Genomic DNA, 72,089 nt, shown 5'->3' with positions numbered 1-72,089 from the left:
ACAAAAACATGCTATGAACAGCATTAGACTATGAATCCTTAAATAGCGCCTGTGTGGGAATCCATAAATACAGCGGCTCTGTTTCTCTTTCTGTTCAAACATAAACAATAGCAACATTTATGCTTCTGAGTTTCAACAGTGCACAGATATTTGTGCATTTTCCAAACTAGTGAGGTAACCTACTTACAGGCTGTTAAAAAGAAGTCATGCCCCCCCCCCCCAACATTCCTCTGCACCTTTATATTTCCTCTTGGCTATTTGTGGCATGAATTTAGCTGCAAGCAGAAAAACTTAGCACTGGCAGAGCAACCTGGTCATGACATTTACGGATGCGGTGACCAGCCTTCCCCTGCATGTTTACCCTGTCAACACCGCACACAACTGCAGACCGTCCACAGCAGAGAAAATAAGGAAATTGTTCTTTATGGTGATTAATGTGCAGTTATTTTGCTGAAAATGTCAAATGTGCATGGTAATTTTTTTTCTTTTTTCAGATGGATGGTTATGACTTCGCTGCCTTACATTTGCAGCATTTTTCTTTCAGGCTCGCGTGGCATTTTTACAAATGTGCTCCTTGCTGATAAAATGATCCTCGTAGTCTTGCTTAGTTTCTCGTCATCATTCAGAACTGCTGCCCACGATGACTGAAAAGATGTCCCTTACAGTAAGCATAGCTGTGAAAAAGAGGGAAAGAGTGCAAAAAGACACCTTTCTCCAAATCTCCAGGCAAACTGTTTAGCTGTTTAGGGTTTATAAGGAATGGAAAGGTGCTGACAGAGAGAGTAAAAGAAACACTAGAGTGTGGGAAGATGACAACAGAGAACACATTGGGAGGGGGAAAAAGCTAAATGATAATAAAAAAAATGGTGGAAATGATCTAAAAACAGAGGAGGGGGGTTTGAAAGAGGAAAAGGAGAGTGATACGCTCAGAGAAATGAAAACATGATGCATCTGCAGCCGCCACTCTCTCTGCTGTTGATCTGTTAATCTGAGCAAGCATAGAGCTAAGTTAGTCACTAGCTAACAGGCAATAGCTTTGGTGTTACCTCTCACCAAAGTGTCACGACCCGGCACATTCACAGGTCACACTGTCGACTATACAGCCCAAAAACAGAAACGCTGCCCTCATAAATTAGCAAGAGAGCTGTTACTACATTAGCAAATATGTTCGACCTCTGCAGCAGAGGGGAACATGCTCTGTAATCATTTGTAAGAAATAAGCTTGTAATGCTGCTTATTTTTCTCCTCTCCTGTTTTATTCTGCTCCTCTTCCACTTTATGTCATTTTAATTCAGGTCACTCCTCATATCCTCACAGCACTGCTTCACATGAAGAAGCAGATTGATTTTTGCCCAGAGGTGCTCCTTGTTAATGCTTTTACAAAATTCACTGGATATAAATTGATAAACTTAATCAGAGCCGATCTTGCGATGCTGCAAACAAATCATGTTTTGCATTTGATTTGAAAGAATTTCTCTAGAGTTTTTGTGCATGGATTTTATGCTCGCTGCGACCCGCGTACCCTTCATGAATTTTAACAGCTCCCTTTACGTATCAGAAATATCAACAGCCTGAGTCAATAAAGAATGAACAATTTATGGACAGTGACTGGGCAGAAGGGTTGAGATGTGGTGCCCTCGTATGAGGCGCAGAATGATAGGATTCAATTAGAGCCCGCATGTTTTTCGAGCTCTGAGGTAATCATTGAAGGGCACGTGTTGTCAGGTTTCTATGATCTTGAAGGACCTGAGGACCGCTGGGTACTTTAAATAAGACATATTATTCGCTGTGAATCACACCTTGTGTCAGTTTTTAACTAAACAGCGACCATTTCAATGCAAATTGGCAGGACAAAAATGTGGTACGACTAATCGTACTGACAAATACATAGAGAAAAAAATATAATACATCTGCTGTGGTGTGCATTGTGAATAAAACAAAGGAGCTGTGGTAATGTTAATATGATTTGTAGCTAAAAGAGGCAAAACAAATGTTCCCCTTTAGGAGAAATGCCTACTTGCAAATTCTGACAAATAAGCTGTGAAAGACAATGTGACCTCGCTGAGTGCAGAATACGCTTATTATTACCTGGCATATCCAAACCACTGCATATCTGTTACTAATATATGCACAAAAAATTACAGCAGAGCCCTGTTGTTGTTGCTGGTGTTGATACTAATCCAATCGATGTTAAAGCCGTGGGTCAGCGGGCTTTAGGCCGCTGTTGAGTCATTATATAAAGCTACACTATCTCACAAAAAGTGAATCTTTATCTCTCGCTCCTCCCTCCCTTTCCTGCACACATCTGCTTTGTACGTGCAATGAAGTACCTTGCAGCCTCCTTATTCCCCTTGTATATTCCCCTTGCATAAGCTTGAGCTAGCTTTGGCAGCCGAAAGCCTCGAGCTGACCTCAATCCCTTCCCTCTGTGGGTCACAGCCTTGCCCGGCAGAGCAGCTCTTTGGCTGTGACACCGAGCTGCAATCCACTATTTACTTAGCCCCACAGCTAGCTGGTTCCCATGGCCTACGGTGATTAGCCTTGCTATTCATACCCCAACAAAGCTACCCTCTAAAGCTCTCTGCCTCCTCAGCCGCTCTCCTCAAGGATGTGACTGGTCACACATGCTGTACTGCAAATCTACTTAACACACTTGTGTTAGATAGGTTTGTGTGGGAGTCGGTGTGTGTAGCAGTAACTAGCACTCTAGCTAGTGACTAGCAATACTAACTATATCATCAACTAATATTAGCCTTGTGGGTTTAGCTTGCATAGCTCTACTGTAGCATGTTTCTTCTTCTTCTTTAATCATTAGTTTATTTAATCGTTAATCATTTTATTAAATCGTTTTACTTAATCATTAGTTATTATTAATCTCTGGTTCTTTTTCACAGTGTCTTTTCTCTCTCCCATCACCCCCAAACAGTCTCAGCAGATGGCTGCCCTTGCCTGAGCCTGGTTGTGCTGGAGCTTTCTTCCTGTCAAAACTGATTTTTTCCTTCCCACTCTCACCAAGTGCTTGCTCATACAGGGTAGTTTGATTGGTGGGATGTTTGCTGTATTACTGTACAAAGTGGCTTTGGACACTATATAAATATAGTGTAATTTAATTCAAATTGAATTGTTGCTTTAGTTTAAGTGTGAGTTTCAGTGGCGGGCCACTGCAGGCCAGAAGTTTTGCTTGCTCTGAGAGCGTTGTTTAAAGTACAATACTGTGCTTGCTTATCATACACAAATAATTCACATATATGTAATGTTCCAGGACATGCTCCTGTGCAGTCTTCCAAAATACAAACTGCTCTTCACTAGAGGTTGATGACCTATCTGTCAGTCGATTGCTGATTGGTTGACAAATAGGTCGAAATAGGGAAGGGAGCCACTGTGGAGAAAAGTGGGGAAACAAAATAAGGCATGAAAAGACATGGATGCTGCGGACACTTTCATTGTTTTTACCCCCCCAGTTTCTTTACAACATCTGAGTCTGAACAGTTGAATACAATCTTCTACCTTGGGAATTAATTAAGGCGGCCTAAATCTAGAGTGTTTTTAAACAGCTCAGAATGAAAAATGCTGCAACAGAGGCAGGGAGGGATGACAACTGGAATGTGGGAGTATGCGAGCTTACAGACTGAGACGGGCTGAGATAGAGGGATAAAAGAGATTTAAATAGTTCTTCTTTAGTGACTAAGCAAACCTCTTGTATATTTTAAAGCATCATTTTATCTCTTTCTGTCAAATGTGCAAAGGATCAAAAGACAATGGAGATGAAAAAGAGGAAATTATGTAACACCAAGTAGTATTATAAATACTGGGGAAGATGCGGGCTGTTGGATAAGTCAACAACAAAAAATTGAAGGTAATACAAAGAGATATTGTTTTTGTGTTTTTTCCAGCTGATGACCTGCATTGTTTCTATCAAACATGATGATTCCATAACATTAACACAGTGTTTATTATTATAACCACAGCGATGAAGGCCATTTAACCTTTAAAGACCTAAACGCAAACATTTTAACACAGCTGGGTCAAACTAGGGACAAGTGACCTCTCTGGTAAGATTTGCTTATTTCAGGGTTTCTTCCACGATCAAATCAAACAATAGTGATTGTAGTTCAACTAAGTTCTTTGTAGCTTGGCCTATAAGAAATCTATGCTCCACGGCGAAAGTTTACACAACCAGATAGTGATAAAGCTCGCAGCTCTGTGAGGACAAGCACTGTGACTTAATGACCCTGTGGAAAACTATCTAGAAACAGACCCAATCGAAAACAAACACAGAAAGAGGCTGGCTTATGTAAAGGTCACGCCTCACCTCTCGATTGGTAATGATATTGGCTTTGAAAATTAGATGCAGGTAATTCAACAAGATGGTGAAAGCACTGTGCAAAGGAAAAACAAAAGATTCAAGAACAACTGAAGTGACTGGTTTGGTATTAGGAGGCTTATTTTGATTCCCAAAGGGAGGAAAATGCCTCTTGGAGTCGGGAGTGTTGCCCACATAACTTTCACAAACACTGGGATTTTCTCACCTAAGCTGCCAAATTGACACTGGAGAAAAGAGCAATCGCTCAAACCTCAGTGTCAGTGAACACGGGAGGTGCCATCCACGGTTACGTCGCCATGGTAACACCAAACATATGGTAAAGGGAACCAAACAAGTCCGCTATATTGATCGGAAATGTTGTGAGCATGTTGATATGGTGCAGTCGAACATCATTTAACTCTGCCTTAGTCTTCATTATAAAGTTTTCACACTGCTTAACATGAAGCTGAAACAGGCACATCCCCAACACTGCCTCCCAACCAGTCCTTGCATGAATCTGTTCCTCACAATCCTATTAAATGCACCCTTCACCTTCATAAACACCAACGTATTTTACAAAGATGGGGATTTTACACTCTGAAATGCTGGCCTCCCCTTTGGCTAAGATATACTACCGTCCACCTCACGCTGTCACGAAAGAGACTGATGTTCACGTCCGAGAGGTCAGACAGCCATGTTCCCCTCACTGCAGCTCAACCTTGGCAGACACATTACTAAATTTAATTCACCTCTCCTGTGCTGTATGTCTTGTGTGTATAACGTCTGGTAAAGGCCAATCCTCGCGGTCCATCCGGCTGTATTTCATATGTGTCTGAGCGAGACAGAGATAGACGCACGAGGAGAAGGAGGGAGCAGAAATCAATTTAGTTTGACATGTATGAAATACGGGTTCACATCCCTAGAGGGGCGGTTTGTAAATGGGAGTTTCGACCAGATTGTATCTGAAAATTGCAAGTTTGAAGATGTGTTCAGTCTTGCAGGGGTTGGTTATAAAAATTGGGGGGAGAAGGAGAAAAGCAGCCACGATACTTTTGAGTTGTTTTGGGGCAACAAACTGAATGTCAATGAACATTAAAACAACAGATATGGAAAATAGATTCTGCTCCTCTGTATAAGATAAGAAGAGGGACGGACAAGAGGAGTCTGAGTGGGGAAGGTAAAAGATAAGGTGGAGGGAAAAGTGGAGAAAAGGATTCAAATAACACCCAGCAATTGTAAGAAGGGAAATGTGAAGAAAAAGATACAGGTGGGAGGTGTGGGGTTTCACTGAGCAGCTACTTCAGGCTGTAAGCTGACAGGTGCCAGAAACATGTCACAACATGAACTTTTACGCAAGAAGAGGCATTATCATAAACCATGACCTACTTTGTGACTGTTTTCATAACTGCTGGAACCCAAGATTATTATCTTAGCGAGGCAAACTGTTATGCTAGTAGTTGGGTATATTTACTTTTCCTCAGAACTAGAATTTCAAGGAGTATCTTTTTGTGTGTGCCAGGCCCATAGGCTTTCACACTGTAATACATAAGGTATCATTTTAGTTAGGATCATTTTTCAGTGTGTGGGAAAGCCCAGTGGAATACAGAAACTCCCAGCCATTTTATTAGGCACACCCATGCAATTGCACATTAAAACAAATATCTAATCAGCAAATCATATGGCAGCAACTCAGTGCATTTAAGGAAGAAGATATGGTCAAGGCAATTTTCTGAAGCTCAAACCAAGCATCAGAATGGGGAAGAAGTAGGATTTAAGTGACTTTTAATCTGGCATTCATTGTTGATGCCAGACTGGCCTGAATATTTCAAAAAGTGATTGTCTGCGGGGATTTTCCCACACAACCATCTCTAGGGTTTGTAGAATAGCCTGAAAAAAAGCCAGAAAAAAACGAAAATATCCAGTGAGCACCAGTTCTTTGTGCGAAAATGTGTTGTTAATATCACAGGACAGAGGAGATTGTCCATACTGCTTTGATAAGAAGGCAAAAGTAACTCAAATAACCGCAAAGTTACCAGAAAGCAGGTGGCACTCCTGTTGGCTAAGAACAGCAAACGGAGGCTACAATTCACACGGGCTCACCAAAACTGCATATTATAAGATTGGAAAAATGTTGTCTGGTTTGATGAGTATCGGTTTCTGCTGTGGCATTCGGGTGGTAGGGTTAGAATTTCGTGTAAACAACACGAAAGCATGGATTCATCCTGGCTTCGATCAGCAGTTCAGGCTGCTGCTGGTCATGTAATAATGTGGGGGGCATTAGTTTGGCACACTCTGAGACGCCTTAGTGCCAGCTGAGCATTGTTGAAACACCACAGCCTACCTGAGTATTGTTGCTGACCATGTCTTTATAACTACTGTTTACCCATCCTCTGCGTCCATGATAACACATCATGTTCCAAACCTGGAATTATCTCAAACTGGTTTCTTGAACATGACATTTCACTGTGCTCAAATGGCCTCCACAGTCACCAGATCTCAACCCAATAGAGCACCTTTGGGTGTTTACGTCCACCATTGTGGGATCCTGTCACATCAATTGGACCAAAATCTCTGAACGTTTGTAGCACCTATACTACAAAGAATTAAGGCAGCTCTGAAAGCAAAAGAGGGTCCAAACTGCTATTTGCAAGGTGTACCTAAAAAAGTGGCCAGGTAGTGTATATCAGTGTTTGATCTCAAACAAACATCACGATACTGCAGGCACAATCACTCTGCCGTTATCTGTGGTCGAGCCTTTCACTACACCTTCTTAACAAAGATTATTTTATTATTTTAGGTTTTTGTTCATACTAATATGAAATGATACTGAAGAGATATTTGATACGTTATGCAAACCTCTTGGTTAATACATGAGGAGACGCACACTGTGAATACGTGACAAGCATGGAGTGCAAATGTGTTGTTTTGTAAGCATGCTTTCCTAAATGGAAAAGCAGCATTTTCCATTCACATGAGAAAATGAACTGAAGGTGCCCTCTTGGGGCTGTTCAAAAAAAGGTTGAGCTGTGCTTAGTTTGCGTCATGTTCAGGGGGGAAAGAGGTTGCTGTTACAAATGCGTGCTTTGTATTTATGTCTAGTGTTCTCTGTTCTCCTTTTGAGATTGCTTCACCCACGTCATGTGTCAGTTTCTGCTCTTTCACACACATTCGGATATTCCCAGACACTTCATGTTTCTAACGCTGGATGGAGGTTGTCATGGGAACACATTTTCAACTGCTTTCTCAGCGTGCTCATAAAAACAGAAACACAGGGAGTCATCAGTGACGTTTAGCTAAATGCACGGTGGGACTATTAAATAATTTTAGGGTCGTGGTGCGCAATTGCACACAGGTTTTTTAACGGTTTTGGAAGATTTTAACCCAGATTTCATTTGATTTTATGATCGGCTCTGATGACTCTGCAGTGTTGAGCAAACAAACAGAACTACAAAAGTAGACTTACTTAGGATTTTTTCCATGATGTCAATATTAACAATATTAACACACAAACTTCACACGGGGAGGCCCTGCTCAGGTTGGAGGCTGAGAGTTGATGTCTCCACTGTTGCCACAACAATAAATTATAGTCATTACCTGGTGAGTTTAGCTTTGTTTAGTTAAGTAAATTAATTATTTCTCACTAAGCATTGGACACCACGGCATGAGAAAAATTGTTGTGATGTACAATTAACTTGCAGTCTCATTGCCTTGGATATGGTTGCTTCAAAGATTTCAATTCAATTTTATTCAGAGAGCTCCAAATCACAACATTATTTTCTAAAGTAAAGGCCCTATACAATAATAAGACAGAGAGAACCTCAGCAGTCAAGACCCACTATGAGAAGTCAATTTGTGACAGCGGGATGGAAAAACTCCCTTTTAGCAGGAAGAAACCTCTATTAGAACATGGCTCAGGGAGGGGCGGGTGTCTGCCATGACCGGTTGGTGATGAAGGGATGAAATAAGACAAAAAGACATGCAGAGAGATGAAGTGAAGTCTGTGGCCAGTTGCAGTCATGATAGCCATAAAACAGCAATAAGACAGAGTCAGTCTGCTATCAGTTTTCAATTAAATGAAGTCAAGCCAGCAACTACATTCAAGGTGTTTGTGATATTACAGCGATTACCTGTGCTAACTCAGTGAAAATCCCCAAACTGTTTCCATCTTTATACATGCAATCTACATCTACATACATGGAACTTCACATTAAACAAGAATTCACTTTAAATGCTTAAAGTGCTACAAATAGTGGTGTAGTTGTTGCTGGACAGCAGGATGACACCCTGTAGGTGCTCGCAAACTTGCTTTTATACAGAGCCCACAATCCAGCCAGTTGGCAGTGAGTTGAGTCAAGTCCCCCATTGCAAAGAGAGCCCCTATTGTTAGGAATAGGTTATGCTCATCAGTGCAGACTGACTCAGATTGATTGCAATATGCTGGAAATCTGTCTGCATTTATACATTAGACTGCAGTTATGTGCAAACCTTCGCCCGTCTGTCTGAGAGTGAGCGTAATCAGTTCAAGTCAGACTGTGACTGTTGGAGACAACAGACAACAAAAAAACTGATGAGTAGTCAGCCTGGCAGCCTCCAATTATACATGCTCATGTTTCTGAAGTAGTGACTGTGGTGATGGCTTTACACTCTCTTTGTCGTGGTTTTCATCTTTGCTTGTGTGATTGACCATTCACGCCTAGGTTAAAGTCCAAAAAAGTTTTTTTTAATTTAACCCCAAAGCAAAGTTGATTAAATAATACAAAAAAAATCTAAATCCTGCGGCCATAAAAGAGGTCAAAGTAACACAATTCTACTCAAAGTTGACAACAAACAGTACTGGTAACTCAAACAAACGGACCTCCCTAAATGAGACAAAGGGGAAACTTAAAATGTGGCTGATCAGTCCACAAAAACACAAAAGGGGGTAAAACACACAAAACCTGACTGAAACTAACATAACAAATTCCAATCTCCTCCCATGCTCCAGAGTTATTAAATAAGCCAATTTGCAGTTCTCCATCTAGGCTTGCCCCGCCCCTTTCCCACCTCTTGGCCCCCTCAATCAATCAGAATCAGAATCAGAAAGACTTAATTTAACCCCAAGGGGCAATTAAGAGGTAACTCAGAAAACAAAGAGATTAAATCATACATAACAGTGTAAACTAAAATGTGCGCACTTATTTTAGAATATAGTGTTATGCGAGTATGTAAATGAATTCTAAACTAAAACTAGTTATTATCCTGCAAATTAAATACTATATTTAAAGAATGAAAATGTGAATGCAGTGTTATGTATAAGTCTCTAAACTAATATTTAGTGGATGTTACCACTGTGTGGCTGTAACTGCAACCATCACAGCTTGGTATATCGTGGTGATAACGAGATAATGCTTTTCAGGTCATTTAATAAGAATAAAGAGAAAGTACTGTAACAAACTCCTTTCTCCATTGAGTAATTATGTAATGTACTACTACTTTAAGAAAAGTAACAGGTAATGTGTAATATGTACTTTGTTTTAGTAACGGACCCAACATTGATCGTGTATAGATAGTGTACTGAATTGTGTTAAAGTACTCCTCTGTTACAATTACATATTAACAGTGGGATAAATAAAGAGTAGAGTGTAAACAATTTAAGTGCTCACTTCAGGCAGAAACTGATCCTACATGCTTCTCTTTCATCCTTCAAACTGAAGCAAATCCCAATGCTCGAATCAAACTCCCTGTAATTTATAGTCATAGTGTTTTGATGTAAAGCTTAAAGTAAAAGCAAAGGTATATTGAAGAGTGTGTGACCTAACGTAACACCATAATCTGTGTAAAAATAATAGGTCGTTCATTTGTTTGCTGTGTGACTGTGGTTACAGTATCTGAGCTTAGGTGACAGAATCAGCAGATACGGTCTTTAGTGTAGCCAGACACCATTCACAAGCCACAGCCCAATTATATTTTTTTCTGTTTCCCATATGAACCCAAGATCCAGCTTACTTTGGCTGAATTACTTCAGTAAGTCACTTTAAATCACACACCCCTTTAATCAGGGAACAGTTCAAACACTCTTGAACAATAAAAAAACATATTTTTGCAGTTGCTCAGGTGGCGTAGTTTGTCTTCTCACTCGCCTACTGAATAAACGGCCTACCTTCTGCCACACAAACGGCTAAGTGAAAATAACAAATTATCCCTGCACCAAAGACATGTGGTGTTCTTACAGTAAATGAATTGTAGACTCTCTCTGTGCTTCCATCTGTCTCTGTGTCCCTGTCAGAGATTTATGGCTCTGTCTCACCACAGGACTGCCACTGTACCCAAAGCTGCTCCGTAATCACATCATGGTGCACAAAAGCAAAACATTTGCTCGTGTATGTGTGGCGTTTATGCAAATGCATCAAAAGGCAACAATCGAGACTGAAACATGAAGTTCCTTGAACGGCTACTCGAAGCGGCTGGCTCCATAGGTACTACACAGATTCTGGCACATGCAAATGAGCTCTTTGGCAATCACATTGTTGTCCAAAACTACTACTTTAAAACAGTAAAAATACTACAGTACTTTATGACTTTCAAACTGTGTTATCTTTGGCATTTTTCATAGATTCAGCTAAAGAATCTGCAACAAATTGTTAAATGTTTTTGCTGCAAGTAACAAAATGCCTAAAGAAACCATTTAAAAGTGGTTCTGTGCTAAGCTGTCTATTATGTGTAGACACAACACTGGTTCATGTGTCGAGTTAGGTGCCTTTTTCGTGCTTGAATGATCTGTAGCTCAGTGTCCAGTGGTTTAAAAACAACTGCTCTGAAAAAGTGAAAAAGTAGCCAGTGTAGCAGTGTTCAAAGACAAACTTTGAAAGATCTTCAGAAAGCCTGGAGAACTATTGCTTAAGACTTTTTTTTTCTTTTTAAATTACCAGAAACTCTGACTTCTTGGAAGCAAAGTATTAAAAAAATGAGGTGTGGCTCGAGACTGTTGCACAGTACTGCAGATATCATGATATGCAGTCCATGATATACCGGCATGCTTTTGATTACTCTAAATACATTTAATTTAATTGTATTTATTTAAATAAACTATTATTTGGCACTTAGGGTCTTATTGTGTTTAATCAAGCCTATGATTTGTTCAAGCTCACTTTCTTTTCCATAAAGTCTCAGGACACCTGAACCACAGACCGTATAACGATGTTTTTCAGCGATCCCAAAGATAATGCTGACTAGCAGAGATGATACAGGAAGTATTGTCCGTAAGCCTTCAGGTAAAGCTTCAGAAGTGCCAGTTTTTGTTTCCTGCCATCCAGCTACTACTGCCCATAATATTTTTTTTTATATTACCATTTATTTTATTATGCTGTTCTACTACTACTTAAGTCAGTGCTATGTTTTCAAGTCTTGGCAAGAAAACAGCAAGTTAAGAGAGAAAGAAAACAGTTTCCAACATCATACCTGCCACAATGACTACATCTAAATATCCTCCTCATCTTGCAAAGTACACAAAAATATCCCCTGGTAACAAATTGCATTTTTATGTGTTTGCATAAGTTGCACAGTTTTTCCAGAGGTTATAGTTTCATGTCTCGACGTTTCTTTGTCACCAGAGTGACAGCTAAACATTTCCATTTTAAACGTAAAACAAGTCGCACTTATGAATTGACACATTTGCATTTTAATGAGCTACCTCGAAACTGTGACTCAGGAGGCGATTATTATGAAAGAACGCAGGCCAGCTTTCAAACTTGATTTCTCATGCGGTCCAATGACACGTGTGTGGGGCATATAAAGCACTCGAGTGAGTTTGTGTAATATATATTCATAGAGGTGCTGCACACTCACACGTTCTCTGAGCTGTAAACTAATTGATATTGCTGTGTAATGAACCGCATCAGTGCTGCTGCTAAATGACGACGGCTCATTATATTCAGTATGCAGGATGCCATTTTAAAAATGTTTGCTTGTGACCTATAAATTGGTGTCATATTGTAGAACTGTATCTGTCCCCAATAATAAGTTAAATAATAAACATACTGTATTGGAGGATACTGCACATCTCTATCTTTGTGAGTGGGCAAGCTGAGTCGAATAAAAGGACCTTTTTTTTTGAAGCCATTAGCAACTGGAAATTAAAAAATGGCTTCCCTTTGAATACGTTTCCCACAAAAATTGTAACAAACACACACATCATGCTTCACACTATTATGACACATGATTGCACATGTTCTGATGTTCTGCATGTCCTCTGTGGGTTCTCTCTGGATCACAGTCCACAGTCCAAAGACATGGTGAAGACATGGTCCTTCAAAATTACAAACGATATCTAGAGTCAAGTAACAATAACATATATACCAACTGTGGTAGTTGGCCCTGCACCTGGCCTCAGATAGGCAGAAGAAAATGTGTGGATGGATGGATGGATGGATGGATGGATGGATGGATGGATGGACGGACGGATGGATGGACGGACGGATGGATGGATCCATGCACCATCCCGCCTACTTTATGTTGTTCTGTCTCTACATAAAAGCAAAATTGACTAACCCTGCCACAAATTTCTACAATAATTTTGTCTACAATAGTCACTGGCATCCTCTTTAGGAGAATATCAAATGAATATCAAATCAAGTGCATTAAGCAGAAATGTAGTGCATAGCACCTCAGTGAGATTTAGACTAATCAGTATCAATCATCTGCCTGTATGACTTCAAACAAGACCTGTAAGCTCAGCAGGCCACTTAATGCCACAGTGCCAATCACATACACACACACTGATATGCAGACAACAGGCACAGCATGTATATACAGTACCTCTGTCACACATTGCACACATAAAGAAGCCAGCTTTTTGCTGCGTTTGATGATGAAAGAGCAGTATTACCCCGAACCTCTCTCTGGGGGTCTTCATTTGAGTTTGACATAGCCAGACCCTGCAGGAAATCAGAACAGCTCAAACCCTGTGGGGCCACATCAGAAACAGCACAGATGAAATCATAAACTAGGATGAAGCGCACCAGTGGGACCGCTCTATGGGGTGTCAAGGAGGACTGCACATGGAGAGGCAGAGGAGATGGAAAGGAGGAAAGACAATTCAGAGATGAGAAGAGAGATGAACTGACCAAAATAAACTGAAGGCAAAAGGTAAATCTTGTGAAATCAGCTGAATTCTCACAAGATACAAAAACAAAGCTTCAGATTATGCACTACAGTCTGGTCCATTGGTCATCCTGGTGCCAAATACTGTTTTTTACATATTTTGATGTATGTCGACGTTTACACCCTGGAGAGGACACAAGAGAAAGAGAAAAATGACACGAGACATGACATAAGAGGTTTCTCATGTGCAAACTTTTGCTTCTTAATGTGCAATTTATTTTTATTTTTTTACCAAAGTGCAGAGTGCTAACTAAATATCCCCAGATAATAAATAAATAACAAAAGTGTTAACGATTACCTAAAATAATATATAACAGACTCATAACCCTTTCAGTAAACACTTTCCTGATGTGTTCATGATTTCCTTTATTAGATAGTCAGGTTCATCATTTTTCATCTCCAGTTTCAAAACATCAAGATAGCGACAGACAAAATGATGACTATGAGTCTTCACGACGGGACCACACATTCAAATGGGTGACATCACCGTAGCAAATTCCCTCTTTTAAACACTAATCAGGAATAACATTATGACCACTGACAGATGGACTGAATAATACTGATTATCTCTTCACTGCAGCACCTGTTAGTGGGTGGGATGTAACAGGCAGGAGTGGTCCACTCCGACAGATGAGCTACCACAGCTCAAATTGTTGCAGATTTTCCTGCTGGTTCTGATGGAAAGATGTCAGAATACACAGTGCACCACAGTTTGTTGTGTATCCATATCCGCATGGTCAGGGGGCTCATGCTAACTCCTGTCTACTTCTAAAAGCTCCAAACATGGGCATTAAGCATCAGAACTGGATCATGGAGCAATGGAAGAAGTTGGCCCGGTCTGCTGAACCATGTTTTCTTTTACATCACGTGGCTGGCCGAGTGCATCTGCATCACTTGCCTGGGGAACACCTGGCACCAGGATGCACTATGGGAAGAAGGCAGGCTGGCAGAGGCAGTGTGATGCTTCAGGCAAAGTTCTACTGTGAGACCTTGGGTCCTGACATTCATGTGGTTGTTGACATGTAGCACCTACCTAAGCATTGCTGCAGACCACCATGTACACTCTTTTATTGAAACGGTACTCCCTCATGGCTGTGGAGTCTTTCAGCAGGATGATGTGCTCTGCCACAAAGCAAAAATGGTTCAGGAATGGTTTGAGGAGCAGAACAACGACTTTGAGCTGCTGACTTGGCCTCAAAACCCCCCAGATCTCAATTTAACTGAGCATCTGTGGGATGTGGCTGATTCATGGAGGCCTCACCTCACACCTCAGAGGATGTGTTGCTGTCTTCTTGGTGCCAGATACCACAGCTCAGCTTCAGGGCTTTGGTGGAGTCGATGCCTCGATTGATTGGGGCTGGTTTGGCAGCAAAATGGAGATAACATTATTCCTTATTGGTGTATACAGATGCATTGTGGGCAGATTGTGTTTGTCATTCACTGAAGCATAAACACACTTTCTCTCTTGTCTGTCTGAATTTTATACAGGTGTGTAACATGGTTGAAGGCTGGTTGCTTTTAGTTGACTGAAGTGCATAAAATGGGCCTAGTTCCCATCGACTGATTGATCCCAATTTCTACTCAACTTCTTCTTGTCGGAAAAGAAATGTATGCTAATCATCTTTAATTATTGTGTTTCAAGATATATAACATTTGTAAAGTGTGGTGCAGGCAGCCTTATCTGCTAAGACCTTTTCTCACTGGCTGCAGTCACTCTGGTCTCTTTTACATGCATGATTACAAAAGATAAAACGCTGACGCACAGAAGTGGATGTCAGAAAGTGTACAGTTGCCTTAAAGCCTTAAGTGCCTCTCTCGAGAGAAACCCACTACTGGCCTCATGAATCACACAATTCAAAACTAAAAAAAGAGTGACTCATGATAACAAACTCTTCCAGTCGCTGCCTGCATGCAAAAGCCAAACAGCGCAAAAAGGATGGGGTGAACAATGGGAAGTGATAACAGCAGTATGTCTACGTCACTTATGAAAGAGTAACCAGACCCTCTGGGTGGAAAGGATAAATAAAGGAGCAGGAAGGTGGATAATATTCTCCACATATCCCTGCTTGCTTGTGGCTTTGGCGCCTGTCATGCTCTGCTGGGCAGTGATGTCACTCAGGCTGCAGGGAGGCTTGCTGGTGCTGCCCCTCACGGACCCACACAAACACATTTTCAAAAGCACACGCATCTGCACACACACAGCAGAGTTTTAATGATTAAACAGGCAGCATATATATATATTCATACACACACAACACATGATTCAACATTGTCAAAAGTGGTCAATAATTTAAAGTTCTCTTTCAGTGCAGTGACTGCCTTCCACAAACACTGGACAGGCGATTCTTATTCTCTGCTAGTTTTCTTCTTTTCATCCATCTTAACTTCACCACCATCCACTCTTATGGGCATCGATTTTCTCTAATCAACGCAGGGTTTAAAAAATATACATACAGACTCAAATGTAGCGATACACTTACTTAAGTCAGTTAATAAGTGGTGTTTAATGCTTAATAGTTTAACAAAAACAGTGATGCCGAAAATTTTACATTGTCTTTTAACTTGACAAAGCCAAGACGTATTAACTTCCCGTTAGTGATCATGACTGGTATGACTGATTTCGACCAGCATAAAAGGGAATTTATTTGACAGCACTGCCTGGATTAAGCAATACTCAGTACAACGGGGAAGTCCAGGAAACTCAAGATCTAAGAAGGAGAATTGTAGATTTACACGAGTTGGGAGGGTCTCTTTGAGCCGTTTCATAACAACTGCAGAGCCCAAGATCATCACTTAAAACAACTGTACCTAAGTGCAAGATATTGTCATGTAGCACAACGTTTCTAAGGTCTGGAAGAAGACCTAAACTGTTCCCCTCAGATTTGAAGAAATTAGTTAGGATGTTCAAGAACAACCCAGGAACCACCAAGGCTCAAGCCTGCCATGAACTGGGCTGAAAATTATTGTGTTTTTAAAAGTCTTTAATGATTTATTAGACACAATCATTCCACTCCGGAAAAAGAACAGTTTAGAGAACTCAGTAAAAAGCCCAAATTACAACAACATTCTTGCGCATGATCAGTGGATTGTCTGATTCCAGCTGTTCAGAATATTCAGGAATGGAGGAATGAGGCGAAAGAGTTGGTAGATTCTGGAAGAATTTCACAGGGCTAAACTTCACACTTGCATACACTTCCTAAATATAAAATGGAAGGAGGAGAAAAAAAAAAGAAAAACTGGGACGAGGATCCTATTTGCACCCATATATAACCTCTGTCTCATTTTTAGTGTCACACTAAGCCCTGCCACAGCTTTCAACCCCGGTTCAGTCCCCTAAGCACTGTAGTCATTTGCTATAAATAGGCATACATGCAGCAACACACACCACAGCCACCATATCAACCGTCTGCTTTTATTTTTAAGCTAAACAGCTTCAGCTGTGATGAAGTCTCACCTGCAGGCTCCTTCATGCCGTGAACACTCTCAGGAAGCAGTCATGCTGTCCAGTATTGGATTAGAAAATGCTTAGCCCATCACAGTAAAAATACTGCACACTTCAACGGGAGGCCAAGGGCATTCTCACTGCAACCAAAGGAGGCTTTTAAATCACAGACGTAGGAGCACACCACGCTCCTGTGCTTTATGTCCACAACACATCAGTCAGGTGAATAGTTTAGAGCACTGCGACCTTAGCGGCAAAATATCCACAAAATATACAGTACATAAAACATTTAAATCTTTTAAGACTAGATTTCTTTTTTTCTTCAGTCATTTCTGAGGAGTTTTATTCAAGGTCATGCTCCCTCTTTATGTTACCGTTTTTTTATTGTTGAGGCCTCGATTAAAAAGCTTTTTCCGACGGCATGGTAATATGAATTTGTGATGCCCAGCACAAGCAGCAGAGCATCGCCTGTGAACCTGAAGCTCAGAGAAAAACACGCTTGCAGGTCTGCAGCAGTATGTGTTAGAGGCACGTGTATCGGGTTGGTGTTACTAAGAGAAATTCTGTGACACAAAACAAATGAAGGCTTTTGCATTTCGGGCATCTGCTGAAAAAGACCAGAAGTGATTCATGGTAAATTAGGAGACTACAAAAGAAAAAAAACACTAATGTGGATGCCCCCGGAAATTGGTTTTATGATAAAAATTAGTATTCACAGAGAGATTCAAGATGGATGCTGCGCATGCTCATGCACGAGATACACACTTCCCTCCTTGTTTACAAACTAGTAGTAGCAGATGCAGCCGAGCCTCTCCTCTCGCCTCTCTTTGTTGACGCCCTCCCCATCCTTTTGGCTCCTCTGTTTTCTTGACTTCTCATTTCCTGAATTTGTTTTCATCCAGCCTCCCCCACCAACACTAGCAGAGAATTGCTCTGATTTTTGGCCATACATTTAAAGAAAAAAAAAACAACTTTTGCTTGTTTTTATGTTTTTTGCATATTTTTCCCTTAACTGTTAAACCACAGATTGGTTTGGTTTTTTGCCATATACCATTTAGGGAAATGCATTTAAAAAAACAAACCAACAAACAAACAAACAAAACAAATGGAAAATGTACTGGTAGAAAATTAGTTGTTTTTTTAAGAATTAATGACGTGACATGTTTTGAGCATCTTGCCTGGTTGTAGTAGACAACAGCTGAAGGGGGACAAAAACTACAAATGCCTGGACAGGAAACAGGAAGTCCTTTTGTTCCTCTCAGTCAGGACAAGGAAGAGGTATTTAGGCATTTAGACAGTTAGACCTGAGACATTTCGAGCAAGCCAGAGCTTTTAGGCTGGCCGGTGTAGCTGAAGGCTGAATGACCTTGCAGACATAAGGGGATGATGGCTGCAGGTTTTCCTTGCGTGTTTATTGTATTTGTAATGAATTTTATCAGGTTATTTCATGTTTTACTGTCCTATGAATGAAAATTATGTATTCTTGTTTTGTTTCTCTTGTCAGGTATTATAACATAATAGTTTTCATCTAATTAATGCAGCTTTTGTATTCTGATTTAAACAGGAAGACCAGCCGCCATAACTGTTGATGCGCTCGGTTAGAGAAATGTTTTCATTCTAGGGATTTAATTACTGTTTGAAAAGAATTCCGTTTCTTCAGAATACAAGACCTTTAAATAATATGGCCAGACACCACACATAAATGACTTTTTTTCAGTCATCATGATTCATGAGCTGTTAATAATATTCATGATTTCTCAGTCAGGTCTGCAGGACTGCAGATAAAAGCATGAAATCATGAAGCAATTATTCTTACTTAATCATAATTTCAACACTTACAGACATATACGTTCACTGCCATCACTGCTCAGTTGTTTAGCCCCCACTTGCAGACTTGACAAGAACAACATTAACTCATATGGATCATGATTAAAATGCTATAGTTGTTTCATTATTCAATGTACAATTTGTAGTTATTATAAAGAAATGATGAGTACTTTTCCATGTGTGAACCCCTGCAGATATCTTCACTGTATAGTGTTACTCATCCCTGTAACTAACTGCAAACAAAGCACTTCAAAAGATTCAACCTTGACTCAACTCAAGGATTGATTTTCATGAAGCAGAGCAGGCAGATGGAGATGTTACATATCAGTCGGTCCCTGTTTTAGCATACCGAGGGGCGCTGGGTTCACTTTACTGTAATCTGTGTTCTACCCGAGCTACACCATAAACAATGAGCCCAGAGAGCACAACAACCGACATCTCACTTTCATCCCTGCTAAGTGAAGGAAAATCCCCAAACAGGATTGAAATCCCTTAAGTGCCTCACATTTTTAGCAAAGCTTTTACCTGCAGGCTGTTCCTGCACCGCTGCTCGGTCTGAACATTTCAATTGTTGATAACAATGATGAAATTGCTTTGTGTATTTTCATGTTTTGATGCATAAATTACTCGGATATTAAATCATGAGTCTGTTTTGCAATCCTGAAATTGTGCCTTTTTATCAGCATCTCAGCTGTAATGCAGCAGCAGCAGCCTGGCGTGTTACATCCTCAGAATCCCCTGTCTGGGCTGCAACCCACTGACGTCAGAAACCTCTTTGTATGTACGCGCGGCCCTCGATGCCAGCCCCCGCATGGCTTACAAGGAGAAGGGGGGTGGAAAAAAGGAGGGAGGATGGGAAAGACGGAGGTGGGAGGTGGGCTTTATGTTGTGATGTAATTTCATGGAAGTTGTTATGTGGTGATGCTGCATCTTACAGGAGATGTGAACACCAAGGCCCCCTACTGGCCGGGTAAGAGAACAATTGAGCTCACGGTTTGTTTGTTTTTCATTATGCTAGTTGATATGTATGACCATAAAATCACATGCAACATTTACATGAACCACAGGAAGGCTGGTGGAAGGTTCGAGCATGGGCTTTCTCAGCTTATTATTGAGGTGGTGTGTGCTCATCTGACGCAAAGTACATTTTTGGAAAGGTCAGTGAAGGGATGCAAAGAGACTTGTGGTCACACCTGTGTGCCGGTTAACCTAACCTGTGTGCCTAACCTGGATGTGTTAGCATGCTCGCACAAGTCCACCCATCATAACAATCATGGAGCTGCACCATGGTGCCGTTTAAAGAGGGTGCCATGTTTTCAAATGACATTACGATTAATGTTAAACTGAGGTGATGCATCAGTCCGTTTTAGAATTAAACATACAGCACCATCTGGTGGCAGCAGAAGTCATAGATTTCAAAGATTTACATTTCAGTTGTGTTAAAAGCTCAAATATAACTGAAAAAACCTGATTATCTTTCATTCTACACAGATGTTGACCTCAATGATGTGTTTCTTTAGTCATGGGGTGACTTTTGCTTATTCATTTCTGCAGAGGGCATAAAAGGATATTAGTAAAGGACAGAAAGGGGAAAACAACGGTGAAAGATTTACATCTGAGGTCTGTTCAAATCACAGTGTTAAACAGTTTGTTTGTTTTTAAATGCTGCTGTCAAATTTTCCAACCCTAAAACAAACCACAAAAACACCTAAAGGTAATACTCATTAATTGGCTGATTTATTTCTGTTAAACTGGTATGCTTCATCAGGACTGTGCGGGTGTGGTACTTTACCTGTAAGCATTAGCAAATTCAGACGTGCCTTAAACACACAAGCAGTTTCTCTTTTACCAACTGCCAACTGCCTGTTGGAGCAAGTCTAAAAGTCACTTTGCTCATACTTTTATGAGCTTTATTGCTAATATCAAATCTTACCAAATACAAAATCAACTTCTTTTTGTTGTGTACATTCACTTTATTAGGAGGTCAAATCAGGCACTTTGCTTGTACTGGGTTGGACCCCCTTTTTTTTTTACCTTCAGAACTGCATTGTCTGTCGAATAGATTCAACTAGGCGCTGGAAACATTGCTGTGATTCTGGTTCATATTGACATGATAGGATCATGGAATGGGCCGCCACATCCCAAAGTTTCTTTACTGGATTGGACTGTGGAGACCATTTGAGTACTGAATAGTAAACTCATTGCTATGTTCAGGATAATGCTTTGCGATTACGCATTATCCAACCGGAAGCATCCAGAAATCATAAGGGTCTGACACAGTCAGGCAGTGACATTCAAAAGATGCTCAGCTGATAAAAAAGAGAACAGGAAAATATTGCCCGCACCATTACGCCAGCAGCCTGAATCACGGGGACACAAAATTAATCCATGCTTTCATGTGCTTTACAAAGATTTCTGAAATTGCCATCTGAATGATGCAGCAGAAATCGAGACTCATATGACCAGGCAACATTTTTTCCATCTTCTGTTGTCCATTTTTGATGATTCCCTGTAAGTTGTAGCCTCAGTTTCCAGCTCTGCTGACAACAGCTGGTCTGGTCTCCTGCTACTGTAGACCATCTGCTTCAAGGTTCCTCTTTTTTTCCTTTCAAAGATGCTCTTCTGCATACATTGGTTGTAATGAGTGGTTACTTGAATTACTCTTGTTATTTGAAGCATTCTGGCCATTCTCCTCTGATATCAACAAGGCATTTTTGTCAAAAGAACCACAGCTCGCCAGAAATCTCTATTTTGCACATTCTCTATAAACTCTAGAGATGGTTGTGAGGCCAAGCCCAAGCGGATTAACAGTTTCTGAAACGATCAGACCAACCTGTCTACCACCAACAACTATGTTTTGTTTAAAATGAATTAAATCACCTTTCTTCCTCATTGTTACGACTGTTGTCGTAATTATAATATGTAAATTTGAGTGTGCAGGTGCTCCTCCATGATTGGTGCATCCAGGGTGGATGGATCCTACCGATTGGCTAACGACCGGGAGGCAGCGCATAAGAAGACACCTCCAGGGACTGCCAGTTAATTCATCCTCGGCCCAACCCCGACCGTGTGTTCACTGTTTCACTATGTTGGTTTAATGTAGGAGCATGTAGGCGTGGACCGCCTTTTTGTTTGATTAGTTTTCTCCTGTTTTTGTTAGGTAGGGAGGGAAGTAATTGTTGTTTGGTTTAGTTCTTTTGACTAGGTAAGTTGTATTTACTGTCACAAAGTATTCATTGTGTGACGTGCTGCTCGGGGTTGGACGGGGATGGATCACCCTTTATGTTGTGGTCTGGTTGCGCCTAGACGGGCCGTAACATCATTCTTATGCTGAGTTTAAACGTCAGAACATCCTGTAATGTGTTCCTGCAACGTGATTGGTTGATTAGACCCATGAAGTTGCCAATGAGCGCAAAGCTCCCATCAGACTGAAAAATGTGGGGGTTTTTAAGGAAGGCTGATTTTGTGATTGAAAATCACTCCTCTCATGAGTGTACAGTGTTCTTTGGTTTCTCTGTCAGACACATGTGCTCCTCACACATCTGGTTTCATCACAGAAACAGTGAAATTACTCAGCTTGAGGTTTTTACAGTGGACCTCAGTAACCAACAGGTCACATCATGTTGGTTTTTTATAAACAGTCTATGCCTTCACCATGCCTCCCACTGGGGAAAAACACAGACACCAATACCAGCACATTATCCATGAAACTGAGTTTAATAGATTGTTAAAAATAAGGCTATGATACTGTTTTAGCAAACATTGACCACCATTTATGGCGCCCAGAGAAATAAATGGGACCAGCCTCTGGGTTTTGTTTTTAAGGATGAACATACACTAAGCAGACACACACCACACACTTGGAAAATCAAACACACACTGGCAGACACTCCTAAGTGTACATGTGTACTCTAAACACAAAACACGCACATACATACACTGACATCCACCCCACCCAAAACGGTGGCAATAAACTGAGATTTAGCCGATAATATAGCAGTGTTCTCTAAAAAAAACATGCATAGCTTAGTACATGAATGAAAGTTTTTCTCTGCACAATTTGATCTCATGGTTTGTGAAAAATTTCCAACATAATGACATTAATCCATTTTATTTAACCATTATTAACAATCATGTAAACTCGTTAGACTATTCTGTTCACAATAGCCGCCTATGATACTCTGCCCGTGTAGAAAGTTACATTCTGAACCAAGATAGGCTCGATAGCAAAGGAAATAAATACTGGAATGGCAAAAACACAATATAAAGTTACTGTTTTGAAATGGACTGAAGACCAAGGCTTCATATATAAAAACAAATTACAACATCTTCTTAATGTTGGCATCCTGCTGTCAGGTTACAGTCAAATCATGAAAATACTCATCTCTTAATCAAAGTGTCTCACAAATGGATACAAAACACACACAATGCCCAAAATAACAACAAAAGAATAAAGAAAATGTGCCTTATAGGCCTGAAATCTGTGTGTGTAACAATGAAACATGGAATGATGAAGGAATCAGGAGAGTCTCTCTTTAGTGCCGTCCGATTCAAGGTGCCACACAGAAATGTTGCTGTTAGTTAAATTTGCATCATTTGAGCTTAAATCCTGAATATATGCGCGCACGCGCTCCCAAATATTTGAGTTACAAATGAAATAGTTTTGAGATACTTCTTCGTACATCCTTTGGTTACTGGGACCATCTTCCTAAAAAATATTTGTACATTTTGTTCCCTTCATACAAACAGGACACAGCAGTTTTCCTCCAAAGCGACTAACATCTAACAATTTAAAGTGCCGACGAGCTGAAGCAAACAGGAAGCACTGAGCTGGCGGCACAGGAAGACTTTCCTCACCTACGGCACGAGGGGTTTCTTCATGCAGGCTACTGCTAACCTACAGTAAACTAGTTCTTCTAACCACAGGAAACCTTGAAGTACCCAAAGTGCTTAGACATGATTCATAGAACAAAACATCAGCCTGTTGCAACTGGTGGGACATTCGAACTCCCAAACAATGTTGTAGCCTACAGCTTTTCCTGCATAAAAGCACATTTAAATATGCAACAGTGTGTTTAATGTGCACCACTTGCTGCAAGCTATGTCTCTAATACCAAACAAACAATACAGTCGAGTAATCAGCCTGATATCGCCGGTGACAAGAAATTCGATACCTTTTTATACGTTTATAACTTGCAGGTTTTTGATGCTCAGGTCTTAAAATGTTCAACACAGGAAAGACGTCGGTGCTGGTTAACACATGTAGTGCTATAGTCTGATTACTATAAAATATACTTCAGTTTAACTCAAAACTGCCTGCTCTTTATTTAGATGACTTCAACTTCAGGTAAGTGCCTTTTTTTGTTTACAACGAAAGCCTTTTTAACGTTTGAGATACAAAGCAACAGACAATTACCTGATCAAACTGCCCATCCCACACGATGTGCTAAAAGGTAGCCTTTCCCCTGTGTGTGCACCAGCTTCTTCAACATGCAGAAGGGAACGCCTGGACGTATTCTTAAAGTTAACATATACTTCATTTTACCTATTTCAGATTCATAAACAATAAAATTTACAAAACATGGACTAAAAATAATTGTTTTTTTTTCTTTGTTTGTTTTCTTTTTGATTTCTTTACAAAGTAGTAAACTACTCAGGTATTAAGAACAAATTAAAAACTTCCAGAATGGCATGCAGGGGTTGGTGGGCACCCCTGGCATAAACACAAGAGTCTATGAAGTTTTTCAATCGTGAGAAGTCGTGACCTGCCAGACGATGAGGTGACTCCGCTCGTTCTTGGCAGGCGCCGACTGCAGGCTGGCTGTCGATTCGGATAAACCATCCAACTCGCCTACTTCATCACCTGTGGAGAAGATGATGAGTAAGGTTGCTGGATGTAGTTGTGGAATCAATTGCAAAAGCCACATTTGTACAGGTCTAGAAAGTGGTCAGGGACCCGAGGGTAAAGGGGGTTGCTGGATGAAAGAAACAGTTGCTGACTGGCTGTTAGAGGTTACTTGAAGTTGCTAGTGTGAAATTGTTTACAAAGAGCTGTATGCTGCTGTAGTGAAAATCTCATTGCCATTGGTTTCATTGCTAAAAGATCACCATGGTTGCCAGTAGTTTCCATGTTTCCTGAGTTGTCCACAAACTACTCACCAAGTGGCAGTGAAACTGTAAAAAGTACAACACAAACCAGAACCGGAGACATTTGGAACTTTTTAAATGTGTTGGTTTAAGCAGCCTGGCATAATTTTGACTTCAAAGGGAAACGTTGTCCATTTTTAATTTGCATCACCGTTTCTACAGAGTAAAAAGAAGTGATTCTCATCATGTCTGTCAGGTTCTCTTCCACTTCTCTTGCTCACGGTGTACCACAAGGTTCTGCTTTGGGGCCCTTAATGTTTCTGTAATATTTGCTTTGTGTTTAACACATTTTGAGAACTTCCTGAGCATTTCTTCTTACTGCTATGCAGATGACATTTGGCTGTATATGTTTTTTAAGCACAACTTATTTCTAAGATATAAATCTTACACAAATGCTCATGCTCATTTTGAATCTCTGGTTCACTCTTTCTTAAATCACTCCAGAAATATTGTTGAGTTCTAAATTGGAAAATGATTATTCATGCCATTTTTTCTTCATGTCTGGATTAGTGTAATTTATTGTTTACTTGTCTTTTCAAAACGTAAAACTTTTTGTTTTAATGCTTTAGCACTTTAAGTAACTGCTGCAATCTGCTAGCGACCATCGCAATCATAAAGAAATTTTTTATTCAGCACCCGCTTTGAGATCAATTTCACATGGCGACAGCCTTCAACCTCCAGCAACCACTTGCCTAACAGAGATCATACATTTTTCCTGGGGACTTGAGGTTGCCAGAGGTTTGCCAACCAGTCTTTAAGCCTGTGTGATTAAGGCCTAAAGCAAACATCATACCAGAAGGGACACATTCAAGCCTTTTACTCCAAAAAGTCTAGTAAACAGCTGTTTCTTTTCAGAATAAAAACCTCTGCTGTGTATAAATATACACTTGTACATGGATTGTGTTACACCCACCCATCCTGAAGTCAATGTAGCCTTCCCCTCCACTGATGACCAGGTAGGTTTTGGTCTCAGAAGTTGCTGTGTCAGAGGATTCAGATGCAGGGTCATCAGAGCCTGAATCTGCACCACCTGGAGGTGGCATCGCCTGACCTGTGACAGTTAATTTAAAGTATGAAGAAACTGAGAACAAAAGATAGTGTTTTAGGGACTCTTTCATTCTCTTGTTACTTTAGCTACCGATTACGTTCTCATTTAATGGTTTGTTTATTTAATCTATGACAAACTAGATCGTACAATTCATATCACTGATTCAACTGTGCTCTTTAGTTCAACAAACACTCACACTCATATTCTCTTTACAATCATAGAAAACTTCACATCAACTTCAACATGGCTGCTAATTTTCCTTTGATAATGGCTAACATTACCTAACATGTTCCCACAGATTCTCTGCACTTGTCTCTTACCTGGCACTGTCACAAAAAACTTGACAGCATCCCGGTGTCCGTGGAAACATAGTTGGGCGTGAGCCATGGAGCAGTATGGCACAAAGCTGCCTGGCATTGCACAGTCTGTCACAGAGCTGTCATCACCATAGACCCGTACAGCACTGCCCGGGCGATTTGGCACTGTTCCTGTTGTTCTGTTAGCTGAAGAATACAGTAAAGTGTCATCTGCCCACTTTATGTGCTTCTTTGAAAAAAGTGCTTTCATGGATAAACGAAAGCAGGAAAGTTGGAAGGTAAATGAAAACGGAAAAACAAACGAGGTCAAACAAAAACAGGTGAAGTTAGGAAACAGGTAAAACGCCAATCAAAAAAACAAAAATGCAAGACAAACTACCAAAAGATAAAAGTAGTTACAACAATTAATACCAGAAAAACTATGTAGATACAATATCACAGAAAGGAAGTCGGCAGAAGTGTATTTAAGAAGGGATTATTCCAAGGTCAAAGGGCTCATATTTCTGCTATGTAGCGTGGGGCCAGACCCAGATGTGCTTTAAAGGTGATAATCAAAATAATAAAATCAGGTCTGAGCATACAGGGAGCAAAAAGAAAGAAGCTAGGATTATCTGCAAAAACCAGTTATCGCAGTTATGGCCTGGTCTGAAACCAGTCTGTGACACAGGCAGTCGAACTGTATGTAGATCAAGTGAGTCAGAGCGCAGAGGAGCCTGTCTGCTAAATTCTGGAAGAACGCTTTATTCTCTGACCTCTAAGTAAAACCTAAAGTTAGAGGTTAAAGCAGACATAAGAACAGACCCTGATTATAAAAACACAGAGAACTGTACAGCCTTCACACAGACACTGATATAAAAGAAAGAAGATGGTGACAGGAAACGCAGGTACACCCTTGGAAAAGTTTTAATATTTAAAGAGAGCAGCACTCCTCAATATCTACTGAGAGCCCAGCTTTGAAGCATAAACCCATCAAACTGCACTATGTAAGCTATGTGAGACTTGTATCCATGGCAATGCCACTGTCTTTTACAGCACAGATACGCAGCGAGAAGAGACTGAGGATTTATGGATTTTAAGAGAGAAGGTGATGCTACACAATGACGGTCCCTGAGGCATCAGAATGGCCATCTGGGAGATGAGTTGAAATATGAAAGAAGAATAAAAGGAGACGGTGGAGGTAGCAGTGAGGGATTTGATATTAAGAACACGCCGCGCGTTTACGTAACTAATAGCATGCTTCAATTCAACCATATGCCAAATATGAATATATTTGTACTCAGGAATACTCAAAAATAAACAGTTTAACCTCACAACATCTCAGTTTTCCCACAGAATATTTAAATCATAAAGACTTGGACACTTTAAAATGATGAAACTAATGTTCTGCAATGCAAATAGAGCATAAAAGCTAACAGTATGTATTTATTCCTAATGCAGTAATGAGTTGAGTTCAGTGAATAAACACTGCTAAAAGAACATTTTGATGATGCATTGCTTTATGAAACAAAAGTGGACATTTAAGCAGGCAGCTGATGAGATTGTGCTGTACCTTCAGAGAGCGGGATGGAGATGATTACGCCATTTCCTGTACCCACCCACAGTCGGTTGCAGGATACGACGAGAGCGGTGATTCTCACAAATGAGAAACCCAATTTACCTGTACCTGCAACACACACAGAAGATGTTCGATCCAAGATCTGAAGAAGAAACGTTGCGACCTCCTAAACTGTTCAAAATATCACTCTACTACGTGTGTGTACAGAAAGTAAGCGCTGAATTCTACATGTATGTTGCCTTAGCGTTCATACATCAACTCTATCTAGGGATTATTTCCTATAAATGAGTGAGCATAAAACCAGAAGTCTGTTGAGATGATTTACAAAAGTGCTGATTAACTGCTAGGCAACAAACAGTTTGTATACCCAGCATCTTGCTGACATAGGGCTCAATGTCCACATCCTGGAGGTGCTGGTAGGTGTGGGCGTGAAACAAGCGTAGAGTTGAATCCAGTCGGATGGACACCCAGATGCCGTCTCCAACCCAGGCCAGCTGCCGTACCTGGCTCTCCTTCCGAGGATGAGCGTCAAAGGATTTCTGCAAGGGCGCGATAGATTGCAATTGCGTAATGTTAGAAGTAAATTGGGATGTTCCCATGACAACAATAAGGTTTAATTGGTTGAAGTTGACTGGAACAGAAAAATAACTTGCACAACATATGGTTTATTAACTTTCAATGACAGCTGTACCTCTATCCTCATGGCCTTTGGCTGGATGACGTAGATCTTGTTTCTGTAGCCGCACCAAACGTTATCGTGGACTACGGTCATACAGCGGATAGAGTGGTGGGGCCGGCCCAGATCCAGCAGATGGTAGTTGGTTAGATCCCACTGTCCGTCTGCTTGGAAGAAACAAGAAGACTTTGGCAATTTGTGGCATAAAATTAGTCGTGGCTCAGTCACACTACAGTGAAAATAAGACGGCAACCACCCTGTGACTAGCAAAAACCACTGGTTGGCTGCTGATGAACCGGACTTTTTGCTGTCGGAGACCGACTGCAAGCAGTCTAAGTTACAGACTTACCAATGCCTCTGTGGAAAATTGCTAATGTCCCATCAGCCAGTGCTACCAGGACCCTCCCTTTAACATGCCTGCAACAGGTTATGAAGACACTTTTAAAAGTATGTTTATTAGTCTATTTTTAAATGTTCATTTGTTGTGTGTGTGCAAGTCCTTAAATAAAAACACAACCAACTTTTTACTCACACTATGCTGAGGATCGAGTCTTTCAGTTTGATGGCATGAAGACATTTCCTCCACCGAGCCACAGACGAGTGGACGTACAGACTAAAGACAGGAAAGTCGAGCAGAGGAAAACTCCTGATTATCAACTAAATAAAGACATGAAAATGTATCCGAATGATTAAACACTATGACAAAAACACAGCCGCTGATAAATAAATAAACACCAAAATCAGCATGATAACCAAAAGCAAATTTTCTCCATGAAGTTACAACCTCATCAAATTTTCTCCTCCTTTTTCCCCTGAACTAATAGCTCCCTCTAGTGGCTGCTGCCTCACTTACCACCCATTCTGAGCACCGAGCCACATGGTGGGAAGTGCACTGCTCATCCTCAGGACCTCAGTCTCTGATGGGTCCGAGTCTTCTGCCAGAGAAGTCACCCCATCCTGTCTGGATCCCCTGGATAATGGAAAACAGTCCTTCATTAAGAAAACATGGAGTAAACACGTGCAGCCGAGTTTCCACAGCTGCTCTTATGGTTTCCTCTGTAAGCTAAAAATACCAGTGCTTTTATTTTGCAACAGCAAGTTTAGGCTGTTTTATTTTTAAGGTGTGTAAATTAATGTCTGGACATAATTCTTCTAGGGTTCATACATTTCAAGATTTTAAATTTGCAATTGTCATATATGCCTTAAAAATCTTAAGAATTGACTAAAGCATCTACCAATATTCACTCTCACCTCTGTGATTCAGCAACTAAGGAGTCAGTGGGTTCCACCCCGAGTGGGTCGGTGAACACGTGCTCCGTGTAGATTCCTGGCTGGTTTTGGTCAGCCCCCTGATCTTCCTCTCCTTCTTCGCCCACGCCAGCATTAGCCTCCGTTGCTTCTGTTGCCTCTTCCGCTGTGGGAACCCCATCTTCTGCTGGACTGGTCTCTCTGGACAACTCAACAGTGGGAGCTGTGGATCACAGCACAGCACAGCTGTCAAACCACACATACTGTACTCTATCTAAACATTTTTTTTAGTAGAGAACTACCAGAGGCTGAGGTGGCGCTGTGCTCAGCTGGCTGGTCGGCAACACCTGCACTAGCTGTCTGGGGAATGGCAGTGGTGCCCTCGGCTGCAGAGGCGCTATCGCTGCCTGCTGAGCCTACACTGGCCACGCTGCCAGCCAGTGACGCCGCATCCCCTTGGCTGGACTCCAGGTCTTGGGGTACAGCTTCACCTGCTGGATAATCAGTTTCCAACACACCTGACAAAACACCACAAATGACCCAGTAAGAAAAATAATTTTTACCCCAACAAGCACAAAGCGTGACCACTGGACCTACCTGGCACACTGGCGATGCAGACAATGTGAGTGTTGCAGGCGTAGAAGCTGTCGAGCAGGTCAGAGGGCTGAGTGGCATCCAGAACCATAACCTTGGTGGAGGAGTGGGTGCTAGTGCACACCCACACACGACTGGACATCTCATCCTGAACAATCAGCTCCTTCTCTTTCTCCCCTTTTTCCCGATCCTTACAGCAACGTAACACATTAGCGAATCGACTCAAAGTATAAAACATAAAGAACTATCAGAAGTCACAACTGCCTCCAAAGAGCTTCTTCCTTCCTTAAACTACTCACCTTACTCTCCTGCTCCAGCTGATCCAAGCTGCTCTGAGAACCCTTTGTCTGCTTAGAAAGCTCTGATGAGGAAAATGCCCGACCCCCGGACAGGTTGACCCCGGCAGCGCACCACAGCTGTGGGACAGAAAGAGCTTGTTAGAAACATCAAAATGTTAAAATATAACAACAATATCCTGCATGTATGCTTAGAGTTGTCTATTCATTCATTTAAGCACCTTCATAGAAGCATCTTTCTGGTCCAGAGGTCTCAAGTAAACCGGCACAGGTAAGTTCATTTTGTTTTCCACTTGTCCACCGTTTGCTACCTGTGATGGTGGAACAGTCAAAACTTAAATATTGTAAATAAAGTTTATTTTAAGACTTTTAAAACCACTACTTTTAAATTTTCTCAGGTGAACATGAACACAGGGCTGGAACAGACAAAGGATACACCTTATTATGCTGCACAGGATATGCTGGCCATTTAAAATAAACGATTTCTTCTTCTAAAGCGAACAAAGCAAAATAAAAAGTGCCGATCGCATCTCTGACCTAATGCAAAGCAATTTTTTCATTTCCCACCTTGTATTTGCTGGGCAGGCTCCAGCCATGCGCAATGACTCGTCCGTCCTCCTTCTGCACGTGAGCCTTGACCTGTCTGTACTGGCTTCTCTTCTGCTCTTTACGTGATGGAGAACTGCACTGTTCCTTACTAAAGGGAGAACCACGAGAGACACAAAGCCATCAGCTGATAATACATTTTATAGACAGGTGCATTAATGAATTTCCAACTTGGTAAAATCCACAGAACTCAAAGTCACACGTCCTCATTACTTACTCTTCATTGAGGAAGTCAAATGTCTTGGACTTCTCCGTGGGGAACTGGGAGAAAGTGCTGCTCCTCTTCACCGTGCTGCCCGGAGTGCTGTACTTCGTATTGGACTGGGATTCAAACTTTACGGCAGGGGCACTGGAGGAGGAGCTAAACAGTCTGCTGAAGCTGCACGTGGCGAAGTTACAGAAAGCCAAGAGGGAAACAGAGCCGACAGGAGCGCAGGGAAAGAGCAAGGCAGGGGTGTCACCAACAAACCAGACAATCAAGGAACTACCACCAACATTTACTGTACAGTGACATAAAGCATGCTGGGAGTCAAAGTAGAGCTAAGCACTCCCCTATTATATCTAACTAAAACTTTAACTACTATACACTCACCAGCTACTTTATAAGGCATGTCTGTTCAACTGCTTGTAAACAAAACCATCTAATCAGCCAATCACATCGCAGCAGGTCAGTGCATTTAGGCATGTAGATGTGGTCAAGATGACCCGCTGAACTTCAAACTGAGCATCAGGATGCAGAAGAAAGTAATTCAAGTGACTGTGAATGTGGCTGTTGTGGTTGTTGGTGTCACACAAGTTGGTCTGAGTATTTGAGAAACTGCTGATCTACTGAAATTTTCCCAACAACCATTTCTATGGTGAACTCAAATAACAACTCATTATAACCGAGGTATGCAGAAGAGCATCTGTGAATGCACAAGATGTTCAACCTTGAAGCAGATAGGCAAGAACAGCAGCAGCAGAAACCACATCGGGTACCACCTCTGTCAGTGAAAAACAGGAAAGGCTCAACAAAACTGGACAATGAAATAATGGAAAAAAGTTGCCTGGTCTGATGTCTCGAGCTGTGCTGCTATATTTAGATAGTAGGGTCACAATTTGGCTAAACACCATGAAAGCACAAAGCCATCCTGCCTTGTATCAATGCTTCAGGCTGCTGAAGCATTGATACAATCTTGTTGGATCTGAAGGCAAAAAGTGGTCCAAATCGATACTAGTAGGGTATACCTAATAAAGTGACCAGTGAGTGTGAATTTGTACAATATATAAGACAAAGATACATGCTTAAAGCCTGTTTTATTACTGCAGAACGATATCGTACTGCTTTTTGATTTTTCTTTCTGATTTTTGAGAATATGTTAAAAAGCTACAGAGGTGAGCTTACCAAGGCTAAGGATGGCAATTTAGATATTAAAATTCCGCAATAATAGAAATCAAATCTACCGACTTGCATGTGCAGTCTGACGTGGTAGACATAAGCAACACAACATGTACATATACTCGTATATGTAGTTTCCCTTTGCTCGCTATGAGCAGACAGAGTAAGGAAAACATCAAAAGGCACACAGCAGGCAGGAGACAGGAAAGTCCGGGGGCAAAAGGAGAGTAACATCTGAGCAGTTTGTCATAACAACAACTGATGCACTGCACTGAGAGCAAAGATTATGGATAAAGACACATCAAAGTTGGATCCTTTCAGAATGGAGGAGCACTTCTGTGTTAAACGGCGGTAGGGTAGGAGAGAGGTTTAGTGGGGAGGTCTGTCAAATCATCTTTACCTAATGCTGCCAATTCAATGGCACATCCCGGAAAAGATAAGAAAAAAGATGTATTTGAATATTTGAATGACAAAAAAAGTCAGGATTCAACTTGGAAGGCAACGTGGCAGCCCTATCAAAACTAAAAGACAAACAGTAAATAATGGAGTAAATCCAAAAAGACTCACAACTGCCAGATGCTGGATTTCTTTTTTTCTGAGATAGTTGGATTTTCCCTTGAAGCCCTAAAGAAGAGAAGACGACAATCTTTAACAATCTTTAGTTTATGTGTCCGGATATGTTGATATATGTTTTTTTATATGTATAACACAAAGTTATAACCCTAACAAAACATCAAATGCACTTTGCTCCATCCGTCCACCACTCATTGCTTCATCACCTGATCATCTCAGTCCACCGCACAGCTTCCTGCAGCTCCATAAGTCGCTCTTTGTACTGGTTCCTCTCCATCAGCACTCGGGCCATCTCCACTCTGGTGAAACGCTTCTTCTGAGCCGTAGGTAAATCACTCTGTACCGGCACACAATTAAACCCAAACATGACCACACAGAAATGCATGAATTCTACCACATAAATGAGCCACTCAACAGACACAGGATACAGGACTCACCTCTTCTTCTTCGTTAGCTTTATGTTTTGCTTCCTCCATCTCCAGGCGTACTCTGGAAAATATAAGTTTTTACACAAATGTCTATAGGAAATGGGCGTAGCCAGAGTTTCTATTTGGAGAGATACCATTAGGCACTCGCCAAGCAGAGACTCCTGCTACTTAGCTCCAATAGCACAGTAACACATCAGAGCTGCTTTTCCACCATCCCTGGACTCGCACCAGTTTGCATACAGGGAGAACCGGTCAACCGAGGATGCGATCGCCACAGTGCTGCACACATTACTGAAGCACTTGGAACACAGGAACACCTATGCACGGCTCCTCTTTGTAGACTACAGCTCGGCTTTTAATACCATGCGGCCATACAAACTCCGTCCCAAACTCCACCAACTGGGACTTAACTCCTCTCTGTGCAACTGGACTGTGGACTTCCTCACTAACCGTAGACAGAGTGTCAGAGTGGGTAAGAACACCTCTTCCACCCTTGTGGTCAACACCGGTGCCCCTCAGGGGTGTGTTCTGAGCCCTCTGCTATACACTCTCTTCACCCATGACTGTATTTCCTCCTGCGCGTCCAATCTCATTGTTAAGTTTGCAGATGACACTACAGTGCTCGGACTTATATCCAACAATGATGAGACAAACTATAGGACAGAGGTGCAACAACTAGAGTCATGGTGCCACGACAATAACTTGGTCTTAAACACCAAAAAGACCAAGGAGATCATTGTAGATTTCCAGAAGAGGGGTCATAACAACCATCTGCCTCTCTTCATTGGCAGTGAGGCGGTGGAGAGGGTGAGCAGTTTTAAATTCTTGGGGGTAACTGTGACCGAGGACCTGTCCTGGGGCAACCATATCACCTCAGTTGTACGGAAGGCCCAACAGCGCCTCTACTACCTGAGGAGACTGCGGAGCGCACACATTCCCAGATCTCTGATGTTGAACTTCTACAACTGTGCCATCAGCAGCGTTCTGACGTATGGATTTCTAGTGTGGTTCCCCAGCTGCACCAAGGCCGATCAGCAAGCACTCCAGCGGGTGGTGAAAGAAGCTGGCAGAATTATTGGAACAAGTCTGCCAGAGATCAGTAATATCTTCCCCACTCGCTGTCTGAGGAGGGTGCACAGTATCCTGCGGGACCAACATCACCCTGCGCGCCACCTTTTCCATCTGCTGCCCTCAGGGAGAAGGTACAGGTCTATACAGGCCAGAACATCCAGACTGGCCAACAGCCTGTATCCACAGGCTGTGAGGCTCCTGAACTCTCTGCCCCCCTCTCACGGACAATAACCATATCCAACTTCTTAATAGCAATGAACTGGTCTGCATTGGTGCATCATATCTTTATTCTCTTCCCCCTCCTGCCCCCCCCCCCCCTCTTTCTTAAATAGATAACTATCATATCTGATATCATATCTCACAGTACAATAATATTGAATGGGTTGCATTGTTGTATTTTGTCATGTTTCTCAGGTCTTTGTCTGAATTTCTACGAACATTATTGCTAAGGATTGTCTTATTGCATTGGAGTCACACTGGGTTAAATATGTACACTTGGGTTTTAAGGGGTATTTATTATTTTCTTCTTTTTTTTGGGTTGTATGGAAGCCCCAAACGCAATTTCATTGTTCTTGACAATGACAATAAATAAATAAATACTAAATACTAATACTAAATACAGTAGTAAAGTGTGTCAGCGAGGATTTATACTTTGCGACCGACAGTGAATTACCTGCAGCAGCGTGCTTCATCGTCCTTGTGACTAAAGACAGAAACTAAACATCACAGATTCCTCTCATAGCTCTTACTTTTTGAGTTCCTCCTCCAGCTCTTTGTTCTTTTCCTCCAGCTTGGATTTTGCCTGCAGCAAAGCCTCCAGATCTCCCTCCAACATCTCCTTCTCACTTGTCAGTTCGTCGACTTTCTGAATCAAGTCTTTATTCACCACATTCAAGGCGTTCCTGGAAGGACATTTTAGTACGTTTGTTTTTTAATCTCTGTTTTCAAGACAAAAGGCAGCTTAAACAAAGGATTCAGTGATTCTAAAACTTACACTGAAATCATGAATTTCAAAAGTCAGTAATATAGTGCTGCATGTCCAATCAGGACACAGTGATCCAAAAACCAAAAAACAGTTCTTAAAGGTACAGTGTGTAAAATTTCACCCCATAGATGTCAGTGGGTTGCAGTCAACTGAATTCTGTTTTTTTAATTATCCCAATTGAAGTGCATAATCCTAGCTAGGACAGCTACTGTAGGGCAGACATGTTTTAGTCAGCCAAGAGAGATCAAAAACATTAAATCTAGGCTGTATGCCATAATAGCCGTGGCCTGCCAGCGTGTTTCTACTACTGTTTGTGTAAGAAAAAAAATCCTCTTTAATAGTCATTATTTCTTTTAATATATTTGAATTTGATCAACACTTACCAATAAATTAGGAAATTCAAAAGTGGATATGTGTTGGTAAATACTTCTATTCTAGGTATTCTATGCTGTTATGCCTGAGTCACCTCAAAAACTCTTGCCACTGTTAATCTATCGTCAGTGTACTCTGATAGCAAAGTGACTCTGGGACCTTTTTGCTATTTTGGGTAGGCTGTCCACTGTTACCTTGTTAGCTAAATTTCCTTCACTTTTCTGTCAGTAAGCTCTGCTGTTAGCCTCTGTTAGCAGCTGTTAGCCTCTGTTAGCAGCTGTTAAAATCTGTTAGCAGCTGTTAGTGAAACATTCCTTAAACAAGATCTCACATTGTTGAACTCGGACACCTAGCGAGTAAACTCTCATACAATGTGAAAATGTCATCAGACTGTTTATCAAAGGAAGTGTTTATTAAGCCTAATATTATCTGACATAATGATAGCTTATAAACAGCTGCTGCTCTTCTAGAGAAGAGAGAGTCTAATCTGCTGACAGTAATAATTAAACAGGCATGCACATTTTCATGTGTTAGGGCTCTGACTTCAGTTCATGACTCTTTGTACCATCCATCCATCCATCCATTCACTTCCGCTTATCCTTTTCAGGGTCGTGGGGGGTGCTGGAGCCTATCCCAGCTGTCATAGGGCGAGAGGCGGGGTACACCCTGGACAGGTCGCCAGTCTGTCGCAAGGCTAACACACAGGGACAGACAACCATTCGCACTCACATTCATTTGCACATTCACACCTAGTGACAATTTGTATTATCCAATTAACCTATCCCCACAAGCTGCATGTCTTTGGACGGTGGGAGGAAGCCGGAGTACCCGGAGGGAACCCACGCAAACACGGGGAGAACATGCAAACTCCACACAGAAAGACCCCGGCCTGATGTTGGAATTGAACTCAGGACCTTCTTGCTGTGCGGCAACAGTGCTAACCACCGTGCCACCGTGCTGCCCTGACTCTTTGTACCTTTCGTGTACAAATTCACACGAAAGGACTCTTTGTACCTTTCGTGTGAATGTGCAGACATGAATTAAAAATCTGACTCCATGGCACTCGAACATCTAAGAGTTCTCCTTCACCTTTTTCTTTGTTTGTGGCTGGTCTCTAGCAACATACACAACTCAGCGATTAGGCAGAAGAGAGAAGTCCATTTCCACCATTGTATTCAAGATGGTGGGGGGAACATGGTGACCACTAAAATGTGGCACTCACTCCTATGTATTTTTTAAGGCTTAATTCTACGTTATGAGAATACATCAATATGTTAAACGACAGTATTAGATACTAATCAATGGATGTTTGTGGGTGCAATATTTTCAACATTGCTTTTTTCCTCTTAATGATCTCCAACAATAAAACAAAAACATTTAAAAAACTAAAACAAACCAAATTTAGAGAGAGTCATTACAGCCCTACAAAGGATGAAGAAGTGGATATTAAATTCTACTTACTTGGTCTCAAGCAGTTGTGAATTCTCCATAATTAGATTTTCAACTTCCCGGCCCATTCCTGAACAGAATTAAAGAACAACATTATAATTTTATCACCTAACAAATGTGAATTGAACACAAACTGGATTTGTCACTACTTTAACACTACATATAAAGAAGTACACTATTCACACTAAGAATAAATCCAACCAGGCATGACGTTGGACATGAAATATCTCCTAGTGAGATATTTGTTACTGTAGGTCTCACAGCACATGAAACTACCGCAACGCACAAACCCACAGCACAACATGTCACATGACAGACATGAGAAGAATGGAAAGAGTGGGTGAGGTCTTACCAATCAAACTAAGGTCTGAGAATACCATGCAATCCAAGCCAGGCGGAAAAAGAGTAGGGAAGAGAGAGAGAGAAATGCGGATATAGTTTGAGACAGTGAAATGACCAAAATGATGAAGGAGCCAGAGCTGAATGTGTAGCTGCTGACTCCACAAGCAAAAAGGAAGAGATGCTGTAAAATCTCTAAAGATAACATACATTTGACATTTTCGGCACTCAAGAGAAGAAAAGTACAAGAGCAAAAAAATAAATGAAAAAAATAAAAGCTGTATAAAGATCAATTAGGCCAAAAAAGGAAGCACTACACTCCATCATTCATGCACCAAAATCTTTTTGAAGTAGTAGGCAGACGAAAATATATTAATGTACCCTAATATAAGACGCAATGAAGAAGAACCTTTAACAATGGTGGATGTGGAAAGAATGAGTAATGGGTAAAGGTCAAAGGAACTTTACAGAAAAATGTTTAGCTAAGGAAAGGTTGGAGGTCATACACACCAGAGTACTCCACTTGGATTATGGACAAAAGCCAGAGAATGAGACACGGGAGAGAGAGAGGTGATGTTAACATGGGTAGATGGCTAACACTTTGTACAACAGCTGGACCAAAGCAAGCGGTGTAGCTGGTGTTGAAGTTACAATGAATTTAAAGAAAGTAGAACAACATCTGCTAGTAAAGTATCGAAGTGGGAATTCAGCAGATCACCTTTAAGACCTTTTAGAAAGAAAATAAGCAGTGATTATAAAGAAGTATTCAGGCTTCTTACAGAATCATTCAGCATGTATTTCACCTCTGGCTTTTAAGATTTCAGTATTTTTTCTTTACATATCTGACATTGAAATGTACACCTTTACATAGTATATCTGTCAAACATCTGAAAAACATCAAAAATGTAGCTTTTATGTGACCTTTTCTACATAATACTCTCAGACTAACCAATCCACGTTTTTTCAGTCACTTTTTTGTAAAGTTTTCACTCACCTAAAAGATCAGCTCCTTCGTCCACGTCCCCGATGAGCCCGGTGCCTGCAGAGGACAGCTCCTCAAACAGGGAGTCTGTATTGCGGTCAAATGCCATGTTTTCAATGCCTTTAGTAGGAGTGCTGACAAAAGAAAGAACAATAGGAGGTCATGTTTTTTGCCTGATGGATCTTTCATTTAAAAAAGAAAAACACCCCCAAAAGGTCCTCTTTGTATTACCTGCAGGGTCTGTACCCAATGAGATCCATGTCCAGCTCAGGGGTGGACTCAATGATGTCCTTCACATCTGAGCTGTCTTCATTTTCAGGCTGACCTGCAAAGCACACAAGCATAGATGATATAGATCAGAAGGAAGGATATGCAAGTAAACATCATAATGTTTTTGTGGTGTTGTTTTGTAAACCTGAACATAAGAGTATTAGAATATGTGACCCTACCTACTGATATGCTTCTGGTCCCTGGAGCAGCTTGCACCTCTGTGCTCTTACTGTTCCCATCTTCCCTCTCCATGTCCGAGGCAGTGGTTGACATCGGTGTGGCCGACTTGGAGCCAGTGAAGTCTGATAGCTCATCCTGTAATGAAAAGTGATTCATTTACAACAACAAAGCGATGCCTTAACTGAAGCTGTACCAAAATAGAAAATAAACCAAAGATAGAGCTGACACAGAAACAGAAGCAGCAAGAGTCCAATTTCTCTCCGCTCTTACATTATGTAGAGGGCACTTTTCACAAAGTAAAAATCCTCAACTACCGAGCTTTTTTTTACCAACTTCTTATAAGGTGAAAGAAAAAAATCACACTTACACCACAAAGATCTGACACACTATCCTATATGAGATTATATTAGTGAAATTGGAGCACAACAAAACACAGATAATCACATATAAATGAAATATACTGGAAACACTAAACGTTGCGAATGGACTGAGGAGAGCTTTCTGGCTGGATGCAAAGAGACAATATGAGCAACACAGAAAGTGGCACGCAAACACAACGTCCAAAAAACACGACACAGACTGCAGAAGGCTTCAAACAACATTTACTGAACATAAATAAGGACAACAACAGGAGCTACTGCTAGTTTACTAAACTCTAGTAAACTACACAAATCCCACGAAAATCCAAAAACTAATAATACATAACTACAGCAGTAAGTGACAGATGAAATGTACGCTAATGTAAAATGAGTGATTAGTAATGTTTGAAGAGCTACATAAATACAGCAAAAATAAAGTCAAATATATACAACTCATGCATTTTACCCAAAATCAAAAACAAACTGGAGGCCAGATGCAACCAAGCTGCTATTGACTTTTGCACATTAATAATTAACCAGCTCCATATGTGCACTTTTATTTTGAAAGATCCCAATGAGGCCTTCAGACATGGTTGCATATAGCACAGCTGGTCTGTGACGTGAGAGTCTACAAATGCACAAAGCAACGTGTTTGAAAAGATGAAACAGCATAGTGGAGCAAACTACAGAAGCCCACACACACGCAAACATAAACTGTGCTGCGCACGGCCAGTGCAGGAGCGCTGCTGCTCGTACCAGCCGCCACTCATCCAACTACCTTGCAGTCGTCTGCCAGTGAATTCCCCCAAGTAGAGTCCTGCGCACTCTTACCCTCCCTTTCCTTTGGGGGGTCACCATAGTCCAACTGCTTGGGGGAGGGGGAAGAGTAAGAATGCAGCTCACAAGTGCAGAAGCAGTTCAACAGAAATGCAAACACCTCATAGTGTGCATGTCTGTGAAGTGAATGGGACAGTTCATACATACAAATAAGCATGTGTGTGTGAGTGCATGTGTGATTATAGTTTATAGATCATCAACAAGCAACAGATGAGTCTTTAGTCAAGTCAAATCAGCGTTTATTGTTTTGTAAATCTCTTTCCTACGGTGGCCCTGAGAGGTCAAATGCACTTAAGCAAATATCGTCCAATAGAAAAAATGTTGCAGAAGGACAAAAAACACAACAGAAGTTAAATGAAACAAAACTGAAGTGTTTCTGGGGACACAATAACGTAATTGTGTGATTCTTATAATGCTGCAGATACATGTTCACTATTAACCGCTAACTGTTAGCTTGTCACTTTTGTGAGCTTTTGTTCTTCCGTTGTGTTATGTGTGCTTTTGTCATTTTCAGTGTTAGAGTTCTTGAAGTGCAGTGCATTTGACCTCTCAGGGCCACTGTACTTTCTGTAATCAAATCAAATCAAATCACTTTTTATTGTCACATCACATGTGCAGGCACACTGGCACAGCACATGCGAGTGAAATTCTTGTGTGCGAGCCCCACAAGCAACAGAGATGTGCAAACACAACAACACAAACGAGCAAAATACAAGAATGGCCAACCTGAAACTAATAAATATATGTACAATATATAATAGTGTATGCATTTCTGGATGTGTATACTAAATATTTTCCTACGTGTGTGTGTGTGTGTGTGTGTGTGTGTGTGTGTATACACATTTTTACAAATTAAATAGTAAAAAAATAAAATAAAATAATAATAATAATAATAATAATAAAATATATAAAATATACAGAGTTGAATATGTGCAAAACAAGTGGCATTTATATACAGTGTGGAGTGCATAATGTTAAAGTTCCAGTAGTGAAGGTGAGGTGTCTATGAAGTGTTCAGCAGTCTGATGGCCTGATGGAAAAAGCTGTCTCTCAGTCTGCTGGTACGGGACCGGATGCTGCAGAACCTCCTTCCTGATGGAAGCAGTCTGAACAGTTTATGGCTGGGGTGACTGGAGTCCTTGATGATCCTCCCCGCTTTCCTCAGGCACCGCTTCCTGTAGATGTCTTGGAGGGAGGGAAGCTCACCTCCAATTATCCGTTCAGAGCACCGCACTACTCGCTGGAGAGCTTTGCAGTTGTAGGCGGTGCTGTTGCCATACCAGGTGGTGATGCATCCAGTGAGGATGCTCTCAATGGCACAGTGATAGAAGGTCCTGAGGATGCGGGGGCTCATGCCGAATCTTTTCAGTCTCCTGAGAAAGAAGAGGCGCTGCTGGGCCTTCTTCACTGTTTTGTTTGTGTGTACTGACCACGTAAGATCCTCAGCCAGGTGTACGCCAAGGAACCGGAAGCTGCTCACTCTCTCCACAGCAGCGCCGTTGATGGTGATGGGGGTGTGTACTTCTCTGCACCTCCAGAAGTCCACTATCAACTCCTTTGTCTTTGCGACGTTGAGGGTGAGATGGTTGTCTTGACACCAGTGGGTCAGGGCGCTGACCTCCTCCCTGTAAGCCGTCTCATCACCGTTGGTGATAAGACCCACCACTGTAGTGTCGTCCGCAAACTTCACAATGATGTTGGAGCTGTTAGTGGCTGTGCAGTCGTAGGTGTAGAGTGAGTACAGGAGAGGGCTCAGTACACACCCCTGTGGAGCACCAGTGTTCAGTGTGATGGGGGATGAGGTGATGCTGCCCAGTCTGACCACCTGGCGTCTGTCAGACAGGAAGCTAAGGATCCAGCTGCAGAGGGAGCTGCTCAGTCCTAGATCCTGCAGTTTCCTGTCCAGCTTCGAGGGAACGATGGTATTGAATGCTGAGCTGTAATCTACAAACAGCATCCTCACATACGTGTCTCTCTTCTCCAGGTGTGACAGGGCAGTGTGTAGTGTCAGGGCTATGGCATCATCAGTGGACCTGTTGTGGCGGTATGCAAACTGTAGAGGGTCCAGTGAGTCGGGTAGTGCAGAGCAGATGAAGTCCCTGACCAGCTTCTCGAAGCATTTGCTTACGATGGGGGTCAGGGCTACAGGTCGCCAGTCGTTCAATGAGGAGATGGTGGAGGATTTGGGTACAGGGACGATGGTGGCCATTTTGAAGCAGGCTGGGACTACAGACAGAGAGAGGGAAAGGTTGAAGATGTGCGTGAACACTGCAGCCAGCTGAGCCGCGCATGACCTGAGGACGCGGCCGGGAATCCCGTCCGGACCAGTAGCTTTGCGTGCGTTCACCTTCCTGAAGCACTTCCGCACATCCTCCTCAGACACAGTGTGCGCACTGACGTCATCCGCGGTGCGCACACTGTCCGGTCTCATGGTGTTCGCTGTGTCGAATCTAGCGTAGAATACGTTTAGATCCTCACACAGAGAGGCCGTGGTCTGCGGTGTGCTGGTTTTCCCTCTAAAGTCTGTGATCGTGTTTAGTCCCTGCCACATACTCCGAGGGTTGTCAAACTGTTGTTCCACCCTGTCCCTGTACTCACGTTTGGCTGCTTTGATCGTCTTCCGGAGTTGGTAATGTGCGTGTTTGTAGTCCGATGTGTTCGCGGAGGCAAAGGCGGTGTTCCGTGCCGCGCGAACATCTCCGTTAATCCAGGGTTTTTGATTTGGGAAGGATTTGACTGTTCTGGATGGGACGACATCTTCCACGCATTTCCTGATAAATCCACAGACTGAGTCTGTGTATTCATCAATGTCTCTGGCGGCCACGTGAAACATTTCCCAGTCCGCGTGATCAAAACAGTCCCGCAGCGCAGACTCCGATTGGTCCGTCCAACAGTGCACCGCCCTCCGGGTTGGAGCTTCCTGTTTCAGCTTCTGCCTGTAGGCGGGCAGGAGCAGGATGGAGCAGTGATCTGATTGGCCGAATGGGGCGCGGGGGAGGGCTTTGTACGCATCCCGGAAAGAGGTGTAACAGTGGTCGAGTTGCCGGTTTCCACGTGTGTTGAAAAGGATGTGTTGATGGAGTTTTGGTGAGACTTTCTTCAGGTTTCCCTTATTAAAGTCTCCGGCTGTGATAAACTCTGCCTCTGGGTGTGCGGTTTCCTCGCTGCTGATCGCGCTGTACAGTTCCCTGAGTGCACGGTCAGTGTCGGCTTGTGGGGGAATGTAAACAGCCGTAATAATCACTGCTGTAAATTCCCTCGGTAGCCAGAATGGCCGGCACTTAATCATCAGGTACTCCAGGTCCGGTGAGCAGAAGGATTTGACCGGGTGCACGTTCGCATAATCACACCAGCTGTTGTTGATCATGAAACACACACCACCGCCTCTGCTTTTCCCAGTAAGATCCTGTGACCTGTCCGCGCGGTGCACAGAGAACCCCGGCAGTTGTATTGCGGAGTCCGGTACTTTGTCCGATAGCCAGGTTTCTGTGAGGCAGATCACGCAGCAGTCCCGCATCTCTCGCTGGAATGAGATCCGTGCCCGAAGCTCGCACAGCTTGTTCTCCAGAGACTGCATATTAGCCAGTAATAAACTGGGTAACGGTGGTCTGTAAGTGCGCCGTCTCAGTCGAACCAGAACGCCAGATCTTCTCCCTCTGCGTCGGCGTTTGCGGCCTCCAGGGCCAGAGAACAAAGGCGTCTCAGGTGAGATGAATGGGGGGTCTGCAAACGGAGCGTCCGTGTTGCAAAACTTGAACTCCGGAAAGTTATAAGAAAGACCGTCTTTTATGTCCAGTAAGGTTTGTCGGTCGTACACAAGGAGACAAGTGCTGCTCGTGAAAAAATAAAGGAAAAGTAAAATTAAACACAGAAGAAAGCCGTTGCTTGGGGGAGCTCGCGACGAGGCTGCCATACTCGGCGCCATCTTGATCACTGTATAGAATCAAAATAGGTTTTGACTAATGACATGTTGCAAAGCTAAAACTATTTGTGCAGGAAGTCAGAAATAGTAATAGTAAAACAATTGTTTAGTTATGAAAAGTACACAAATATATTTATATTGATTCAATTTTTTTCAGTTTTTGTATTTTATAATTTCAGCACTTACATATTACATTACAGTAATATTACATATGAATCATTTTAATTCTTTTGTTTATTTAAGCGCTCCCCTTGAATGAAGTAAAATGCAATGACGCAGAAACATAATTATGCCAGTTTCAGAGCTAAGATGAAATGGTTTTACTTAAATGACTAATGTGGAAACTAGATCATGGCCAGCACATGCAGGTCATTAACCTGTCGTTTGCTTTTCGCTCACCTCTGCAGCACCTCGCGCTCCCATAAATAAACATGACATCGCTCCTGAACTCTGACGCCATGTTTGCATATCAAAGACACCCATGTTCAAAAGGCGGTGGCTTAACAATAACCGCCCTGTAGCTCTGATTACATAAGGCCCCATCACAATCCAGCCAGCCTCTTTTTTCCTCCCTCTCTCAGTGACTGGCTGCACGCCATACAGCGGCATCATTCCCAGAATGCACTGCGCCGCAGAGCTGGTGTCCCAGTTTTAACAAAAACGCAGCAGTGCAATGTAATAACATTGTCACCCTGCAGGTTCTGACTGCCACAGATACAAACACCGCTGACATGCCCATCAAGTACCCAAGTGACTTTAAGGAGCATCAACACCATTATATTGTGGATATATATAAAAAATATATTTTTGTTTCCCCACTTAAAACACGAATTAAATGAAATGTAAATACTGAATAAAATAACACATAAAAATGTGTTATTTGTACCTGCAGAAAACGTTTATAAATATTCATGTGACACATTTAATGATCTCCTCTGATTGCTACACCAGGGGAAGTCTGCATATTCATCAATGGCTAAAGAAGAGTCTAGAAACAGAGGGCGCCTTGTTAGATGCCTGCATAAAAAACACATAAGCACACCCGAGCCTTATCAAAGGCTCTCTATTTATAAATGGACTCGAAGCTTAAAAACCCTATTCTATCTTCTATTTTCGACCTCTGGCAAAACCACCACAAACAGGAAATCCAATTAGAGCGATCATATCATTCTCCATAATGCCAGTGTTTTTTAATAATACAGCAAAAGCACTAATTAAATAATCAATTATTAATTTTCAATTTGAATCAAGTGATGTCATTATTTAAGATTTTTCATTTCACTTGCTTTTCTTTTATTTAACATGACCTGGACGACAGCCTTCAGCTTATTTATGGAAAAGATGCTTTAAGAAGCAGAAATTAGATATGTTGGCCTTTTACATCCAGACTTCATAGACGAGGCATGAATGTGTCTTCTACACATCGGTTTTCTGGCTGACATAACGTGGCCTGAACCAGACACAGGTTTATTCTCTAAGGATAGATCACAAGGTGGGTACGACCCACACACCCACCTTGAGACTTGTGTTGGAGCGAGGCTGCGATGAGTCAGTGAACCTCCAGCTCTCTGTGCCCAGTGTCTCTGCTCTGGCCTGAGGATCTGGGATGAGCAGAGACGCTCCGCCAGATGATGGGAAGATTCCCAAAGAAAGAGGTCGCTCTCTCCTTGGGAGATTAAAAAAAAATTATAAAACGTCCCTTTTTATTGGAGAACAGACCACAAACGCTGCCTGTCGATGACGTGTGATATGAAAGTGGCTTGGCAAACAAACTTATGCGCTCTCACCTGACTCGGCCAACTGCGCTCGACTCGGAGGTCTCGCTGATCTGTTGCATTTTGATCCTCTCCACGTGCTCCATGTAATTATGGATCATCTGCAGAATTCAAAGCAAAAACACCCAAAAGGGAGCTAGTTAGTCATGACCACTGTTCAGAGTTACGCTCCGCTCCTCCCTTTCTCTCTAACCTACCTCTGTGTGCCGCTGATGGAGGGAGTTGTATTCCTTCTTCAGGTCCAGCTCTCGTTCTTCTAACCTGCCAACTGAAACAAAGGAAGGCCCTCATCAGTCTCAGCTACTTTACAACCAGCTTATAGACTTTAAATCACTTGTTAAATACTTCAGAACCTCACTGTCACATTACTGTAATTCTTCTCCGTGATCATTAGGTTTTTGCATGTGTATGACAGTCGTACGTAAAAAGGCGTGCAGTTTTTCTCTGCTATGCAGTATAGGGGGGCTGGGGGTGGGGGGGTAATCGCACCCAAATAGTTTTCAGCACTGGGCGCCTTACGAAGTGACAAAAACATCTAATCCCTTATTAGCACATCAGGTTTAGCCTAAGCCACGCAGCGAGCTGCTGCAACAGACGGGTTTAAAGCTATCGGATACTATCAATTACAACAGCTAAAGCTTCTGTGTGTTGTGCGATGATGCCTTGCCAGTGTGTACTTTGACACTATCGAGCAATTTTATTCTGCAGTCATGAGTCATCACATTCCTAGATCCCAGTAATAAAATGAAGAAAGAAAAGCTGTGCAGGGGGACAGCTGAAGCTTCTCGCAATCCTTGATGAGTGTGTGTGTGTGTGTGTGTGTGTGTGTGTGTGTGTGTGTGTGTGTGTGTGTGTGTGTGTGTGTGTGTGTGTGTGTGTTGTTTTATAAAGTAATCACTGGGTGGAGAAGAAGCTGAATGTAAGGCCATAAGCCTGACTGGATTTATGAGTCATTTAGCCTAAAATCCTGAAATGCATACCAAATGAACAGTTTACATGTCAAAAAGCAAACAGCATCATCCACTGTGAAGCTCTACACTCAAAAAACGTTTTGGCCGAAATGCTCATTTTAACTAACTTAATTTTGTTACATATGAACAATTTAAAAGGTTAAATTTAACAAATCTGGTCTGATTAAATTTGCTTGATTGGTAAACATTCAGTTTATACCAAGCACATTCTTCTTAGTGATTCCATATTAATGTTGAATTATTTGAATAGGTAAACCTTTGATTTTATTTGTTTCAGCTGCTTTTATTCAAAATATTGCTTCATGTTGACTGAAAGTTAAAAATCTTTTTTTAAGTATAAAGCATGACTTGTTTAAAACTTCCTCATCAGGCTGTTACTCTGCTGGATGCTTTATTAATCAATTAAATCTGAATTCCCCAAACTCAGCTCCAATCTCTTAATTATTGATCTTTTCCGTGTCAGGCCAGTGAAACTAAAGCACTAACATTATCTAAGCTATACTGCTGTTGCCTAACTTCTTGCTGCAACTGCGGCCGTTTAACTCAGTGGACTCGGATTTAAAGCACCTCAATGAATGAATGATTTACCATTTACTGGGAGTGGCAGCAAATTAGCTGAACCTACTGAGCAGGAATCATTCTCTCAAACAGCAATCACAACAAAGCAATAACCGATAAATAATTCACTTTTGATTTTCCACATCACACCAGCCACTGGGATACTTATGTTTGCCTTGTTAAAGCTTCTGCTGTAAGTCAGATTCGGAAAGAAATTCCTGTTTTCTTCCCACTCGCAGCTTTGTGTGAATGAATGATTTGCTTTAACCAGCCAGCTACTTAGTCACCAGATACTGGACCAGTCATTGTGTGAATCCCCTCTTTTTTTCTGACAAGACAGAATGTATGAACCAATCGCTTCCCCTCTACCTCTTAATCCACCCATAAGATGGGCGGGTAATGTACTGCCGCATTAGGAGGATGGGAATAACAGAAATCCTTTAATCCCATTACTGTTACCCCCGCAAAGATGAAGAAAGAGAGCGTGAGAGTCTGCATAGTTAATGTGTGCATACATATCAAGCCATGAGAGGAAGGAGATAGTAAGGGAGTGAAAAATAGACTAACTGCAGGAACTGAAACAGACAGAATTATTTATAATAGCGATGAGATTTCATCTCAGCGCATGGATGCTGACAGACATGGAAGTTTTTTTTGAAAGCACGTACACAATAATATAAGCGCATGTGCATGAATGTGTGTTTTTGCTCACTCTGGTCTGCATAGTTCTTGATTTTGAGCTCCAGTTGGCGGGAGTGGGACTCCATCCGGTCCACATGGCTCTGCAGGTCCTTCTTCTCCTGCTCATGAGTGTCTTCAAATTCGATGAACTTCTACACACACACACAAACACAGTTTTGTTGGACTCACTGACACTTAATGCAAAACATAACAAAGCTGGTTTGTCAGCAGTCTGATCTTGTTTGATGCTTGTTTTGCAATACGAAAAAAAAAGACGCCGTTCCTAAATTTGGGCGTTCTATTTTTACATGACAGTAATGAAACCAAATGAGGAATTCTGCCCCACTGCAAAATGCATGTTTGAAATAGTAATTTGGTCACTGTATTTAGAATAAAAACTCTATTATAAATACAATTTAGTTGTTTTACAGCAGCGGTCCCCAACCGCCTCGGACCGGTACCGGTCCGTGAGTCGTTTGGTACCGGGCCGCGAGAGTTGAGGCTCAGGTGTGAAATGTATGGTTTTCAGGGTTTTTATCGGTTTTCAGCGTTATTTTGTTGTCGTTTTTATCGTTCACTCGGTTTTCCTTGGTCTTTTCACGTGTGTTATGAATAAATCTTCTTTTTTTCGGTACCGGTACTTGTTTTATTTTGTTGTATTTATCCGCGACACCTTAAAGGCCGGTCCGTGAAAATATTGTCGGGCATAAACCGGTCTGTGGTGCAAAAAAGGTTGGGGACCGCTGTTTTACAGTATTAACATTTAGGAAAACTGATGTGACGCGTACAAATATAACTGTGGCTTCTGAAAATGAAGGACATATCTCTGGATCCCTAAAAGTATTAATGGTCCTACGACTGTGACAGATTATCAAATGTGTCTTGAGTCTGATCTGCAGTGCCGCTTCCTCCCAGTTTCCTTATAGGCCGGCCTCTGAAAATGCACTTTTGTTTATGTGTGTGTATCAACGTCCACATCCTGTCCAGCTTAGCAAGCCAAGGCCCTGACGTGGCTCTCTTCCTTCCTGTGGGCACAGGAATCTTACCCTACTTTGATGTACAAGCAGATGCAGGAAACTTCCTTGCAAAGACATAATTTAGCTTATACTCAGTGATCGACCCAAATGACACTCTTTTTCATCAGTAGCAGCCTGCTTGCCGTGGTTTTAAGGGAGTCGCTACTGTGTTTTTGAAGGTATGAATTACATAGAAGTGAAATTTAAGGTAATTACTATGGATCTTAAACTGGAAATCTACTAGTAAATTAAAATAAAATAAAAGTAAAAGAAAGTGGTAGAAATATGAGGAATCATGAAAAGTTTCAAGCATGAACATTTGCTGACATTCTCAGTCTTCCATATTAGCAGTACAGTAGTACCATAGAAGGCCTGTTTCTTCCAGGATTATTCCTGTATAAAGGAAGTTTTTCCTTCCCACTGTCGCCAAGTGCTTGCTCAAAAGGCATTAATTTCATTGTCAGGGTTTACTCTGTATTATTGTCCAGTCTTTACATTACATCAACACCAGAACTCCAGAAACAACCAATAAAATTAGTTTAGTTAATACTGCCCAGGGATGGCAGAAGGAAATTAGCTAGTAACTAATAAGGAATAATAGAAATAATCAGTCACGCTGGACCTAAGATAAAGCAGTAACTATGTGTGAGACAATTAAAACACCAGCTTCCTGTTTGTGAAGATATGATAGAAAGTATTCCCGCAGCAAACAACATCAACAGTGCAGATCAGACACACCCAAGAAATTTAAAGATGATGCAAATAAGTTTTAATGGGCTGAACTGCTGCCTTAGATGTAATTAAAGTTAAAGATATTCTCACAGCCGTCTGCTTTATTCTGCTTCATTTTTCAAGATTATCTTCAATTTAAATCCGAGTTTAGTGGAAACAGGCTCGCAAACACATCACAGCAGACAGGAATGTGCTGCTATCCTTTTTTACCTGTTATGAAACAATGAAGGAGCGGGTAAAAGGTGTCATTAAAAACGACTTCCAAAAACAGAAATGTCACACCCTTCATCGGTCTGATAAAATGGGTGGGAAGGAGGGCAGTCTGTTGACACTGAAACCCAAGACAAAAACAAAAGAAAAGCAGAAATGAAAGCTGAAGGATGTTCCCCTCTTCTCACAAAGGATCACATGACCTGGAAGTAACACTGTGCCTTCCCAGGAGGCTCAGCGTACCCCTGCTCACTCCTCCTCGGGGCTTTAGATAAAGAGTCCTACCCAGGAAACCGGCTTATTGTTTCTGTGTCTATTTAAAACACATTATACTGCAAAACAATGCAGGAAACAGCAGTATTGTCACTGTGTATACGAGTGTTTGTGGCTGCTGTGACCAAGGTGCAGCATCACCCACTGGATGGAGGTTCCACAGCATACCGGGCTGCTTTTCCACTGCCCCTGAGCCACAGAGGCCAGCTGTGACAGAAGGTCCGAGTCACATCGCTTCACCCTTCATATTGAGGGCTCAGGGCAGATTGACCACACACAAACACACACACCCTGCCAGAAACACGAAATCCAGGGCTCCACTTTTGCTGCTAATGTGCACCCACTCAGATATCACATCCTAAACTTTAGAAGCTGTGTCTTCATAGGCATGGGCCTACAAAGTAAGTAATTATTGCACAACAACAGTGTTATAACCTGACCGCTTTGGAAGATGTGAACATTCCCCAGCTGTGAGAGTCTGTTGTAAATAATGAGATCCGAGAGCATTACAGGAAATGTAGGTTGCAGGTGTTTTCCAGCTCTAAATAAAAACTTTTAAGTTCGGAAGGACTGTAATGTCAATTTAGACTTTATTTTTTGTCTCTTACAAATTACCCAAACTTACCCAAAAGTATGTTTATAGCTAAATTACTGGAAATCTCCTTTAAGTAAATATAAATGTATATTTCTGATATTTTCCAGGTGTTAGATATCTGAACTGTGGTCATCTATCTGTGCACACAGTATTTTCTGCATATGAAGATAAGAGCTTAAAGAAGTAACACTGTTGTGCAGGATGTTTGGCTTTGCACATGCATGAATGATGGAAATTATGCTGTTTAGTGATGTAAACATCACTAAGAGTAGTTTGGTTAAAGCCGTGGTGGGATTTTCTGTGACATTTTATGCCTCACTGTTATTCCACAAGCTCCATCCTCTTCACACTGATGTGTTTTATAAACGTCATATATGTATTTTACAGTTACAGTGATGGCCCAAAACGCTGAGTCACTTCACCTGCTGTTTCTGACTTCACTATCTGATGCAATAGGACATCATATGTGCATTTGCCAGGGATGTGGCTTTGATGCGTTGTTTCATAGATAGACACAGTTATATGACAGATCATCCCGCAAGAAAACAGAGCCAACAAGGAGACAGGGCCATTTCAGTGAGCCGTTAGCATGACTCTGCCTTGTTTACATCCCCACTGAACACCATGGATGCTGCCAGGCCACGTGTATAGGTTAATTCATCGCTCAGGGATGCTGGGAGGAGAAAGCACCTGAGGCAGGCTTCATTGCCCTCCTTTAAGAAAAAAAAAAGGATGCTGAATGTTGATATTTTCCTTCCCCCTCTCTTAGAGCCATTCAGCTCACCTCCTCTGCGTGTTTCCTCAGCGCTTTCTCCCGCTCGTACTGGGTGATGAGCTGCTCGTTGTCCTCCTTCAGCAGCTCCAGCTCCACTTCGTGCTCCTGGTTCTCCGCGAACACGGAGTCCAGGTTCTCCAGCACGGCCACCACAAGCGGCATCAGCTCTTTCACCACGTCCTCGTCGTATTTACCGATAAGCCTCTCGAACTCGCGGTAAATTGAGTTGGCCAGGCCCGACACCCGCTCAGACATCATCGCTGATGTCCCCGGGTCGTCCTGGTACACAACTCCGTCTTCCAGCTCCATTTTTAGTCCTCTTCCTTTCAACTAACAGGACCAGTTTTTTCTCCGCCTTACCCCGCCACTATGAACGCCCGTGTTCCTTAAATAAAGACAGCTTTTCTTTAATCAAACGGACACATTGAGAACAGCGTACGAATGTACTATTACGATGCAAGACAGGCTACGTGGATTTCTTCCTATTTTTTCCTCGCCTGTCCCGTGCTGCGTTCAAATGCTCCCCCGAAGCTCCCAAATTCCTCAATCACCATGAGAACAAAACCACAAGGATCAGTTTCCAGCCCTTGAAGACCCAGAAGTAGCGAAAGATACTGTTTATCTTTTGAAAATATAGCACAAACAATATTATATAGACACACAACACTGTATTTTTTCACATTAAATGTAAACAACAAAATGTTTTTTTCCTGTAGCTGATTGAATTTAGAAATGTAGACGTATTGTTACACTGCACGATAATGACACGTTTATCTTGAACATGGAAGGAGACAAACAAATCCAGGCATTTTATTTCGTCCAATACAACTTGTAATTCCAACAATTCTCATAGTACGTGAAGCAACTATCCAACAGCTGAGTTGTTGACCAGACATATCACGTGATGACGTCACATCATGCTACCGGCGTAAAATTGTTGGCAGTTTTATGGAGAAAAAGTCGCCTCGAAAGTTTTCTAAATAATATGATTAAAAATAACTGAGGTTTAAAAAATGTGCAAAGTGATTTGTGTGCAACTATTTAGATAGTGAAAAGTAAATAAATATATTATAAGATTCTGGGTAATTCCCCAGCTGTGCATTAGTAAAATAAAAAACATAGGTCTGCCTATATACGTTTCTACATACACATAAAAGATGAGTGACATACCATGCAAAGTACTATGGAGAGAAATTTTCCAGAAAAGGGTTACAAATGCCAGGGCTCTAGACTAACTTTTTGCCAGGGTTACACTGGTGCGCTTTTTTTCTTAGCTGCACCAGCACAAAAGTTTTACATGTTCACTTTTTTTTAATTGCTGTCCATACAGACAATATTTATTTGTAAACGATTAACTAACAATCTTATCAACACAAAGTTCTGTATTTAAAGCACAGTTCTACAAGAAAGGTGAGTTACTGGAAAAGTGCGTGGGCTTACAGTGCTTAAAGTGGCACTCTTTGGCAATATTGTAGACAATGTTAAACTTAATCATCATCTCGGCCTCTGACAACCTGTTTGCTGCTGCGTGCCGCTGAAAGGCACTGAGAGGGGACACTAGAGCAGTGCATTTATCGCAGCATATAATGTGTTTTCTGGATACTCTATGCTCTTTCTGCGTTCGGAGGTTGATGGCTCTGTGTCAGAGCACTGGCTATGAATTTCAAACAAATCAGGTCTTAACTTAATGAAAAAGTTATCAACTAGTGATGTGTCGGTCGCGAACGAATCGGCTCTTAGAGCCGAATCTTTGAAGTGAACGACGCGAGCCGGCTCCTTATTGGGAGCCATGTATTTTTTTTTTTACTCTCTCACCCTCTCTATGACACTTATTTTGGCTTCACTTCGCACATGAGCGAGCAGCGGGGGGAGGGGCGGTAGTTACACTGGCAGTAGCACAGGAACAGAGCAGAGAGAAAGAGAGCCAGGGACAACAACGTCACATTAGAAAGGTATAGTAATCATCCACAACTATTATCAGTTGCAGATGATAAAGGATTCAGAAAGTTTATTCATGCGGGCCCATATGACAGAGAATATGCATGTTCTTTTTGTTTTCATATTTTAATTTATATTTAATTGTGTTGTGGTTTGCAGTGTTTTGTGTTGTTTCACTTTAAATTTGCTTAAAAGGAAAAAGCTTAAAATTTAAATAGTTAAAAGTTGAAATGTGAATAGTTGTTTTTTTGTATTATATAATTTGTTTATTACATTTTATCTGGAGTGAATAAATAAAAGTATATTTACAGTGGCCCCTAGAGACAAAGCACGTACAAATACAGAAGCACGTACAAATACAGAAGCACGTGAAACCTCCAAAACTGTTAGGTGTGGCTGTGTGCAGGCAGGAATAGGACCCAAGGTGCAGACTCCGGAGACAGAACTTAAACCAAAACAGCTTTAATGCTGAACTCAAACATAACATAACTGGGAAAAAGGTCAAAAATAAACTAACACTGGCGGATTGACAAAACACACAGCAAAGTAAACAGTAGATCGCGACACGGACACAGAGAAACACAGGGCTTAAATACACAGAAGGAGCAATCAGGGAATGGGTAACAGGAGGGAAACACAGCTGGGGCAAATCAGGCCTAACGAGACAAGGGGAAGCAAAACCAGACACATTAACATCAGACATGGACTTTCAAAGTAAAACAGGAAACATAACACAGACTCCCAGGCAGGCACCACAGAGGGAACAGAGACGTGGGACCAGGGCAGACACAAACACTGACTGAACACGGGGATATAGGAACTAAGGATACACAGAGACGTGAACTAGACAAGGGGATACAGGTGATAGGGGAGACAGAGCAACTAAAGAAGACAGAGACATAAACCATAAGACAGAACTCAAAGAAACCAAAGACTAGAAAGTATAAATAATATAAGAAACTCAAATACCCTGGGTCAACGACCCAGGCATCCTAACAAAAACATGTACAAACTCCAAAACACAACGGAAGTGCTCCAGGATGCTATTGGCAGTGTTGAGCTTTTGTTACCTAGTGGCTGAACAAGCCAGGAAGTACCACGGACCGGATTTGGTGTGTGGTAGTAAAAGGAAAATGAACTTTTTTTATTTTTTGATTATTTGAATATATATGAGTAGTTGTGTATAAATACACAAACAATAAACATGTGCTTTCAACTGTGTAATTTAAGTGATTTGGGTAGCTCTGTTTTGGGAGTTCAGTTAATACTAGCAATGTGTTTTGCACAAACAGTTAAACAGTAAATAGTTACAGCTTCACAGAAAGAACCTTGAGAGCAAACTGCTGCTGAAGCTTAACCATCACTTCACTGAGTGAAGAAATGGCACATTTTTGCTAAATATGCAGAAATAGACGCACACCCATACAATTTATGGTAAACTGAGCTGCCTTGTATTTACATATGTTGAAATTGCCTTGTTCTAATGTTTTTTCTAAGGCTGCTGTGCCATTTGGAGCAAAAATGAATATAAAGTTTACAGCATATCTTGTCACTGGAAATGGTTTGCACTGTTTATATTTATATTATTGACTGTAGATATTGGTTAAAAAGGCTTTATGTTGTGAAAAACTGAAATTAGAATTGTTGTGCCTTATTTTGTTGATGTTTTTACACATATTCTATTTGAAAATACTAAAATGTGTATATTTTTTTATTTTTGTTTGTCTGATAGCATTTATTTAAAAAAAAAATTGGACATTAGTTACTCACTACTTGAGTAGTCTTTTCAGCAACTACTTTTTTACTCTTACTTGAGTGACTTTTTTGATGACTACTTTTCACTTTTACTTGAGTAATAATATTTTACAGTAATGCTACTCTTACTTGAGTACAATTTTTGAATACTCGACCCACCTCTGGCAGATACACAGTTTTACATCTTAACTGGCAACACGTGCTCCCGAGACATGATGGGAGACAACTAGCCGCTCCCAACATGCCGCACAGCCCCCACCTGAGTGGTTAGCTTTCCTCAGCAACCTGTGTGTCCATAACAAGGCCTATGAGGCGTTGGAGAAGGCGACACTGTCGTCAAATATGTGTTACGGGTCCCCCAGCCGTCTCCGAGACCAAGTCGGGGCCTGGGTTTGGAGCTGGGACCGTGACGGCTCCCCGGATGGGCTGATAGGGTACCAGGCGAGCACCCTGTTCCGCTGAGAAGTTAAGGGACGTGACAAATCGTCAGTATTTTATGCGTCGGGAGTGAGAACAGGTTGGTAAACCATGTATGACAGCCTGTCAAGCACGTCCAAACCACTGGCTTACACACAGTTCAGCTAAATACGTGACAAGGCAAGCGTATGTGAGCAAGTGTGTCTGTGTGTGTGTCATCTCCTGTCACACCATACATGGCGCAACCTCTTCTCAAGTTGCTCTATAGGTGCAAAAGAGCAGAAGAGCAGAAACTTGTGGTTTCTAAACGTGCAAAAGGAAGTTACAGCGAAGAGACCGCTCCCTTGCATATCCATGGTGATACTTCATGCACATGCACCTTTTATATGTATGGACGTGTGCAGGTATAGATATATGTGTATGTGTATGTATGCATATTTAATAATAATAATGGATACTTTATTGATCCCCATGGGGAAATTACTTGTTTTTCTCTGCATTTGACCCATTCACTCAGTGAAGCAGTGGGCAGTCCACTAAGCAGGCGCCCGGGGAGCAGTGTGTAGGGACGGTACCTTGCTCAGGGGTACCTCAGGGTAGCCGTTAAGTGGATTCGAACCGCCGACCTTCCGATCATGGGGCGACCGCTTTACCTACTGAGCTATCCCTGCCCCTAAGTATGGACGTCTTGTGTGCATGCACATGTCTATACTTATAGATATTTGTAGACATCTATTACTTACATAGTAATAGCAGTGGTAGAATACTTTTATTTATGTCTTGCATATTTCCACAACCCTCTATCAATAATCACATTCTGTGTATGCTACCGTTGTATATAGAGTCAACATCAATAAAAAAGAAAGTAAAAGTAAAATTATGATAAGAAAGGTGACAGTAGCAAGAACAGTATAAATGAGCTCTGTCTGCCCCCACTGCAGTCAGACAGTCCAGAGCCACACAGGAGAAGGTAATGACTTTCAGAATAACTTTGACATTATTCTTTGCATTTCAATGAAGTTACATTTTCTTTCTAGTCTTTCTATTCCTTTTTATACATTTGTATTTTTTTTCATAACAATGTAATTGATTATTGTTATTCAGTTACAATTGGTGGTGCTACCTAAAAATGTTTCATTTTTCAACAGCAACAGACGTGTGCAAAATACAAGAAACACAAGAACAAGGCAAAATATAAGAATAGGAATATGAGAATTATAAGAATAAATATATGTAAGAATGTATGCGCATTACTGAATATGTATACCAAATATTCTGTCCTATTCGGGTCAAATATGACCAATTTACAAATTAAAAAATTCATAAATATTGTGTTTTACATCTAATTGCCTCAAGGCCTTATGACATGCTCCACACTATGCACTTGAACATATAACAGTGATGAGCACCTCTGTCGTATTTGTAATTTTTTCACAACAGTGTAATTTATTATTGTTATTTAGTTATATTTGGTGGTGCTACCTAAAATTGCTTCCTTTCTTTCTCTCTCAACCTTTTATTTCTATTTTCTATTTTCCAGTGAAATTTTAAAGACAAAAGAAAACAATATTAGACTTTCTTTGTAGGTGAGTAATGATTTTATGAAATTACAGTGTTCCCTCGTTTATCGCAGGTGTTACGTTCTAATAATAACCCACGATAGGTGAAATCCGCGAAGTAGCGAACTTTATTTTTTACAATTATTATAGATGTTTTAAGGCTGTAAAATTCCCTCAGTCCATGCTTTATACACTTTTATCAGACAGGCATCAACATTTTCACGTTTCTCTCTTGTTTAAACGCTCTCAAAGTTCAAACCTTCGTACAAAAATGACTTCAGTATTATAGAGTGAAACGAAAGATCAAACCCTGTTTTCTGGTCCAGAACATGGGAGTAGAGCAGCACAACACAGTACAATACAACACAAATGATTTTGGGCAAAAATGTTTCAATGCATATGTATGGATGTATTATTGTGCTATAATGTTTTACAGCAATGGGAGGACAAAAGTCTCGACCTGTAAACACTCTGAGTAAGATAATACATAACACAATAAAGTCAAACAGATCAGAAAGAATTACGTATTATCAGTCATTGCTTTCTTTAAAATGTATTTTCAGTTTTTTTGTCAATTCTGTGCATGTTTTCAGCTTTAAGTGAAGAATGGAGGAAAATGGGGTGGACGTGAGTATTTGACTCTTAATGTGCTTTTGTTGCCACGTAAACGTCTTAAATCATCTACTTGCAAAAAGCTGTCAGCTGAATTTCCCATTCTCATTGGTGTTCATAGCATAGTCTCACCACTGTATCTGCACCACTATCAGTTTCACTTTCTTGACTTTAACTTCATAAATATTCTTCTTTGAACAGTGGCAAAACCAGTGATCTCCAGAGCATAAATAATTACCAGCCTTATAACTCTGAGCTCCAGCACCTCAGAATTCTTCTTCATGGACCCATTGGTGCCGGCAAGTCCAGCTTCATCAACTCAGTTGATGCTCTTTTACAAGGCAGAATGGCCACAAATGCTTTGGCAGATGGAATTTCTGGAAAGAGCTTCACTAAAAAAGTATGTTTTAATCCTAGTATGGTTTAGTCAAGCTCATGTATTTTGTGCAATTTGTTAAACAAAAGTCATGCAATTTGTAACAAAACTAGGGGACTGAAACTAAACAGCTATAAAGCTGCACGTAGAACCAAGCTCACTTGTTTTTCCACTAGAGCACAGTAAAGATTAGCACTTAGAGGATGTGGTCTGCTCTTGCGTGACAGATGGGGTTTTTTTATTTTTTGCTTCTTGAATCTTTGTCTGAAGTTTAGTTTCACTTTACTTTTCTCCATAGTTGTTCTCACAGATATCAGCCTTATACTAAACCAGAAACCAGCTTTGTAGTCTTCAGTGATTAGGTGACCCTGTTATCAGAACCGTTAAAACCTTTTGTTTTACAGTATGAAACTTTCAAAATCCAAAAAGGAGGACCAGGAACTTTTTATCCTTTTGCCTTCACTGACATCATGGGCCTTGAGAAGGACACAGGAGTTATGCTGGAAGACATCATACTGGCCATGAAGGGGCACGTGAAGGATGGTTACACGGTATCATGAAGTTTAAGGCATTTTTGCAGACACTATTTGATGGTGTATACAATGACACGATTTAATTATGCCTTTAAATAACACATACGGTGTATTTAAAAGTTAGATTTCCAAAAACACGTGTGTGTATATAGATATATATATATATATATATATACATACATACACATATGTATATACATACATATGTGTATATGTGTGTGTGAAACATTTGCGTATACTTGTTTAGTTTAATTAACTTCATTGTTTTCCAGTTCAATCCTCAATCTTCATTATCCGAACACGATCATAAGTACAACAAGGAGCCCACTCTAAATGACAAAGTTCATGTTTTAGTGTCTGTGCTCGATGCCAACAAAATAAAACTCATGAGTGATGATATAATAAAACAGATGAGGACTGTCAGACTTGCAGCCAGGGACATGGGTAAGAGCCAAGCGTGGTTATAGGATAAACCCAAAATGAATTAAATAAGCTGACAAACATCACCAACTCTGATATTCTTTAATATTCTGTGTATTGACAGGAATTCCCCAAATGGCAATTCTCACCAAAATTGATGAAGCCTGTCCAGAAGTCAAAAAAAATATACGAAATGTGTATAAGAGCACCTGGTTGAAGGAACAGGTACTTTTCTAGCGGTAATTTTCAGTATTTAGCTGGAATATTTATTTATTTTTTACCAACAGTTTAATTCAAGTAAATTTTAAGTAAAATAAATGCTAACAAATGTTAAACTGTTGAAATTTAGATGGAGATAGTGAGTGTGACATCAGGTATTCCACTGTACTGCATCTTTCCTGTCAAGAACTACCACTCTGAGATCCAAACAGATGATGACATCGACACACTGATACTGGCTGCTCTGAAGCAGATGATCGACTTTGGAGAGGACTACGTTAACAAACTGCAGACCTGCTGAACCTTGTTTATTGTTGTGTTAAAATGACTTTTGGGTCTGAACAAGAATGTCAGAGTAATTCTTTGCATGCTGATTCTCATTTCCTTGGCTAAAGCATTTACCCTTAGACTAGAAACTCTTCTGGCCTTTTTTTTTTTTTGCTTGCATGACAAAGTTTCTGTGATTGCTTTGTAGACTTGGCTTTCAGTTTTTGTGTTTTGCTCTTGTATCTATCAACCTTTGAACAGACATGTAATTGTGTAAGAAAATTATACTGCTTTCATATTATACTAGGATGACCATATTTTGATTTCCAAAAAGAGGACACTTGGCCCAGTCATGAAGTACTTTAATAATACTGTTTGCTTAAAGGGCAAAAGAAAATAACTTGAAAACCTCTGGAATTAAATAATGGTACAGAGAAAAGGCCTCAACTGTATAAGAAAAATTACCAGCACCGGGACGGTACTGAAATTCAGGGGCGATTCTTGGATCAGAGCTTTGGGGGTGCTGAGCACCCAGAGAGCTGCCCAGCCAGGCAAGATAAACCTGTCTCTGTCAGTCCCTGCATCCTTAAATGTTGTCCCGAGTTCTGTCTGACTGTCACTTTGGTGCATTTAAACCCCTGTTCCTCCCTGTCCTCATCGTCTGTTGTCTTCGTCTCCGTTATCAGTCATCATAATTTTACCATCTCTGTGCAAGTCTGCAAATTTCTTTATTAAATCATAAGATTCTCAAATGCATCAAGTCTCTCTGTGCCTGCGTCCTCGTCACAGAACATGACATCACTGTTTTGTACATTTTAACACAATTGAATCCCCACATTTGTGAAAGAAAAGCAAAACACTTTTTTGAGAAGTCTGTAACAAAACCATCAAATCTGATAAAGGTTATTTAAATTAGGGCTGGGTATCGTCACTGATTTCTCGAATCGATTTCACAAGGTCTCGAATCGATTTGATCCACGATTCGATTCAATTTGATTTGAATCTGGGAAATTTTGCGTCAGACAGTCAGAAATATTATAATTCAGATCAGTACATTAACATATTTTTGTATCTATAAAAAGGAAGCTGACACTCGCAAGACTTTATCAAAGGTGTGAGCATCACAGCAGATGCCTTTGTGTCAAAGTAGCTGAGGATAAAACACAGAAAAACATGAAGGTTTTCCTGGCCTGGGATTTTATAAAAAATATTCTGCAGTACATCAAAAACGAAAGAAAACCATTAATCAACATATGAACATCATCTCTGAAGTTACAGCAGTTTTATTAGAGACACAGTTAAGCTTTTTGCATTTTGCATAATTTTAAAAAGTTTAAATTTGTTCAGAAGCCTATTGAACGGCAGAAATTAGGTTTTCTTTTTGGAAGTAAGTAAAAGGGGAAAAAACCAGTGGCCGACAGCGCTGTAAACAACGGTAGACTTGTGCGTAACAAGCAAGCGAATAATGAAGAAAACAGATTTTTAGACGGGAAACTGTTGTTGAAGTACAGAGAGAGAGAGAGCTGTGCACGAAGTGTGATTTTACAGGGAGTGCAGACTTATTAGGCAAGTTGTATTTTTGAGGAATAATTTTATTATTGAACAACAACCATGTTCTCAATGAACCCAAAAAACTCATTAATATCAAAGCTGAATGTTTTTGGAAGTAGTTTTTAGTTTGTTTTTAGTTTTAGCTATTTTAGGGGGATATCTGTGCGTGCAGGTGACTATTACTGTGCATAATTATTAGGCAACTTAACAAAAAACAAATATATACCCATACCCATTCACAAATATACATTTCTGACATTCAAAAACAAAACAAAAACAAATCAGCGACCAATATAGCCACCTTTCTTTGCAAGGACACTCAAAAGCCTGCCATCCATGGATTCTGTCAGTGTTTTGATCTGTTCACCATCAACATTGCGTGCAGCAGCAACCACAGCCTCCCAGACACTGTTCAGAGAGGTGTACTGTTTTCCCTCCTTGTAAATCTCACATTTGATGGTGGACCACAGGTTCTCAATGGGGTTCAGATCAGGTGAACAAGGTGGCCATGTCATTAGTTTTTCTTCTTTTATACCCTTTCTTGCCAGCCACGCTGTGGAGTACTTGGACGCGTGTGATGGAGCATTGTCCTGCATGAAAATCATGTTTTTCTTGAAGGATGCAGACTTCTTCCTGTACCACTGCTTGAAGAAGGTGTCTTCCAGAAACTGGCAGTAGGACTGGGAGTTGAGCTTGACTCCATCCTCAACCCGAAAAGGCCCCACAAGCTCATCTTTGATGATACCAGCCCAAACCAGTACTCCACCTCCACCTTGCTGGCGTCTGAGTCGGACTGGAGCTCTCTGCCCTTTACCAATCCAGCCACGGGCCCATCCATCTGGCCCATCAAGACTCACTCTCATTTCATCAGTCCATAAAACCTTAGAAAAACCAGTCTTGAGATATTTCTTGGCCCAGTCTTGACGTTTCAGCTTGTGTGTCTTGTTCAGTGGTGGTCGTCTTTCAGCCTTTCTTACCTTGGCCATGTCTCTGAGTATTGCACACCTTGTGCTTTTGGGCACTCCAGTGATGTTGCAGCTCTGAAATATGGCCAAACTGGTGGCAAGTGGCATCTTGGCAGCTGCACGCTTGACTTTTCTCAGTTCATGGGCAGTTATTTTGCACCTTGGTTTTTCCACACGCTTCTTGCGACCCTGTTGACCATTTTGAATGAAACGCTTGATTGTTCGATGATCACGCTTCAGAAGCTTTGCAATTTTGAGACTGCTGCATCCCTCTGCAAGATATCTCACTATTTTTGACTTTTCTGAGCCTGTCAAGTCCTTCTTTTGACCCATTTTGCCAAAGGAAAGGACTTTGCCTAATAATTATGCACACCTGATATAGGGTGTTGATATCATTAGACCACACCCCTTCTCATTACAGAGTTGCACATCACCTAATATGCTTAATTGGTAGTAGGCTTTCGAGCCTATACAGCTTGGAGTAGGACAACATGCATGAAGAGGATGATGTGGACAAAATACTCATTTGCCTAATAATATTGCACTCCCTGTAATATGGAGGTGAAACACCTTCATTTTTGGATCATGATTATTATTACCCTTTTTTTTTCCACCAAGAACTCCCATTGATAACAGAGTGTCTTTTACAAAAGTAATCTTGCTACACTATCAACCATACAACCTAAAACATCTAAAACAAAAATGAAGCTAGAAATACAAAAAATACAAAGTCCTCAACATACGACACAAAAAACATTACTTATTATGCTTTTAAATTGAATAAATGTATTACTTCATTCTTCATTTAAATTGATTACAAATTTTTTTCTCATCAATATATTTTAAATATTTTTTATAATATTTTGTATTAAACACGTATACTTTTTATTAATATTTTTTAATACAAAAAAAAATCTGCAAGGAGGACAATTTGTATTACCCATAGCGAGAACCAATGTAGTTATAAGAAGTCTTTTATATGGCGCTATTAAGGAATAGAATTTGGTGTCACTGCAGATAGAGAGAAACACTTTTGAATGCGGTTAGAAACTGTTAACGTGAGCCTGGATCTGCAAAAGTTATATGAGTCATAATTTGTGCTTTGAGGAGCTGTTGATGTGTGTGTGTGTGTGTGTGTGTGTGTGTGTGTGTGTGTGTGTGTGTGTGTGTGTGTGTGTGTGTGTGTGTGTGTGTGTGTGTGTGTGTGTATTTTACAGCAAACCATCAAAACGTAAAGATTTGTGACCCCAGGAATAAAGCTGCTGCAGTATTCAGGTAATAGGGATTCTTGATAAAAGCACACAACTCACACCGGGAGGATCCGTGCCGAATTTTATACACTAAACATAAACATATGCACATCAAAACAGCATAACAGGAAAAAAGGGCCTTGTTGGGATTCCATTGCTTGGCATATTAATGAGAAATGTATGCAAACATTAAACAACCATTTTTATTTATCTGTGCAGCTTTCCTTTTTCATGTCCTCAGTGTGTAAACTCCTCCACCTTTAATGATTGTCACTAAGTTAAAGCAGCTGTTTAAAGGTACATTGGTGGACTGGTATAGAAAAAATCAGAGTCATCAAAACATGAAAGAAAGCTGCAAAAGTCCAGCTGCAACGTCTTGAGTGTCACAATTCAGTCTCCTCATTGGTCAGTTAGTTAATTACAAAATGCTTTCATCCAGTTGCAGTCAGTCAAATGAGGAGTTCAGAGCAGTTCTCAGCATGACTATAGCACAAAGAGTCTGCAGCATATTGGTTCAGTTTCAACATTAGTCTAGTCAAAGCAGATACAGTACATGTAAATGGAAGAATATGACATGAAAGCAAGAATAATGAGGACAGTTAAACAAGCTGATAAACACCCAAAAAGTGATGGGGATGGAGGAATTAAAGGGCAAGAAGACAAAGAAACCAGTAGGTGGGGAGAGATTAATTGGAAAGCTTATCTGTATATAAAAATATGTGATTCATTAATATTGTGTCACTGGTATTTGCCAGTCCCTCTGTGTTTGTCCCACAGCTTCTAAATTTCATAAAAAGTTCACCACAGTGATGGGTTAGGATCTATGTGTGCATTTTACAAGAGTCATCTAAACACTTTTCTTGATTGACTTAAGGAATTTTAAGGCAGGGATGAAAAACACATTTTACATCATGGGCCACATATAGCTCACTTTCATCTTAACTGAAACTCCCTTTTCTATCGGTTTAAAGAAGTTAACTGCACATTTATTCCCTCCTATATCTTAACAGATTACTAAGAAGTGCAATTTAAATTGTGCATCTCTTTCTACATGATAAAGAAATGCTAATAAATAAAAGAAATCTGACAGAATGACTTTTGGGGCTTCGATAGTAAGAAATAAATGTGTAAAATTACATAAAAAGCTTAGGTAGGTCATTGCCCACATTAAAAAAGATGGTTTTTGTTAATTTCCAGGAAAAGTTATGTTTTCACTGGAAATTAGGGGGGGGGGGGCAGGTCTTTATCAGTAGAAAAAAAGCTGTAAAACCACTATCTTTTAGGATATTTGGTGATTCTACCCTGGATGTGAGTGTGAATGTGAACAGTGGTGGATGTCTGCCTCTACGTGACTCTCCAGGATGTACCTGTATCACCTTATGAAGAAGGAGGAACATAAGTGAATAAATGGAAATGGTTTCATTTCAAATTTCATTGCAAACATAAAGTCAACACGTAGCTTGAACGGTATGATGAGACAGTCATCTGCTGAGGGTGGTTGGTGTTTGTTTCTGGGGTTGTCATCACATTTTATAAATGTCAGAGCGCGATGAGACGGCACAGTGACTGCTAATTATTTCCAAGCAAACGTCTGTTGAAGTCTTGCTGAAGCACACTTTATTCTTAAAGATGGAGTAAAACAATAAAAAGTAGCTTACAAAATGCTGTATCTCTACAAATACATCATCAGGCATAGCGAGGTTCTGTGCTTATAAGTGACACCTGCTGGAGGTAAACGGGTGGCTGGTAGCACAGACCCTGTGACGTCGCCATAAAGATCTGGACGAGGTAAGGCTTTTGCCGTCTTTCTTTAATGTATGTCTCCTCTGCCAGTGACAGAGTAAAACGTCCACCTGCTCTCTGGTGGTCAAAGTGTACAGGATGGGGTTGAAGGCACTGTTGATGGGGAGGATGAAGATGACAACCCAGCTGGAGATGGTATCCTGAGGAAGGAAACATTTCACAAGCGATTGACATTTAGAGAAATATAACTGCTGATGCTTTTCAGCAAACTATTCTATAAAGTAACACAGTGACCTATATTAAAAATCCATGTAAAACCTCTAAGATACTATAAGGCAGCTGTTTCACTTCTTACCAGGTATCTCCACCTCCAGCAGTGGGAGGACTTTCACCAAAAATATAGGAATCCAGCAGAGGGCATCAGAGAACACGATGAAGAAAAACCTGCTGGCCACAGCTACATCTCTGTGCAGTCTGCTCCTCCAGTCGGTGGCATTGATGCCGGTTTTAAAGATGGAGCAGAACATACTGGAGTAGGAGAATACAATCACCAGGAAAGCCACCAGGTTCAGACCTAAAGAGATGCTAATGCTTTTCATGCTGGCTGGGACTATCAAACAGCGTTATGCAGTTCATACAGTATTAAACACAGTATATAAGCGGTTTTGAACTGAGGAAAAGTGTGCAAGCCGACAGTTCTGCTTCACAGATTTGTACTGCATAGTTTTTGTACTTTACACTTTGTATATTTTGTGATAATGAACAATTTTGCATTGTTTGGATTTGCAATTTGCAAACCTGGAAATGGTCAGTATTTTGGGGACTTCTGGTGATATTCAGGGGTTACTTTATACTTCATATAGTACCAATAGAACAAAGGATACCACTCCTTTGTTCTCCACACAAACTGTTTTCCCTTACAGCTAAGATTACTAGTGGACTAAAATGAGCCACCCGCACTTTACACCTACTGGAGGCATGAAGCTCGCAGCAAACAGTTATTGTGCTGATGTTAATGCCAGAGAATGGTTTTGTTGGGTTGATGTAACTTGAACATTTGTTGTTTTTTTGTGCTTTAAAAACAAAATTCTCTCACTGAAGTCTTAAAGGTTGTTCCACACTTTCTGATCCACTTAAACACCAACCTAAAGATGATAATCCAGCAGCACAAACCCAGTCTTTCTTCAAAACGGGAGGGGTTTGAGCACCCGCCCCTTTCCTGGTGGGTGCCCAAAGTGCCATTTTGTTGAGGCAATTTTTTTTTCTTTTTAAATGTTGTTTTTTAATGTGTGTGTGTTTGAGGAGTCCTGTCTGTTCCCCTCCACAATAATATTTTACTATTAATCACATTTTACTAAATAAAAGGACCTGGCTTGCATCAGTCACATGATGACCATTAACCAATAATCCCCCTTGACGGCGCTGATTACGAGCCGGCGTCGTGCCAAAGTAGGTATCCCCGACAGAATTTGTGCTGGGAGCACGCAGGAAGTACTGATGTTTTCATTTTGTGAAAAAGTGAAAAATTAGTATCGTTACATTACCATTCAGTTTGAGGGTTACAACAGAAAATTATATATTTATTGCTCACAGGGTATCAGATGGGATTATTTTAATAAACCATTAACATTTTGGCTGATAACTATTTTTATTCTCCTGTAACTTTACTATATAAAGAGCTAAATCCTCCAAAGTTTCAGGAGTAATGCCTCATAATAAGAAGTGTTTGTGAACGAAAAATCAGCAATGTGGGATACTGTTTGTCCGTGATTTACACAGGGGGAACAAATTGTGGCAGGATCAGCCTGATATTATTTGTATCCCACTATAACTTCGTTGTATAAAGAGCTAACATCTCAAAAACGTCAGGAGTAGTTAGTCATTATAAGAAGTGTTTGTAAACTAAAAATTAACAATGTGGGATACTGTTTGTCCGTGATTTGGACAGTCCAGCGTGTGCTCCCGACGCAGGGGAAACAAATTCTGTCGGGGATACCTAGTTTGGCACGACACCGGGAACAAGCTCACAAAGAGCACGCGCATTGTTTCTGGTCCGGAGCTGTAGGAGAAATGCAAATGAACTGACGGACAGACTGGTGCGACAAAACCAGTAAGTAGGTGTACAGCATACACTGTAGTCTATAGCACACGGGAGTATTAGCTTATTATGTACACGTTGGTTAAGTTGTCTTGTGGCAACTGACGAAACAAACGAGCGTGTGTGCAACAGCGCGACGAACATTACCTGTCCTTCTCATAGCTGCTAGCTGACTGGTTAAGGCTGCCATGGGTCTGTAGCATGTGAGTGAAGTTGGCCCCCCCACCTTCTTCAAATCCAACAAAAGTAGTATCAAACGTTTGTGCTACGTTTGTGCTGGTTTGTGCTGCTAAAATTGTCGTTTGTGCTGCTTCTGTTTTAAAGATATTAATGAAAATGTAAAGGTCAAAAGGTCAACCAGCCCCCCCACATTACCCAAATCAAACAAAATTGATGTCAAACGTTTGTGCTGATTTGTGCTGCAAAAATTTTCATTTGTGCTGCTATCATTTTAAAAATTTTAATAAAATAACGTCTTGATGCGTGCTTAATCATCCAGGTAAGTAAATCCCAAAAGGTTGATTCTGTTCATCTGGACATTTTCAGTTGGAGAAACGTTTCGTCACTCATCCAAGTGACTTGGATTAGAAAGGTTTCTCCAACCTTATAAACACATGTGAGTGAAGTTGGCCCCCCTACCTTCTTCAAATCGAACAAAATTGATGTCAAACATTTGTCCTGCAAATTATTTTGTTTGTGCAGATTATGTTTCCCTAATTTTATAAACAGTACATGTACAGTGAGAGAGAGATGTTACATCTGTCTTCACTTGCATCCCAGTCATAGAAGCGTTGGAGGTCGTTCATGAGAGATTACAGGATCACGCCAACCTCAGCAACAGGACCACTCTCAGCACTGATCAGTTGTGTTTGCTTTTGGAACTGTGTCTTAATTCCACCTATTTTCCATAAGGGTCAGTACAGGCAGAAACCTAGGTGTGCCATGGGTTCCCACAGGCCCCTGGTCAAAGTCACCAAACCAGTTCGTAAGCAGGTACAGGTGTAGCCAGAAGGGTCCTCAGAGGCACTGCAAGACTGCTTTTCCACCACAGGCTGCCACACACGACAACACCACAGACTTTCAGGAATATACAGAAACTGTTACTGCCTACATCCCAAAATGCATCGATGATGTCACAGAGACCAGGTGTCACGGGTTGCTTAGAGGATCCACTCGCAGGACTCATGAGTAGCGTTTAAACAGAGACGGTTTATTTACAGATCTTCACCAAGTGTATGTACAGACAGTGCGGGGTTAGTGCTATATACAAGACGTGAGGGGCAGGGCTCCAGGGAAAATCACACACGCGCTCAGTTCAACTTCTCTCTTCTCCGCTAGCGACCAGTCACTCCTTCCACACTCCACACGGGGAAACACGGGAATCTAGGAACAAAGAAACACTCGTTAAGTCTCTGAGATGGCGGCACAGGAAACTTGAGCTAGACGTGTACTGACTAGAGCCTTCACAACAATCCAGCGTTGAACAGCTGATCTCCTCCTTCTAATATACCAGCTGGTCTGATGAGGCCCAGGTGTTCCCAATCCAGGAAAGCGTGGACCGAGGGCGTGAAGCCGCCATGAGTTCCGCCCCTGCAAAACAGGGCAGAGAAGAAGAGAGGGGGGAGAGAGAGGGAAAAAGAGAAGAGAAGGAGGGCTAGGAGTGGAGAGATTCTGATCAGCACCTTGCCGATCCTGCAGGTCGTGACACCAGGACTATCACTGTCCGGGCCAATCAGAAACCATGGCTCACAGGTCAGGTTTAAATGCTCCTAAGGTTGAAAAATGCAAGCCTTCAGAGCCGGGAATTAGGTGAGCCAAAGAACAGCAAGGCCAAACCTGTCACGTGGCATCAGCTACAGCAAAGCTTCAGCGACAGCAGAGATACTTGGAGGCAGTGGCAAGGAATACAAACCATCACAGACTACAAGCCCACTCTGCAGACCGTGGTGACACAATCCCTAGACAGTGTGTGGAGATCCGATGCCAAAATCAGTACCGCCGTTCCCACATGCCTCAAAGCCTCCACCATCATTACTGTACCCAAGAAGTCATCTACCTCCTGCTTTAAGGACTACCGTCCTGTCAAACTCACCTCCATCATTATGAAGTGCTTTGAACGGTTAGTCATGCATCAAATCAAATTATCGCTTTTGTCAAAACGCTCAAGTGATGATGGAATTTCAACTGCCCCTCACTCAGCCCTCACACATCTCAACACTAGAGACTCATATGTCAGAGTGCTGTTCATAGACTTCAGTTCAGCGTTCAGCATTATCATTCCCCAGCAACTCATTCACAAACTGGATCTGCTGGGGATCAGCACCTTGCTGTATAACTGGCTGCTAGATTTCTTGACAGGAAGACAGCAGATAGTACGAGTCAACAGCAACACCTCCAGCCCAAGAACACTGAATACGGGGGCTACCCATGGATGTGTGTTGAGCCCCCTTCTCTTTACTCTGCTGACCCACGACGAGATCTACTACAGGGGTGAAGTTAACCATCTGGCAGAGTGGTACAGCAACAACAACCTGTCCCTGAATGTGGAGAAGACCAACAGCGACTCTACTTCCTCTGCAAACTGAGAAGCACAAGAGATTCAACCCCCATTATGAGCACCTTCTACAGAGGCACAGTTGAGAGTTTCCTCACCAGCTGCATCACTGTGTGGTATGACTCCTGCACTGGGTTCTGCAGGAAAAATTGACAACGGGTAGTGAGAGCAGCCGAGAGTATTGTGGGGACCTCTCTTGCCTCCCTCCCCAGGAGATCTACTGCACCTGCCTCATCTGGAAGGTCCTCTCCATTACAGGTGACTCCACTCATCCCTTCAACAGTGTCTTCAGTTTGCTGCCATCAGGAAAGATACTGAAGAGCCTCCGGGCCACAACCAGCAGACTGAGAGACAGCTTCGTCCATTGGGTTGTCAGGATGCTGACCATCTCTGAATTGAGAAGGGGGGCCCAAGGGTACATCTTTCGCCATCTTACAGTGCTGTGATTGTAGCCATTCCCCACTTTCTGTGAATGGTACTCATGGCCATTGATCAGTAGGCTTTGATTAGTTGTCATTGATCAATGGTCATAAGAATTTGCATCCTATCATGGAACTAACCCCCCAGCACATTGTTCATTCAGTGGCGCTAGTTTCCTTCACTATGCAAATGTACTGTTTATAAGGCTGGAGAAACCTGCAGTCAGCTGAGACTGAAGAAGTCACTTGGATGAGTGACAAAACGTTTCTCCCACTGAAAATGTCCAGATGAACAGAATCAACCTTTTGGGATTTACTTACCTGGATGATTAAGCACGCATCAAGACGTTATTTTATTAATATTTTTAAAATGATCGCGGCACACACAAAATTTTTTGCAGCACAAACCAGCACAAATGTAGCACAAACGTTTAACATCAATTTTGTTTGATTTGCACAAACATTTGATACCACTTTTGTTGGATTTGAAGAAGGTGGGGGGGCCAACTTCACTCACATGCTACAGACCCATGGCAGCCTTAACCAGTCAGCCAGCAGCTATGACCAGCACTACTTGTGCAGTTAATAGAAGGACAGGTAATGTTCGTCGCGCTGTTGCACACACACTTGTTTGTTTCGTTTGACATCAGTTTTGTTTGATTTGGGTGATGTGGGGGGGGCTGGTTGACCTTTTGACCTTTACATTTTCATTAATATCTTTAAAACAGAAGCAGCACAAATGACAATTTTAGCAGCACAAACCAGCACAAACGTTTGATACCACTTTTGTTGGATTTGAAGAAGGTGGGGGGGCCAACTTCACTCACATGTCTGTAGCTCTATCACCATTTTAGGGAACATATTTAGTTTTAAAGTAAGTTAGCGGGCTTTTCCTGCCTTTCTGGGGGGATTATATTGCACTAAAAACGATGTAATATGCATGTCCACATAATTATGGATTATTAAAATTGTGATATTTAAAAAACACACGCTGTATCTTAAAGAACATAAATTAGGAAATAGATAATATTAGATTGATATTTTAAATATGACAAAATGCTTATTTTACGCCAGTAAAATTCTTGTATCTCTGCAGTTTAAACATTTAATAAACTTTCTGCCTGCACAGTGGATAGTGAAACAAATGGAATCATCTATATTGTATATTGTAGCTCTGGTTATAAATAATAAGGGAAGGATTCTGGATCATCACCATGATGGAAACTTGTGGCCATAGTATATACAGTATTCTGAAGAAGGTCTAAAATGTCACTATATGTACTTGCTTGTGTGTGTATAGATTTTTTAAAATTATTACTCATTATATAACATTGTCCAGACATGGCTGGTAAGGACACGAGGACGAAACAGTGACAGAAATAGCTGTGTGAGGCTACTAAAGGCAGTGGATCCCTCAGCAGCTGGATTACAAAGAGCACATGTAACATTAACACATGTACCAGATGTTGGAGAGGTATTCAGGAA

The 72,089-nt window shown here is 41.3% G+C and overlaps 1 protein-coding gene across 6 annotated transcripts; it reads right to left on the bottom strand.

The window, feature by feature from the left end:
- Positions 1 to 22,414: 22,414 nt before the first annotated feature.
- Positions 22,415 to 52,440, bottom strand: spag9a (sperm associated antigen 9a). 6 transcript variants are annotated; one of them, XM_080906483.1, is made up of 31 exons: positions 51,938 to 52,440; positions 48,359 to 48,479; positions 46,315 to 46,385; positions 46,130 to 46,218; positions 45,858 to 46,008; positions 40,362 to 40,448; positions 39,224 to 39,359; positions 39,006 to 39,099; positions 38,787 to 38,908; positions 38,303 to 38,314; positions 37,466 to 37,523; positions 35,397 to 35,549; positions 33,586 to 33,637; positions 33,355 to 33,485; positions 33,143 to 33,199; positions 31,415 to 31,576; positions 31,159 to 31,288; positions 30,813 to 30,902; positions 30,595 to 30,711; positions 30,299 to 30,485; positions 30,004 to 30,219; positions 29,705 to 29,924; positions 29,307 to 29,423; positions 28,986 to 29,066; positions 28,803 to 28,870; positions 28,469 to 28,620; positions 28,145 to 28,316; positions 27,772 to 27,885; positions 26,226 to 26,408; positions 25,771 to 25,908; positions 22,415 to 24,573 (listed from the first exon to the last, which is right to left on the bottom strand). In XM_080906483.1, exons 1-31 carry the CDS (start codon positions 52,235 to 52,237, stop codon positions 24,455 to 24,457), a joined length of 3,900 nt encoding a protein of 1,299 aa, XP_080762609.1. In that variant the 5' UTR covers positions 52,238 to 52,440; the 3' UTR covers positions 22,415 to 24,454. The 6 variants fall into 6 exon arrangements, with proteins under 6 accessions (XP_080762609.1, XP_080762610.1, XP_080762611.1 ...); XM_080906484.1 differs by lacking the exon at positions 38,303 to 38,314; XM_080906485.1 differs by lacking the exon at positions 38,303 to 38,314 and having other exon boundaries at positions 28,469 to 28,617.
- Positions 52,441 to 72,089: the final 19,649 nt, after the last annotated feature.

The sequence above is a fragment of the Rhamphochromis sp. 'chilingali' genome (assembly GCF_963969265.1).
Source record: "Rhamphochromis sp. 'chilingali' genome assembly, chromosome: 15".
Taxonomy (NCBI): domain Eukaryota; kingdom Metazoa; phylum Chordata; class Actinopteri; order Cichliformes; family Cichlidae; genus Rhamphochromis; species Rhamphochromis sp. 'chilingali'.
Note: the sequence above shows the minus strand (reverse complement) of the source record. Positions and strands in the feature narration are given on the sequence as shown.

Coding starts and splice junctions, on each gene's coding strand:
- spag9a (XM_080906483.1), bottom strand. CDS start 52,237: ATGGAGCTGGAAGACGGAGTTGTGTACCAGGACGACCCGGGGACATCA. Junction 48,480..51,937: donor TGAGGAAACACGCAGAGGAG/GTGAGCTGAATG, acceptor GTGTGTGTGTAG/AAGTTCATCGAATTTGAAGA. Junction 33,486..33,585: donor AAGCTAACGAAGAAGAAGAG/GTGAGTCCTGTA, acceptor GTGCCGGTACAG/AGTGATTTACCTACGGCTCA.